This window comes from Amblyomma americanum, chromosome 4, assembly GCF_052857255.1.
Source record: "Amblyomma americanum isolate KBUSLIRL-KWMA chromosome 4, ASM5285725v1, whole genome shotgun sequence".
Classification (NCBI taxonomy): domain Eukaryota; kingdom Metazoa; phylum Arthropoda; class Arachnida; order Ixodida; family Ixodidae; genus Amblyomma; species Amblyomma americanum.
In genome coordinates, this window is record NC_135500.1 from 212,853,366 (window position 1) to 212,925,454 (window position 72,089).

The 72,089-nt window shown below is 46.2% G+C and overlaps 1 protein-coding gene and 3 pseudogenes across 2 annotated transcripts; 1 reads left to right on the top strand and 3 right to left on the bottom strand.

Annotated features, from left to right (window-relative positions):
* Positions 1-929: 929 nt before the first annotated feature.
* On the bottom strand, positions 930-4,866 carry LOC144129270 (uncharacterized). 2 transcript variants are annotated; one of them, XR_013313900.1, is made up of 3 exons: positions 4,177-4,866; positions 2,877-3,403; positions 930-1,804 (listed from the first exon to the last, which is right to left on the bottom strand). XR_013313900.1 is itself a non-coding variant. In XM_077663283.1 (3 exons), exons 1-3 carry the CDS (start codon positions 4,244-4,246, stop codon positions 1,323-1,325), a joined length of 750 nt encoding a protein of 249 aa, XP_077519409.1. In that variant the 5' UTR covers positions 4,247-4,866; the 3' UTR covers positions 930-1,322. The 2 variants fall into 2 exon arrangements, 1 of the variants encoding a protein (XP_077519409.1); XM_077663283.1 differs by having other exon boundaries at positions 3,206-3,403.
* A 3,594-nt stretch (positions 4,867-8,460) lies between these two features.
* LOC144129269 (very long chain fatty acid elongase AAEL008004 pseudogene) lies at positions 8,461-10,338 on the top strand (annotated as a pseudogene).
* A 17,292-nt stretch (positions 10,339-27,630) lies between these two features.
* Positions 27,631-30,684, bottom strand: LOC144129271 (very long chain fatty acid elongase 7 pseudogene; annotated as a pseudogene).
* Positions 30,685-47,520: 16,836 nt separating this feature from the next.
* Positions 47,521-49,183, bottom strand: LOC144127567 (very long chain fatty acid elongase AAEL008004 pseudogene; annotated as a pseudogene).
* Between the last annotated feature and the right edge of the window lie 22,906 nt (positions 49,184-72,089).

Consider the following 72,089-nt stretch of genomic DNA (forward strand, 5'->3'; position numbering starts at 1 on the left):
ATTTTTAATTTCCAAGTGTAAAGGTCATGGTCGTACATAGAACTCCTGTAACTGTTGCTAAGGCTACACAATCTGTCTGCGAGCAGTTGCACTCAATATTCATTGTTCTCGAGCCAAATGCACCTGGTGTTTGTTAGGTGCCTTGCTTTGCATGGCTGAATACAAACCCTAGATCATAAAGTGAGTCGTCATGAGCCAACACCAACAGTTAGTCGAGATCATTGTGTGCGGGCACTACTGATGTTTGGGAACGCCTCGCTGCCGCAGTCATGGTGGACCACTGAAAGATAATTTATGACCCCAGTAGTGTTTGCAACATTTTGTTTTGAGGGTTCAATGAATGGTTTGTGATATGACTAGGTAGCTACTTCCAGCTCGCAAGTGTTGTAGTGAAATCTTTTACATGCAAACACTTGGACTAGCGGTTCTTTTGATTTGTACATGCAGTTACTGGTTGGCTGTCACAGCTTAAATCTGGCTTTGCATTTGAGCCGGCCTTCTTGGAACTGTGCTGATTCCACTCATCGAGAACTGGCATGCTTTGAAATTGTTACATGGTTTGGCGGGGTTCGAAATAGCAGAACGTGGGTGCCATCAGCAAGTGTTTCTTTGATGCATGCTTCTTTATAGTCTTTTTTTTGTCATGCCTAGTGCGGCTTGTCACAGGAATGTGGTGGCCATATATTTGAAGCAATAGATTACTTCAGCAAAGCGGGAGGATGTGGCATTGTATTGACTCAAGCTATGGGCCCACCTTGTAGACGGCATAGGAGGAATCGCATTCTTTAAGGGTTTCGGTTCTTGAGTAGGAGGCACTAGCTGCGAGGGTTTAGGTTAGATGAGACAGCAAAGATAATGAAAGGAGTAGAGAGCGGTGTTGGCCTTTGAGCATTTATGTGGTGTTGACTTGCGTGAGCCAATACTGTTGACTTTTTATACATGGAAACTTTAACAATGTGGCCTGCAATTTTCCCTACTGGTTGGTTTTGCAAGCAATGCCAGGGGAGGTTTTTCCTTCCTAGAGCAGCCATATTTGTAGCATACAGCAATGCGTATTTCTATGAATAAATTGCTGTTTGCATCCAAAGATCCATATAGCCATAGCAGCAGAAGTACCACGCAACCATCCTACCTGCCTCCTGCTATGCGATAGCTTGTCAGACTTGCATGCAAGGTGGTGACGGGGCTGTATGTCTGTTCCCACCGAGTCATGTGCTTAAAACGGTACATGTGCAAATGAAGTGTAGTTATGTGGATTTGCCACATAATATTTGTGCAAGCATTCACACAGCATTCCAGTTTCATTCAGTCATAGGCACCGTTTATTCTGGTGCCTCTCGCAGCCTACGAAGCTGTTCAAGTTTGATTTGTTTTTCAATTTCTAAGATTTCCATTTTTTTTTTCTGGATATCAAGGAGTTTTTTCTCCTGCCGCTCTTGCAGAATACTGTTGTGGTCCTCTAGCATCAGCTGCAGACGCAGTCCATGCTCTTCGCGCAGTAAGGCCGCTCTATAGTCGTCCTCATCTGCCAGAGACCTTTCTAAAAGGGCCATCCGCCCTCTTGGAGCCCTGCCAGCGTCACCGGTGGCCACTGCTTCAGCAGTAGTGGGACCAGCGGCAGCTCCAGAAGCAACTGTAGCACTGCTGCAGCCTGCTGCAGCTGTGCTGGAAGCATCAGCAGGTTGCACAGTAGGAAAAAAGAGATTGCTCTCCTGCTCAATTGCTTCTGGAGTTGCCCCACTCTTACCAACAGCAGCCGCTGGTGACTGCGGCTCATCCACGAGCGGAGGTTCCCAGTCGTCTTCTGTAATAAAGAAAAGGTAAAAATTAGTTGGACAAATCTAAGCTTACAACACATTAGCTGTCTGCCTCAACAGCACAGATTGTTGGGTCAATTGGTGAAGAGACATTATAACGAAAGCTTTATAATGTTCTTATATAAGGCACCACTTGCCCTTCTCAGCGCCAAATAGCTGCCGTTGTTTCTGGGGGCCCCAGTTTAGTCATTCTGTTTTGTTCTGCCATATTCATCACCTTTCACTCTGAATTATGCCTGATGACCTCACTTTATTTTTTTCTGCTGATACAGTAGTGATAGTCACGCAGGCCCCGAGTTTTACAAATGTGGTTATCCTCTAACTCTGCACCTGCAGCTTTTTTGCTCATTCAATGGGTTTCTTTTCAATTTTAGTATATTTGCTAGTTTGTACTCATGCGTGTCCTCTGGCCCAGGGAGCCAGTTATACGCCCTTCCTTTCTTCAAAATCATCAGCGTCTAGAACTTTGTCAATGCCAATGAACGCCGACAGCTTTCACTTTGTATATCCTGGAGTAGCTGAGCTAATCCACTTTCATTTTTTTTGCAAAGGTTTCCTTGTAATGCCTGCCTGCTTGCTTCGCCGCATATATGCGACACCAATGCCAAGGTGAGGCATACAAGAAAGGTGACAAATACTGCAGCCTGAGCCTGAGGGCTACAGAAAACATGCGCTTCGAGTGAAACCTCTGCATTGCAAAACTAACAATTTCCTTGAAACTAGCAGCCAAATTCGAAAAGGCTTTGAGCATTACACATAGGCAAGCTGCACCATTATTCACAACAAGAATGTTGTTACCTTATCCCTGGAGCACCATCATGTACGAGTACACAGAAATATGAAAATTTATGTGAAGGAGTGCATGCATAATGAAACTGCATTAAAGTTGGCATTCGTTTAAAGTGAGGCAGGAATGGCAAACAAGACTCAAAAACATCATCAGGAGAGAATGTCATAATGAATGCAGTTCAGGTTGCAGCACTGAATGTTTGCTCCCTCGGTGTCCGACGGTTAACCAACTCCTCGCCTTCCGCTACAGAAACACAGCATACCACTCACATGAATATAAGCCGTCAAGACAAAATGCCTTCAGAGTGCTGTCCAACAACATGCAGCTTGGAGCAGGTCATCATTTCGCACTGTCAACCAATGCAGCCTTTATCTGCACAAACATTCAGCCAACCACATGTAGAGCAGCTTTCCACAGTGTTGTATTAAATGAGATTTTTATAATTTGTTGTACATGAACTGTACAGTCCTCATAGCAGGTTCAAGGCAATAAAAAACATTGAAACAGCGTCAATTGACAGTACACGCTGCCGTTGTCATCAAAGGAATATAAAGAGAGGAGTGCTGTTTTTCTACAACATGCAAAGTGCTTTCTTTACCTGCATAATGGAATTCTTCATTGCCTGCTCCATCCACCATTGGCTGTATTAATCTTATAACAGGCAAACTTACCACTGGTGGTAGGTCGATGCCTCCATCAGAGTCAGTCTGGTTGCCTACCCTGGTCATTATGTGGCTGGCAACAGCAATGACTTGCTCACTTTGAGCGCTCACAGTGCATTGAGCTGACCCTCCTCCTGAAAAGAAAAAAGACACCGCACACAGTGAAGCTACTCTTAATTTATAGACAATGCGCCATTAAAATATTTTGTTCATGAAGTGTCACACAAAAGCAACCAAAGGCACACCAATGCATGCAACTGTGTGTTGTTTTCGCTACGTTTTTGTGCCACCCGTCCCAGCAGTGCCAGGAATGAGTAAAGGTAGGTAGCTGTATGTACAGCCTTCCGGATATTCAATAGTACCAAGCAACAGTCAATAGCGCGGCAAGTTTCCTCATGAACATGAAGGTCGCCAGTGTAGACACCGTCTGGCCTACGGTGCACCCAATTTGGCTTCGCGGCGCGATAGTATGCGAATGGTACCAACTCCGAGCAAAATCGTCCGTTGTCAGTTCGCTGCTGGCCAGGCGCGAGCCCTCCGTCCCACTGCACTGCCCGCTCATCATAGTCTTCTATGCAGCAGAAATCGCATGCCTTCGTACTGACTTGAATGTAGCAAACATTCTCTGTAGTTTTTAAAAATTACGGAGGCTGTACAGGATACTGCTTGGGCATTATTTACACGATTAACGCAGGCTGCATTCATCTGCATTTGTAAATAAAGCAGAGTACACTGCACCGAAACGTTATTACGTGCCCATTTACGTGTTATCACACTGTTCCTAAAAAACTATGCATTCCAGTACACGTTGCTTACGCCGACCGAAGTAGAATAATCATGCCCTTATCCATGGCATACAAAGCATGCAGGAACAAACATTTGTAAACGGCCGGCAAGCCGCGCTCACCTGTCTTGTGGCGATCTCTCTTTTTCCTCGCGTCCTCTTCCTTCGACTTTTGTTTTGGTTGGCCCAGCATTTCTTGAGCTGATTGGGGTCACGTCGGGTCGCCCCGTGATTGCTGTTAAACAGCCTGGCAATTTCCTTCCAAGTGGCGTTTTTTTTTTTTTGCCAGCGACGACACATCGTTTTTTTTGCACTCTAATATATTCCGACGTGCGTTAACCAAACACAATAACAATTCCTTTTCCTCGAACGTGAACTGAGGCGCTGGTCTCCGCTGGGAGCAGGAAAAGCATGGGAAAAACTGGCTATGGCTCAACTAGGATTGGCTCAATGTGGAGCACGTTGCCAGCCAAAAACGTCAATCAAGTGGAAGCAGCGGGTAGCACTGAAATGTAGTTTTTATTGTTAGCAATTTTCAGCGGGTCACTCACACCTAGTGCCTGTTTATGACTGCTGAACGAGATGCGTTGTTTTATAGGAGCAAAATGGGCATTATTATAATAGATTGTTCAATACTCTCATCCCCAGACGAGCAATGCGCCCTCGCTTTCAAGCACGCGCTTAACTTGACGAAGCAAGTCAGGTTGAGCATCTATGAAACACGAAACCCAACTTGGCCGTTCTGAAGCCGCCTTGGTGCTTCGACTCGACTTGCCGAAGTTGAGTCCAAGCGCGAGCCAAGTTACATTTCTGCATTCGGGGGTAACTTTGCTAGGAGCCAAGAGGTGGCGACACAGACGCTCCCCACGTGGCTAAGCCGGGCGTCCCTGATTGGTCCCCCCGCTCCGCGGCACGCGGAAAGCCGCCGAAAATGGCTCCTCGACCCATCCCCTGCGCGGCAGATCAACCCGCCGCCGCGGCAGGTTTCGCGGCAAGCGGCTTTCCACCGGCGGCGTGCCGCGCGCGTTTTGCCGCCAGTGTGTCCGTGCCATGACCCCACCTACGGGGGACATCGGCGCGGATGGATGTAGGCGTCACCGATCCGCCGAAGTCCGGCCCTGCTTTTGGAATCAGGATTCACCCGGGCAGCAGGCAGCCGCCGAGAGGGACGAGCGAAGCGGACGGGCTGCGGAGGCAGATGGGCACGGTCGAAAAGGAGGGAAGGGGCAAAAACAATAGAGAGTTTTAGTATAGGGGCACCCTATCGCTTTGGGGCATAGAGGAATAGCGGGATGCTACTGCGCATGCGCAGAACGCTAACGGTCCTTGGGTGTTTGGGTGAGCGGGCGACGCTAACGCTAAATCGGCGAAATACGCAGAAGAGCGTTTACGAAACACGGCGGCGCCCGTTGAAGCGGGGCCTCTCGCTTCACCACCGATTCGTCGTTGCCGCAACGCTGTGTCTCACGTTCACGGCAAAATAAAAGCGCACAAAGCTTTCGCTTTGTCTGAACTTGCCTGAACTACAACATCTTGGCGATAAAACACGCGCGAATTTCCAGATTCCTTCCGTGTTTACAGAGCTGCCAGGCCAGCTAGGCTTAGCGAGTACGCGTCATTTGACGTCAAAAGGAGCGGGAGGTAAAAACAGGCTTGCGCTCCAATGCGACTCTATGTTCAGGCAACATTGCGGGGCCCGCCGAAGCGGGGCCTCTCGCTTCACCACCGATTCGTTGTCGCTGCTACTCTGTGTATTTGTTCACGGCAAACGAAAGGCACACGAAGCTTTCGGTTTGTCTGAAGGTGACCATACCACAAAATTTTAGCGATGAAATGCGCCAGATCTTCAGATTGCTTCCGTGTTTACAGAGCTGCTAGGCATGGCCACTACGGATCGTTTCGTCGCCATGGAGATGACTTGGCTGACCGATCTCGCATCGACTTCAAAACACAAGAAAGGCGGTTAAAAACACTTACATCTTATAATTTTTACTCTTAAATTGTATGCCTGCAATAATAACAGTTTGTGATGAAGAAATAAACGCACATTTTAAAATCTTCTTAACAGTATCCTTTTGGTTTGCCGTAGTGGCGTTGCAGTCGATATGGCCAAACCTAATCTGCAAGGGTTAGAGACCAAGCTAGAGGGGAGCGGACTAGACTTCAACCTTTCTTTTTTTAAGCAAGGGGAATAGATTAAACAGACATTGCCGGGACAAATATACGCGGATGATATAGTGATAATGGCTGACAACAAGGAAGATTTTCAGAAGTTGATAGGCATTTGTGGTTCAGAGGGAGATAGATTAGGTTTCAAGTTTAGTAAGGAAAAATCTGCAGTCATGATATTTAATGAAGAGGGCCGCGAGCATAGAATACAGGAGTTCGTGCTAAAAGTAGTGAATGAGTACAAGTATCTTGGGGTGTGGATAAATAATGGAGCTGAGTATCTATTAGAGCATGAAAAATATGTAATGAATAAAGCTAGTAGGGATGCAGCTGTCATGAAAAATAGAGCACTGGGGAATTATAACAGGTATGAAGTGGTAAAAGGGATCTGAAAAGGGGTGATGGTTCCTAGCCTGACTTTCGGCAATGCGGTCCTGTGCATGAGACCAGATGTTCAAGCAAGGTTAGAAGTCAAACAACGCTAGGGGAGAGAGGCTAGGTTTGGGGGCACATGGTATTACACCAGATCAGGGGGTACAAGGTGATATGGGATGGGCGTCGTTCGAGAGCAGAGAAGCCAGCAGTAAGATAGCATTTGAGGAGCGATTGAGAAAAATGGGGGAAAAGCAGTCGGCTAGTTAAGTTTTCAGATACCTATACATAAGGAATGTTGACACGAAATGGAGAAAGCGAACTAGAAAATTGACAAGCAAATATCTGGACAGTAGTAAGGGGGCAAATCAGCAATTATCGGTTAAGAAAAAGGTTAAAGAAACAGGGCTGTGTGGAAAACAGGGATGCTGACGAAATCGGCACTGGGAACATACAGGATGTTTAAGCAGGAAATTGCGAAAGAAAATATCTATGATAATTGTAGAGGAAGCTCTGCTTTTTTAGGCCAGGGCGGGAGTTTCGCGGACTAAGACATATAGAGTCAGGTACCACGAGATAGACACGTTGTGCGTTGCGTGTGGCGAGGAGGAGGAAATGGTTGAACACTTCATACTTATTTGTAAAGCGCTTCACTCTACAGAGGAAAGCAGCGGGACTGATTTAAGGAAAGTAGATTTTAAGCGGGTAGAAGTAACCAAGCGAAAGTTATCTTATTGGTGGCTAAAATCAAGACAAGAGCAAAATTTCACAAGTCATGGCTAGGTGGCCTGAACCACCTCCCGATTTAAAGGGTTAAGCCCCATCCATCCATCCATCCATCCATCCATCCATCCATCCACCCATCCATCCATCCATCCATCCATCCATCCATCCATCCATCCGTCCGTCCGTCCGTCCGTCCGTCCGTCCGTCCGTCCGTCCGTCCGTCCGTCCGTCCGTCCGTCCGTCCATCCATCCATCCATCCATCCATCCATTCATCCATCCATCCATCCATCCATCCATCCATCCGTCCGTCCGTCCGTCCGTCCGTCCGTCCGTCCGTCCGTCCGTCCGTCCGTCCGTCCGTCCATCCATCCCCGCTGCGTACGGGAGGCCCCTATTCTGAAGATCACGGGCGCACGCGTATAGGTAGCGCTGAGGCCCGCTATTTCCTTGGGGTCCCTTATTCTAAAACTACCTTATATAGCTTCTCGACCTCACCGATCATAGCCTTAACAGTGGACATTTATGGAGTCGTCATTGAAACACAGGATGCGGAAACGTGTAGTGGCTAAAAATAGTTACGGTGCGTTTTTCAAGACGAAGCCAAAGCCGCGACTACTAGAGTATTGATTGGTCTATTATTATATTACTGTTTCGTAAAGAAAAACCTTTTGCATAAAATATATTCTTCCACTACCTTTTCTTTTTTGCCGTCATGGCGTGGCGTGCAAACGACGCTAAGCGACCGCTTGCGACCCTATTCTATAAGCCCACCCTATGCTCGATGACCCAATAATAAAACTCCTAATATCCCGGGGGGGGAGGGGGGGGTGGAGGAGCAAGAAACCAGAGAGAAAAAAGAAACCCGAGCGGGAACAGACAAAACAGAAAGACCGCAGCGGGTTGCACGCCCCACGCATGCCATCGAAGGCCAGATCAGCACTCTCGAAGACATGACGTGTACGCAGCCCCCGTCAATAAGGGGGCGGTTACATCGCCCGTGTGAATACCAAAAAAACGAACGAACCTTTAGCAAATTCAGACCGCATCTGAGAGGAGGAGGAAGCCGCGCGCACGACGGGGACGCTGTATTTGTCCTTGGGCGAATAACATAGTTTCCTGTTCGTTAGCATACTGTTCCCACGAAGAGAAGCTCTCTGTCGAGAGCAGCAGTCTGACTGGTCGCTGATTGGCCGTGGCCTGCGCTGCACTGCGGGTGCGGAGGGTTTTTAATCGTGACCAGCGAACTTGAACGGCACAAGTTAGATTGAGCGCGGGGCACGAGGAAAAGTGAGCTTTTGTCACTTGCTCTCTTTCGGATGGTAGTTTTCGTCAACGGGGGTTGCCAGCGCCTTCGACGATGAGCAACACTACGGACGCCCTGCACGCGGATTTCTTGTCCGTCTACCTACACCTGCCTCAGGACCCGCGAACCAAGGACTGGGTGATGGTGAAGTACCCCTCCATGGTGCTGTGGACTGTCGCCGCATACCTCTACTTCGTCAAGATATGGGGCCCGCGGTACATGAAGGGCCGCGAGTCGTACAACCTGCGCGGAGCGATTCTCCTCTACAACGCATTCATGGTAATCTCAAGTGCGGTGTTTTTAGTGAACATTCTTCGGCTTACGTACGTCGGGGGCGGCTACAGTGTGTTCTGCCAGGGACTTGACTTCTCCACGTCTCCTAAAGCTATCGAGCTGCTGAACGTCTACTGGTGGCTGCGACTGCTGCGGATAGCGGATTTCCTGGACACGATATTCTTCATCCTGCGCAAGAAGTTCAACCAGGTGTCGACGCTGCATGTAGTCCATCACGCGCTGGTTGTCGTGGACTGCTGGCTCTGGCACCGAATCGGCACCGACGGACACGTCTCTTTCATCATAGCCCTCAACACGTTCGTGCACGTGGTCATGTACTCCTATTACCTCCTGGCATCCATCGGACCGAAAGCGCACAAGTACCTCTGGTGGAAGCGCTACCTGACCCAGATGCAGATCATCCAGTTCATTGTGGCCATGGTGCACGGACTTATACCCCTCTTCTACGACTGTGGATACCCAAAACTGTACGTGTACTTCGCCATGCCTCAAGGAGTGCTGTTTCTGTACTTATTCTTCGACTTTTACTTTAATGTCTACAGGCGCAACTCAAGGAAGGGCATCCAGACGGTCTGCACCGTGCAAGGAAGCCTAGATTTGTCAGAGCCCAGTGCGACTAAAGATGAGTAAGCCAAAAGCGGAGTACTGTGGTGGTTACCTGATCATGCAAAAAAAAGAAGCAAACAAAGGTGGGTGGGGGAGTAGGGCCGAAGATGGGGAAGCATTTCCTCAACCTTCGAATTTGTGATTTTCTTCTCCTTTGTGAAAATCATTGCTCGCGTGCAGTAATTTATGGCTGGGACAGTGTGCCGATGGTTGGCTTCTCTCCGTTGAATTAACTTGGAGATCGCCCTCGCTCGACTGGGGCGTCCTCCATGTAGTACGCTTCTCCTCTCCTTCGGGACAAACGCCAAGGGACGTGCCTTGAAACCAGGGAGCGATTATATTCCCTACAGTATAATTACACCAGGTAGATTGCTCTGTTAGAGCGACAATTCACTGCTTTTTCATTGCCGTTTTTTATCTCTCCATTTTTTAGCTAAATCGGAGTCTAGGAGACAGAGTTATCCACTTACTCCACTCATCGCCCACGTGTGCGTTTGTATCAGAAATGCACCCTGGCCAATCTCCCGCCGTTGGTATGTGCCATTAAACCTGAGGTTATCATCATCATCGCCATCATCATATATTAATTAGCCTTCCGCTGTAATTTGCCTGTTAAGATCCTTGATTACGCGTAGCTGTTCGTTTCTTTCCTGATTTATCTGTAGGAGGGCATTGTGATCAGCACCTCAGACTGTGACAGGGCGTGCACTCTCAACTCTTGCTTCTAATGGCTCCTGGCGTAAACCTGTGGACACCTCCTGCAAACATGCAGTTAATGGCAGCGGTAAGATTGCGTCTCCCGACCTGGCGCCCTTTTCGCGTGAAGAAGGATTGCCAGCGCAGCGCAGCCAACCAGCCAGCCAGCCAGCCAGCCAGCCGACCGACCGACCGACCGACCGACCGACCGACCGACCGACCGACCGACCGACCGACCGACCGACCGACCGACCGACCGACCGACCGACCGACCGACCGACCGACCGACCGACCGGCAAACCGACCGACCGACCGACCAACCGACCGACCAACCAACCAACCAACCAACCAACCAACCAACCAACCAACCAACCAACCAACCAACCAACCAACCAACCAACCAACCAACCAACCAACCAACCAATCACAGTCAGTCAGTCAGTCAGTCAGTCAGTCAGTCAGTCAGTCAGTCAGTCAGCCAGCCAGTCAGTCAGTCAGTCGGTAAGTCAACCAGTCAGTCGGTCAATCAATCAATCAATCAAAGTCAATCAATCAATCAGCTTATTTGGCTCTAAGAAGAAACAGTTTACAAGTTTAGGAGAAAAGCATTATTCCTCACGGATCACCAACTAAGCCTAACCCTTACCCCTTGTGCTTTTGCGGAAGGTAACGCCAGATTTGAACGCGTAAATTTTCTTAAATATTCATTATTGACCGCGTTAGGAACATTTTCAGTCGTTTATTGAAGTTGGCCCGGAAAAAAAATAACACAGAATGTTCACTGCATTCGAATCAGAGGGAAATCACTGATTTGTGCTACGCAGAAGACGGCTATGAACTGGCAGTGCCACAGAGCGGAATGCTCGAGCTTTTCAGACATTCAATTGGCAAGAGACGATTTTGATAGACTCTGAACCTCCGGACTAGTGCTTCCGCACTAGCACAGGTGATCATTCTAGCCGTATTAGGTCAGGAGTGCCAACATGCGGCCGTAATGGGTGAGCACTTGTTGTGCACTTGGTTCTTACCCAGCAATTCCGGACAAAAGCATATTTGGGCGGGAAACCGTTTACGAACGCAGTTTTCCCATGTAAGATCTAACTATAACAATCAATATATACGCAGATCACCCGACGGCAGTCTTTTATTTTTTAATATATCACGTTTTTGCTGTCGTCCGAAGTGTTCCCCTTTGGTTTTCTATGGCAGTCTTAACTGTTCGATGCCGTCGATGGAAACAGTTTAAAGGAAAGAGTTTGCTACATATCCGAAGAATGGACCATTACCTTAAATATTTCTACAAATGTGTCTTACAATTTTCCAATTTTTTAAATTTTTGCCCGAGAAAGCTGGATTTGTGATCGCGCTGTCAGTAATCGGCATAGTCGCAGCATACCACCATGCTGGAATCGTGGGAAAGCTGCACCTTGGTTTCACTGCAACAAGCAGAAAAAAATTGTCTATCGATTTGCCTGGTTAAGCTAAATGCCACTCTGGTGCACGTTTCCTCTTGATAGGGGCGACCAGTTGGACTGATGCGTAGAAAATGCGACAGCATTCGCTTCAGCGTCGACATGCCGTATGTCACTGCTTGCTTCTAAGTTCAGGAACTTGAGCTGCCCGTTTCAGACGCATTTAATTTTGCTGAGCTATTATAAATCGTTTTCATTTTTGCTGAGTCAGTATCAGTCCGGTCTCTTCGTCCTCTCAACCGCAAGTGGAGAGAGGAATTTCCCTCTCTCTACCTTGACAGGTGAGAGGAGGGAAATCCCCTCAAACAACGCCCACCACGGTTGGTGCGTTGATGCTTCATCCGGACATAATGGATTTTTCGTGAGTCACCTGTCTAGTGTTATCGCTCTGAAAAGAAGACTGTTCAAAAGTTACACGTGTAGTCCATCCCTTAATACTTTCTCACATGCGCCGCCGTGCTTAATACGACCCGAGTTCCGAGTGTCCTTGCGGAGAGCGATAGTGGCGTGCGTAGCCGATAAAGTCCCCCTATAAATCTTACCTTTTCAAAGCCAGGGAAAGCACAAAATGTGTGGGATGCGGACAGGGAAAAAAGCAAATCCCAGAATAATAAATAAATGCCCGCTGGTGTTTGCAGTTCTTCAACTGTTGCAGCCTCAGCGTAGCTTCTGTCTTAGAGAGACTGAAGGCGATTAGGCTGCATTATGCTTCGTTGCGGAGTTTCGGGCACTGCGCTTAAATGTCGGCGAAGATCCTTCTACTCCGAATGACATGGACGATTGCCCTATCGACGTAAACGTGACGGCTAGCGCCGTCCTATGGGCATCGTATTTTGTTTATCGGAAAATTCTAATCATTTTGCGACGATAGTTGCATCATTTTCTCCGGACTGCAAAATGCATCGGTGTCGGCGATGTATGGTGCTGTGAAAGTCTCACATCTCTTGGCAGCCACAGGGAATGTTATCAAGGTGGGCTTGACTCCCATGCAAGGAGCATTTGGCGAGTCTGGGACTGGGTCCAATGAGGTATGACGTGACTCGTGTAGATATCGAAGTGAGCCACTCATGAGAGGTAAGGTACAGCTCTGGTTTTCACTTTTCGCTGCTTCCCTATCGCACTGAGAGGCCTGTGGATCTCAGTCGATACTTTAAGCGCAGAAAGTCCGTTTATCATGCAGCAGTTCCGCAAATTTTTTTATAAAAACCTCCTGCTTCATACAGTAGAGCATCTCGAATCCCTTTCAGGTGACATTTGCATTTAGGGTAAGAAATTTTCTTTTCTAAATTCTTACAGTCACTCTGGTTTACGAAAGGGAAACACTTTCAGCAGCGAAAATTGCTTTACGGGAAAGTTTAAAGCTTCGCACGAAGTGTCACAACTGCTGGATATTGTAACGTATGCACATTGGGATTTGTCTATAAGTACTCCAAGGATCAGGAAATCCATATTTGTTTATTTCGAAGATGCACATTGCGTTAGCCTTGCAGGAAAACAATGATAATATTATGGATGACAAATCCTGTTTCCATGAAAATGGCGGAGGACATTCTAGCAGGCTCACGATTTGAGACATATTTACTACGTTCGCTGGTTGCCATACAAAAAGATTTCATTATGGCTATAAGGGCTGCTGAACTCAGCTGAAACAAAAAAATTCCAACAACCTGGTGCACGCTCAGAAAAATCTCTCAAATGTCAATGTTCACATCACATGAAATGTGATGGCTTTCTTGAGCGCTCTCCCTTTTCCCGCGCTTTTATCATGCTGCTATTTCACGAGATAAGGAACAGAAAAGTGCCTTCCAAAGTTTCCGTTCGGTAGCGTACGACAAGTAATGGTAAATTTTTTTTTTTTTGCCAAAGGATTTTACTGGTAGTCCGCACAGAATTTACCTTTTGTTCTTGTCATGGGCGGATTATGGGTAACTTTTGGAGAGGTGGTTGAGAGGTGAGGAGGGGGGGGGGGGGGGGCTGCTGTACTATTTGTGCAATGCATTTCTTGGGCTTTCTGTCGCAAAATTGAGGTTCCATTTATTTTCCATTGTTTTCAGGCGAGCCCACTTATAACGAACCTGACGGACGCGCAGGTATATCCGATGTTCGTAGTAAGTAGATTTTCGATGTTAAAGCCAAAAACACGAAGTCGGACGGTGGGTTTTTATTTCTTCAAAAAGTTCGTTATACGCATCTGGTTATTCAAACTACACCCCATTATGACGCTTTTCAAGCTCTCCGTGTAGTTGCATGCAGCTTACCGATGCCCTTTCTGCTAACAGCTGCTTTGGGCATGGGAATAACTAATGGTAGCGGAGCATCCACTGGAACTCGTCGTAAGTTGGCCTCTTCGTTATCGTCTCAGTCACATTCCTGGCAATACGAGAATGTTCATGCTTGGCATACGAATATTTTCTTTAGCGTATGGGTCTCCGATGTCGGCGTCATCACCGGCACCAAAAACGCCACCCCAGGCAACATCACGTCCGGTCAACTGCGCATCGACGACGCGTTGATAAAAATCCACAGATATCGATACGATAACGTTGGTGTTCGACAGCGTCCGTCGTAGTTCTGGTGTTTAGAAAAGCCTTGCCTTACGGAAGCAATTCTTGATGCACACCGCCGTCACTTCGATCCATGCGATCTTATCATTCTAACAAACGGAACCGAGATGCGAATTGTGACGTCGGCATCTGATCTCTCAACTGCTATCAGCACGATCTGGTGACGCCAGCCGATAGGACATCTTTAGCCCCTGAATTAGCCCCGTGTCAAACAGCTGTTCTTAATCGTCATGTTTGTTGGTAGCGGAAAGCGTGGTCACCGCAGTCACTGAAGAGCGGAGAACAGTGCCAGGGGTATGAAACTTCCATATACTACGCATACCACTGTCCAGCCAAAGCAGACATCAGCGCCAATACCTCCCATAGCGGCCGGAGAAAAACTCCATGGCAACGGTGCGACGCTCTGCTCAACCGAAACTGTACGACACAAATGCGTCCTGTGTTGTCGACGTGCTTTTATACTTCTTCACCCCGAATTAGGGCGGTAAGTTGAGTTCCATATCGTGCCTTACGACTATTATCTCGCTCCAGGTACAGGCTATTTCACACTTACAGGGAAAATGGGGGCACGTGGCATCCGCGCTTCGAGAGCCGCCGCCGCTGACAGCCGACGAGAACGGGCGTCGCCAGGCGCATGCGCGGATAGAGTAGCCGGACGTGCTTATTGCGCATGCGCCATGCCGCCGATTCTCCTGGGCTGTTGGCGGCAGCGCTTCGCGATGCGCGGCGCCCACGCGCTCCCAGTCGTCCTCTTAAGTGTGAGACAACCTGCACTTAAACTAAAGCACTACACGGGCCTCATTCTGATGCCGGATCCTGGCCCGAACACGACACTCAAAGGCCGATCCCGGCGCAGGCCCGTGGCTTCCAGCCCGGGCCCAGTACATTATCACTCTACCAAGATCGGCTCCGGCACGCCAAGCCCAGCGTGAGGCCTAGCCCTGTCTGGGCCCGTTCCCGCAGCAACTCAAGAGGTTACTTGCTCACACTGTTTGCAAGTTGACTATAAACAAGCACCAACCACTATTGTTTCCCGATACAGCCTGCACTCACCGAGAGTGGTGGAGGTGCACGTCTCTTATAGATGGATTAGGACCGGGGTGGCCCTTACCCCGTCGGTCACTTACCGATGGGGCTCTGAAGAGGAAACAGTCCCTGGCACATGACCTAAATGTGTCACGCCACAAGAAAACCGCAAATCAGAAAGGGCGACACAAGCGCGACACGTTCAATGCTCTCGTGCTCGTAAGCATTCCTCAGTCTTATATACTCAGCAAATCTGACTTTCAGTTACGGGCTAGTGGCTCATACCAGATGAGCTAAGATACCAGCTTTAATTATGAACTCGTGATTGTAAACAAGAGGTTACTCTGCCTAACTGCGCGACGCTGCAGGAATGTTTAATTACAAAACTATTTTATTTGCAAAACATTGTGTTCTACTATCTTCTGCGACATTATTTTCAATGCGAAAGGAACCGTTACTAACCAGGAAGTAACTAGCGACAATAGGTAGCAAGAACGTAGGAAGGGCAGACTTTTGCTTGCTTCTTTGAAGAGAGTAGTAAATATTTCGTGAAAAACTAGTAAAAAGCAGTGAAAATGAATAACTACATTTGCTACCTTTTCACAGCCATTTTTTTAAGAAATGTTTTTGAAACACTTATAATATTTTTGCATGGTCCGAAAAAAATATTTAGAGTGGCTACTCACTCCGTCTTTGTACCGTCGCTGATTAATTGCAGGGTTATGCCCTAGCTGCACGCTGACCTTCTACATAGTCTCCGCGCCCTCGACGACACAGTGGACAGCCAGCGCCATCTCATGGCACCTGCCCGCAACGGCATCACGGGCTCTTCAGTCGCGATGGGAAAGCGGCCAAATGACAGACGCTTGAATAGTAGAAGGGGTGGACCTCATTTAAAGGGGCACTGAGGACAAATTGAAGCTGACTTATTTCTCGAGAAAAGCCGTCACAAGTTAGAATCAAGGGGCGAGAAAATTTTTAAATTCGATATTCTCCGGCATGAAGGAGTTTTTCGCTGCCGGACAAACGTTAAAAGACTATAGGCACCTAATCTTAGTTGTGTTTTATTTTCTTTCAAGTCATGCGTTAGACATTAGAATAAATGGATCACCGCGTAGTTTTCATCTGCAGTCACTATATAATTTATAAATAAATTTCTTCTTTCATGCTCTTTCGGTTTCAACAACTGAACGATTGCTGTGACGTGTAGGTGGATTTCAGATCACGTGAGACACAAGAAAACGCCAGTATAAGCGCTGATACATAGTTTTATTAACTAGAGCACTTGAGCCAGCCTGCTTGAAAAGCTGAAACGATTACAAACGACGTTTCAGCAGCTATAATATTGCTGTTTTTTTCCTGTCTCACGTGACCGCAAGGGCAACTACACGTCACAGTGAGCAAAACAGCGCCAGGAAGACATTAAATTACAAATTATTTAGCGGTCGTAGGCGAATATCGCTGGTGAACCATCATTATTAATGTCTAACGCATCGTTTGAAATAAGAAAACATGTGTGCAAAAATATGGTGCCTATAGTCCTTCCACATACGTAGAAATAGCCAGAATATCGATTTTTACTGCGAACCATTATTCCATGGATTTGTACTCGGTGTCTCTTTAAGGTTTGTCGTTAGAACACCTTGGAAGAGACTAAAAGCTGGATGCATGATCACGCCAGCAATGCCGCGGCATGTGTTTCAGCCGCCAGTTCCGATTCCAGAGGGTAAGGCTGACAAACCGCATCGGAAGTGTTTCTCTACAAGAAAAAATAATGTATTTGTGTATGTGCGAAGCGGGGCGGTGCAAGCAGACGAGTGATAATTCTTATTTTTACAGGTTTTACAGGAAAAAAGCTGCGCTTCAGATTATTGCGGCAGCCATGTACGTGCATAGGCGCAGGTGTCGACGTACGAGCAATGCTACAACACACTTTATGAAATCAGCATCTGTGCGTTCCTGAACTGTTCCGGATTTGGTCATTTAGTGGCATTAGTTATCCGAGGGAGCATTGCCAATTTCCGGGCCACGAGGCACAGTTCTTTTTAATAGGTAGGTTTATGCCAAGTGAACTTTGTTGCCCTATAGTAAGAATAGTGCGGTACACGGAATCCGCGTGCAGCGTATTGAAGCGACAGAGTTCTCGAATGTGGAACTGGCAGAGCTCATTTACATTCTCAACACGATCGCGTTTAACTCCCCGTTACCCAGAAAGGAAGGCTTCGGCGTTGGTGTTGTGAGCGAAAAATCACGAGCATGGCTCTGGCATGTGGTCCTCAAGGAGCAACCTAGGAGGCAGGTGGGCGACAATGATTGGTCGCTCGGGAAAAGCAATCTATTCCGTACAAGGCCCACCTCTGGCAGCACCTACTATCGCAGGGCAGTGGTGCATCGCTTAACCGCTGCGCCTAGAGGTGTATGAGGACCGCAGAGATCATGAGATACACAGCTTGCCGTATTCGCCCACGACAGAGCATCCTATTCTCGACGCTTACACCCGAACGGATGCCACGTTTTTAGACTTCTAAAAAAACATTTAATATGGTTCCCCAACATCATTTATTGACCATATGAGCTGTGCTTAATATGGAGTAATTTTGTTGTTATAGATTAGTCACTTCTTCGGAGACAAAAAAAAAAGTTTTGCCTCTATGAACTCTGCGTCACCTTTCCTTAGTCCCGGAGACAATGGAGGTGGTTGCCCCGTCCCCCGTGCAAGAAATTGTGCACTACAAAAGCACGCTGAACACCATTACATGACAAAAAAGTCGACGAAATGCATTGTTGAAAGAAGAATAACACGATAGAAATCCATTACCTTTTGTACTTCCCCAGTTTCTTTTTTAGAGGCTTTGATTGATCACTGAAATCAGTTTCATTTCAGATGAGGTAATTGTACTTGCAATCGGTGATTTATTTTGTAAAACAGGTATAAGACTGCTCAAGCCACAGCGCTCTTCTACCAGCAAAAAACTGCTTTCGCACAGAATTTCGTGCTTAGCAATGCTAAACCGCCAGCCATTTTTTTTTTTGTCTGTAGTCGAACGAATATGCTGAAAAGAATGACCGTATGGTTCTTAAGATACTAAATAAACAAAAGATCAGAACTTGGTAGACATTCATAACGTCTTCAGGCGAAGTGAAAGAAAATACTGGGTAATACAAATATTTCCACAGGAAGCTAGCACTTCAAATGTTGCAAAACAATAATTCAATATTGCAAACAAATATTTCAAACCGGCCGCGCCGGCCTTGGTGGCGCTGAGCGCTGAGCTCCAGTGCCGACACCTGTTCATTGCGGTTGCCTACAGAGTCAATTTGGGATTCTATGTCAGATCAGGAATGAAGGCCATGGTGTGTCAACAACAAGGTGATTGAGGCTAAAGATGATTGATTAGTCACTTCGGTAAAAATTAGCAGTGAAATGCGGCCCGAGACATGTATTCTATTCAAGAAATTTAAGACCTGTGCGTATGAGGCAAGAGGCCCCTCGAAGCGCCACGTGGAATGGTGTATGATCGTTATAACATACGGTGAAGCAAGTGAGACGGTGTTCATGAAAGCATGGACAAACTAATAAAAATTGTAGGACGCTTAAGCTTCGCTTTTAAGAGTGAAACGCGACAGAGTGTTGCAGTGCTCCCAGGGAGTCCGCGGAACGCCATCGCCCGTTCGGCGCGACGCCTTGCCCGTTGAAAACACCTTTGAAAGCATTTTTCATTTTTTTCAATTGTTGCAATTAATTAATTGATCAATTACACTCTAAAGTTTCGTAATTACTATAATCAAGCATTGGCTTTTTCATCCTGAGCATGTTGACACCTTTTAACCCCCTTTTTCTTTTTATTTTCATTTTTTCATATATACATTAATTAATTACTATCATTTCATAAACGTCATCACGTGCCACACACCAATCAACCATGAATCACTAGAAAACAGAAATTACCGTGATGCGATTTTTTTTCTGCAGCCCGACACGCGGTGCCGACTACTACAACGCCGACAGCTTTTCGACCGAACAAGCTCTATACGCTGTCGCGTAAAATATGTATCAGTGTAAACTCTCCGAGCCCTCCTTACAGACTGGTGTATCCTGCTCTCCTAAGTGGTGGCGGTGGGTTAAGTGCGCGTGGCCAATTCGCAGACGGCACAAGACCACCTCATAGAACCATTCCCTGAGTCTGGCACTGTGTTTAATGTTTAATGCCGTGGAGTTTATTATGGAGCTCAGAGTCTGATTCTTTTTGCCGCAAACATTTTATATGCTTTCTCAGGCAAGATGTGTAGTCTCCGGATGGAATGTTGTTGATGTCGAATGTTGTAATTAAACAGGCAATAGCGGCTAGATCGCCTTTATCGCTACCGGCTATTCCAATTTGGCTCGGAACCCACCAAAATACAAAGACGACGTTACTTTTCTAGGCATGATTAACCTTTCTACGTAACAAGGTCGGGTGCTCTCAAGAATTGACGAAGTTCTGAGCCAATACACAGCTGGGCTATTTAGAAAGATAACTTTGCTTTGGGCTATGATATGGTTTACAGCTGTTAGCAAACCAAAAAGTGCGGCAGATAAAACAGATGTATTTGGGTTTATTCGTCTGATTTATCGCAAGATCTCTTTTGTATGGCAGCGCAGCCAACATGATCAGAGCTTTTTGATCCATCTGTAAAGAAGCTGTTGTAATCCTTATATGATGCTGTGAGTTACATGAATTCCTGTCGGATGACATTCGCAGCGACAACCTTCTTATACTGTATCAGGACCACGCTGCACTGTATGTCTGCCTCCCCCCCTAGAACAAGCCTTTGTAGAGCTTCAAGAACCGGGGAGAGATGCCAAAACTAGTGTTTTGAGGCGCTCTTCATGCGAAAAGCAGAAGGCGGAGTTGCAGACGGCTAATTTGGAAAGGTACGTCCAGAGTTGATGTCTCGGCTCGGTACATGATCTGGGTGTTTAGGGACGGTTCGAAGTATTACATAAGAGTGTGCACCGAAACACAGCCTGCGTTGATCAAATGGCCTCTATTTGATTCTCTATAGAGACTTGGAACACAAGACGTTCGGAAATCTCCAGTTGTCAGTCGTATCGCTTGGCGGCTAACTTATTCTAAAACTCTTATTGGTGTCACCCTATCGCATTCACCCAACATTATGCGCAGATACATGTTCTTGGTGTAGCGAAATTCCCGCATACACGCACATTACATGGACATGCTAAACCGAACCACTTAAAGCCACACAACGCGGCGCTGGAGCAGTGGGAGGTGACGCTGGCCAGCGGCACCCTGGAAGACCAGGAGGCGCTAGTCGCCATCGTCAAAGCGCCGGCGGTTGCCACTGGAGTCTTGGACTGAGGACCCCACCCAGAATCCGCTCCGGTCTACGTTTTACAATAAATGTTTATTCTCTCTCTCTCTCTCTCTCTCTCTCTCTCTCTCTCTCTCTCTCTCTCTCTGTTTTTCTTTCTTTTTTTGGTGGGGGACAAATCTATTTAGCCACGGCAGTTTGAGGCTTTGCTTAAGGCTGCGCTGTCCAACTTTTAGACAGATGTAGTTCTTTACTCAATTTGTCCAAAACCACACGAAAGAGGAATTGGTGCCCCTTGACCTCTTGGCGCCTATGCATCTCACCGTAATCCGAAGTAGCCATGACGCTCTTGCGCTGAAGAATAGCATGTCTAAATCTTCACTTATGCCATTCAGGGTTCACACCGTCGAACCTTTGTGAGTCATGAAATCAGAATGAGTCCCAAGATCACTATATTCTTACCTGCCCTGCGGTTTCTACCTCAGCGAAAAACTTATCAGGAAATTTCCGTCGCTTGATTAGGGCTCTCGCTTTCTGTTCCAATTCTTATATCCTTCGGTTTCAACATCAGGCAGCATGCCCTGAAATTAGAGTGCGAGTTTGTACACAGTTATATCTTTGCAACCGGAAGATTCCTTTGTTAATCTCCGAATTTTCTCCAAAACGGTCTTTTACTTTTTCCAATTCTCGTTCATAGGACCTTAATACGGCTGACACTTTTATTGCAATCCTTCTGAACTTCATCAGCCATTTATCCAGCGCAGTTAGACCTAACGGAGCAGAGTACTCGTCTCTCCTTTGAGCCTGCACCAAATCCTGGTCAATCCTTCGCTGTGGATACGCGCCATTCCAGCAGAGGCAAACAAGAAAAACAACTGCTAGTGGAACGCGAAAGTACAGGAGTTCTAGAGGCGAAAAAGCTTCAGGGTTCAGTTGATTAAATGAAGAAAAAAAAATTAACAAAGTTGTGGTGGAGTTGGACTACACAGAGTGTCGCACGGCCGCTAAAAAGCCGCGTTAAAAGGAAATGCAGGCTCTGCTAAGCAAAGCTCACAAACGAAAACATCGCGCGGGTTTTCGTCTTGCGTCGCTCGCGCAGCAAGCAGTGCGCACGCGCCGTCGCCGAACTACAACAAAGGCTCCCTCTGATAAGGAGCACGGCATCACGTTCTGCGCAGGGTGCGCGCATACGAGGGCGGTCACTCCTGCGCCCCAAGGACGCGGCCTTGCCCAACAAGGGCGGTAGCCCCGGAGGAATGGGTAAATGCTCTGCGGTAAATGCAAATGCGGGCTAGCGACGTAGTCCTTCCGCGAAGCATAACGCGGGCAATGCAAAAAGCCGACTCTCAGCTGTCTCCGACATCGTCGGAGCAGTTAAGATGAGAGGGATCGCCCTGCGCGAAAAAAAAAAAAACACAATAGAGGACAGTGCTGTCCGAGCCATCCTTAGAAGGAGCTTTGAAGTAGTCACTGAGCTAGGAAAAATATGGCTACTGAACAAAATTGTAAAGCAAACCAGCGCGTGCAGCGCCGCCTGTGTTTGTGACAGGATTACAACCGTCGAGTTATTATAGTGTACGCTAAGCCTTAAAAATTAAGTAGAACAGCACCCGTCCTGTCCGCATTTCTGTGTGGTTTGTGTCAAATTTAGCGCTGTTTTTACCTTTGTTAGACAAGTATAACACGCACCTACTGGTTAAGTACTGTTAAGTGTGTTAGTGCGCATGACGTAGAGCAAGTGGCTGCCATGCTTTTTGCCCGACCTTAGCGGCATTTCCACTGCCAGCATCCATGTCAGCCCTCGCGTGCTTCCTACTGCATTCACAGTTGGCTACAAAACCTGGGGCACCGGCATAAACAGGGAAGCAGGGGGGGGGGGGGGGGGGTAGAAAGGGAGTCTGAGCTTGAATTAGTTTCTTCCAGCGCACTTTATTATCAAGCCACAGTGATTTGCGCCAGATTATTGACATTATTGACTGTCATTGACTCCCGTCTACAGTGGCGAAAAGCTGTAGACGCGATTGTTTCATCTATATCTTCTCGTCTCAATGTGATCCGTAGAATTGCACGTGAGCAATGGGGAAACCATCCTTCTTCAATGGTCAAACTTCATGAAGCGCTGGTGGTCAGCCGAATAATGTATCAATTACCTTTAATTTCCCCCTCGGCATCACAACTTGAGCGTCTCGAAGTTGTCCACAGAAAGGTCCTAAGAAGAGCCATTGGAGTTCCCCAGGCGGCTGCGAATAAGGCAGTACATCATGAGTCCCTATCGAAACCTCTTAGCCTTATCGCTTCTCAGAGACTATTAATGCATCTTGACTGCTTAGGAGAGAAGGTAGCTGGGCGATCCCTTCTCCAGCGGATCTGCAAGAGATATTAGTCGAAGGCTTACTTGGCACTCAATACTCTTAGTTCTTTAGGCCTTAATGTCCGAAGGCAAAGGAAACGGTTGAAACCCCCCTGGTCTTTTCCGACCCCCGACTGTAAGGTCACAATTCCCCATGTGAGCGCAAAGCGCAGCTCTCCTTTGGCAGCAACGCGTTCGCTTGTACTGGAATACTTGGAAACAGAGTATGCCTGCCATCTTCAAATTTTCACGGATGGTTCTGTGGACAAGGTCTAACAAGCTAGCGCAGCGGCTTTTTACATTCCTTCTTTGGACTGTAAGTGGTCCGTACGCTGTACTGCTGTCGTATCCTCCACAACGGCTGAAAGTGTTGCTATTGGGGCGGCTTTACGGAAGTTAGGGTCTTGTCCGGCTCAACCTGTTGTCATCCTAACTGATTCAAAATCTGCCCTTCAGAGGTTAGAGCGCGGGTTCCCTACTGACGCCTTGTCTCTAAGCTCTCTGCGCTTGGTGCAGAATCTGCACAGCAGAGGCTTTACTCTACATTTCCAGTGGGTGCCCTCTCACATAGGAGTCAACGGTAATGAGGTGGCAGACAGTCTCGCCCATAAAGCTCTCTCAAGGATTCCATCAAAAAAAGTACCTCAAGATGGGAAAAGTCTCTGCAGGAAAAAGGTGCTCGATCACTTCAGTACCCTGTGGAGTGCGTCCCAGAAGCCATGTGTGACCAAGGGACTGAGAAGATCTCAGGCGACCCTTCTACATCGAATTCGCACGGCCTCTGCTCGCACTCCTGCATGGATGCATAAGACCGGCATAGCATCGTCTCCGCTCTGCTCTTTAGGTGGTGTGTGCGGGGATATCAAACATTATATTATGTACTGCCCAGATTACAACGCGGAAAGGCATGTGATGTTCGCTTCCTTCAAGAAGACAGGAACCCGTCACAGCACAGTGCAGGACATTGTCTACCCGAGTGGAAACCAGACATGCAGAAGGGAGGCTGCACGCCTTCTTTTAACATTTCTGCAGAACACGGATCTTGTTTTTAAATGGTGACAGCAGGAACGGACTATGGCCTACTGTGATTGAATGTGTGCGTAGATGGTGTCTTCCGGAGTGGTCTACTTTATACTGTGAGTGAATGTGTGTATGGAGTGTGGCACTACAATGGCCTATGTTCTACTGTGACTGAATATGTGCATAGATGGTGACTTCTGGAGTGGACTGTGAGGTGAACTGTGTGGATTGATTGTGTGCATAGATGGTGACTGCGGGAGAGAATGTGTGCTATTATAAGAGACTGTGCGCTTAGCGGGGTAGATGCGGCATTGTTAATATCGAAGGGACGCTGCGGTGGAGCAATTGCCGGCAGATAAAGCAAGGCTAGCCCCACCTGTAGCATTCAACACCTCAACCTCAACCTCAACCTTGCGCCAGATCCGGAGGATCAGACGCACAAGAGACTGAGACCTTTTTTGTGTGTGTGTGATATGTCCTCACAAGTACTATCGACGAAAAAAGTCTCCAGGATGCATGAACTGCGACTGAAGCCAATCCCTCTATTGGTAGCACATTGCTCCAGACCGCATTTTCGGTGAAAGTCGGCATCACATGATCTCATGCGTCGTAGTTAAATGAGTTGGTCGTTCCCACATGTGGCTCATATAGTAACAGTAGTAAGTGGTTTTGTTAAAATGATAATAAAAAGGAAGGAAAAGATTTTTTGCTAGTCCCAGCATCTGCCATCGATCCTGAAGCACCTGAGCTGGGGCAGCGGAAATAAAGGATAGCAGGCAGAATAGAGAAATGAAATGAAAAAGGTGAGGGCTCATATACACATAAGTCGTTTTTAGCGCGTCCTAGAGATATCTTAGCCTACATTCGTACAGCTTAGACGCATTGCTGAGTTCACTCCGACAACAATGCGACCTTAGCGAAAGCTGAAGCGCGTCGTTTGGAAGCTTGTATTTCCCGGTTCTAGGAGCCCTTTACGTACTTCACTGCTGACTGAGTGCAACTCATTTTGAACTTGTTGAAAATGAGCAGAGGTTGTCACCACAAATGAATAAATGACGGTCGATTTGCGCAGTTTGACCAAATGTGATTTAGGTGCGCTTGTAGTGTGTGGCCTTTGTTTTGCATTGTTTATCTTGGTTTCACATTGTTTATCGTGGTTATGCTTTGTTAGACAGGATATTGCAATGTCATCAGAGTGCTATATTAGGTGCATAATGTGTGTTGTGTGTGTTTGCATCGCATGGATGAGGCATAGTAGATACACGACACAATGTTTAGTTACAGTCGTTCTATGCATCTACATCAGTCACGGTTACACATATATATTACGAAGACTGCCTTGTGATCCCTCCAGTAGTTAAACACGCATTTAACATTTGAAATAAGATATTCTGTCTTAAACGCTAAATGTATAAAATTCTTAGTAACCACATTCTCAGATGTAACCAGATGCTATATATATATATATATATATATGGCCGCCGCGGTGGCTGAGTGGTTATGGCGCTCGGCTGCTGGCCCGAAAGACACGGGTTCGATCCCGGCCGCGGTGGTCGAATTTCGATGGAGGCGAAATTCTAGAGGCCCGTGTACTGTGCGATGTCAGTGCACGTAAAAGAACCCCAGGTGGTCTAAATTTCCGAAGCCCTTCACTACGGCGTCTCTCATAGCCTGAGTCGCTTTGGGACGTTAAACCCCCCCCCCCCCCCCATAAACCATATATATATATACATATATATATAGCCTTTGGGGCTAAAAAAATAGTATTACCAGTGCTGGCACACTCCAGAAAACTGGTTACCCGTCTTAAGTAGTAGGCTGGTTAACTAATTTGTAATAATTAATTTTTTCACTAGTAGAGTTATGCACCTAGTTCCAATTAGAGATTTGTAGCCGGTCCTCAGTAATAACCATATAAGTTTTATAATTTCGAAAACGCGATTATCTTTGGTGCTGTGGCTCGACAAAATTTGGTTTTTTCGACTAGTTGCGTGCACTGGAGGGGTTGCTTTGCGTGCATAGTTTCGGAAGCGCGTGTATTCTCGCACGACACAGCCAAATTTTGTCGAGTCACAGCGTCGAGGGTAATCGCGTTTTCGAAATTCTAGTAACTGATACGGCTATTAGTAACGAACGGCTACAAATCTCTAATTGCAACTATAGGCGCCTAACCCTACTAGTTAAAAAGTTCGTTATTAAAAGTGGGCCATAGCAGGTGGGCCACCTGCCTAGAAGACCGGAATGACAACGGCAAAACCCGTGAATGCGGTGTTGCGTGCTAGCGCACTACGACGGCCGACACGCAGTCGACCATAATTCGAAAGGAGGAAGGGAATAAGAAAAGCCACGCACCCCGACATCTTCCCGCAATTTTCGCGCATGTCCCAGGACGCAGCCTGTCGGCTATGATGGCGTCTCTACTGTGTGCCTTCTCCGCCAGTGAGGCGGGACGACAAGCCGCCCTTGGATAGCGCCACCAAGAATACAATGAACATTTCCTCGAAAAGCTCGCTGTCTCCTCTTAACCGTTTATTTTCGCCCATTGTGCTCTGGGAATCTGGAGTTAAGCCTTCCAGCCAGAGCTGTGGGGGTTCGCAGAAACTTCCCTTCTCATTAGAAAAAAAAAATCACCTTGTGACTTGGAGACTGTTCTTGGGGACAGTCCAGGGATTGCTTCGCGCGCACCAGAGGCGAACAATCGCAGAAGACAAATGAAAGCTTTAGTGCCCTGGATTCATTATCATTTCAATGCCATCTTCAAAATATGTGTCTGTGATTAAAACCGTAATTAAATTACGTTCTTTTTTTTTTCCTTTTCCGCACTCTGACGCTTGACTTTCTGTGGACTTCGCTAGCCTACTGGTAGATCTCGAGGTCAAGGAGTCTTGATGCACGGAAGGCAGCAGTAAGCTCAGAACCTCCGTCACGAAAATTAGTTCTTTTAATGAAGTCAGCGTGACTGCTCATTTGCGAAACTGATTATATTAGGGGTAAGCACTGCTAAAACCTGCGAAAAAAATCGAATGTGTGTGTTCAACCAGAGCGCGAGCTATTCGGTTTCAGCAGGAGACAGAAGTGCTCTCAATCGTTACTCTCAAGATTCCTGAAGCACACGGGGGTCAGCCACTTTTCGTACCTCGTGTTAGAAGACCGGAACGTCTGGCAGTATCACACTATTTTGAACGCTTGAAAATATTTTTTTAAAAACTTAAGTGCCCCGCAGGAACGTCTGTATTGAAGCAGCGAGAACGACAGCGTTGCACGTTACACGCGTGGTCTACGCTACACGCGTGGTCAACCGCCTTATTGTCATCCTCATCAGACAACCGGAAAAATCACAATGACGTGAAAAACGTGCGCACCAGGAATGCTTTCAGTCCCCGAGAAGCTAATACAGCTAAGGCTTAGCCTCACAACTATTTCTTTTGTGATTCCATCCGTTTACACATATCACGTGGCAGGATGCGAAGTCGGAACTACCGCCTTCGCTTTCAGATAAAGCCGTAGTCGCTGCTTCAAAGACGGGGAAAGAAGGCAGACCCCGGGTCTTTTACTGTCATCTCACGCCTTACTGCTCATAATGAGTTGAAAACACTGGAAAACACACCGCAGACACAGTGGCAAGGCGTTGATGACAACTAAAACAAAAGCACAGTCCACGTGGAGAAAGTCATTTATTGGAAAATTTTTATTTTTTTAGAAACAACGACACAGCGATTCAGACGACACACACAGAAATGAGCGGTGAGGCATTTATGAAATAGGAACACATGTTCACATTCTTAGTGGACAGAAACAAAATTACCTAATAATTATTGTACACAAGCACCCCTCCCGCACACGTGATGTGACGTAGGCAGAAGTTCAATACGGGCAAGTAAATGCAGACTTCACGGCGTTGCCATCGAAATATTATAAGAGTGAGTGCCAAAAAGTGGCTCCTTCTCTGCAATGTCGTGCAGGCAGACGCTGCACAGTACACATGAATATCTGTTGCCATCAGCTGAGCAGATTTTTTAGGCATGACATTAACAGTAGAAACAGCAGGAAAATATTATACCATGTGATAACTCTCAAAGAATTGAGAACGACAAAAAGAAAAACGCGATATTGCGCTAAACTGCACAGGCGAAAAATTGTGCATCGCAAAGAAGTTGCCGCAGGTGCAATTGAAACAAAAGATGGCTTCGTCTGCTTCGACCCTACTTCTCCTTCCAATCCGCATCGTTCATTATCATCATTCATTCCTCCAGACTTGTCATTTCTCGTGGTGGGTTACTGTGGTCCCGGCTCCACCACAATAACCTGCTTAATAAAATTATTTCCGCAGACTTTATACAGCTTGAAGTAGCATAACCCGTAGTCTCACATTTTTATACAATGGTTATACGACACACTGACGCATGAAGCAGAAACTATGTGAGAGAAACATGGGTACGGCCAGCATTTCAATCGAACCTATTGGGTGTTTGGCAAGTACTTTTTGCTACAGCGCAGCATCCAGCTACATAAGAACACATACCGAAAACACAGATAGTATTTATGAACCATACAGGCTGGAAAGAATAACTAAACCACATTTGTACTTTACGGAACGCCTTCCTTCATATAAAAAAAATTATATTCACGACGTTTCCATGACCACCAAAGTTGCAACACAGAGCCTAAGACAATAAATAGTTACTGGTGACAGGAAACTAACAGGGCCAGGTCACCGATAAGTATTTTCCTTGCAGCGCTGGCACAAGTTTGATGGCATGAAAACAAGGGCCGAAGGATTACATAACTAGGTATTAGTGGAAGTAAGACATTACCATATTGCACAGGAGCTATTCCAGCCGAGTCAAGACCGCACTTCAAAGCGCGGAAAATATTTTATGCCTTGCCGCGAACCCGGCAACTCCGGATCAGTAGCCGAGCGCTCAGTGGTTAGAGCGCTCGGCTACTGATCCAGAGTTCCCTGGCTCGAACCAGACCGCGGCGGCTGCGTTTCGATGGAGGCGAAACGCTAAGGCGCCCGTGTGCTGTGCGATGTCAATAGTGGTCGAAATTATTCCGGAGCCCTCCACTACGGCACCTCTTTCTTCCTTTCATCTTTCACTCCCTCCTTTATCCCTTCCCTTAAGGCGCGGTTCAAGTGTCCGCCGATATGTGATACAGATACTGCGCCATTTCCTTCCCTCCAAAAACCAATTTTCATTTTTCATTGTCGTGTGCACTACAGCAGATATACTTTTCGATCTAAATCTCATACTTTGTACGCTGTTCTCTCTCTCAGGAACCGAGAACAGAAAATACTCACGTTACGGTCATTGTACACGCATAATGAACGAAAGAGTCCCTGCCAGTCACAAAATTCGAATGTAATCTGTAGAACAAGCTCTGAACTTCCACTGACACCCGTAAAGTGTGACGGGGCTCAGTAAGTTTCCTCTGTGCTTCGTTCTTAGAGTGTGTTACACTGAGAGAGATGAGGATTCATTATGTGTTGTGTCTCTACTCTCTGTGAGAGTTCATTTCTCTTCAACCCCATTAACAGCTATACATGATAATACTGCTCAAGCACCGTTTCAGAACTGAACAACCAACGCACAAAGGCACTCACTTCAAGCGGCGTCTCGGTTGCAGTCCTCACCTAAAGCGTCCTAGTCCTCATATGTACAAACACTGGCATGTAGCACTGTCAGACGACCTTCTTCGCAGTGCCATTCGCCGTGCCGTTCGCTTTTAGCGGCAAATGCGAATTGGCGTCATGCTGTTCAGCCGACCCATTTACTGACTTTTCAGCAGCAGCAGCAGCAGCCTTGCGGGTGTTGTACGCCTGGATGTAGAAATTGACGAACAGCCCAAGCACCAGGACGACCTGGGGAATTGCAATGTAGAGCAGGATGGGCGGATAGCCGCAGTCCACGAAGATAGGAATCAAGGCGTGAGCGATGAGCAACACAAATTGTCCGATCTGCATCCGGGTCAGGTAGCGCTTCCACCAGAGGTACTTCTGCACCGAGGGTCCCAAGCAGGCAAGGAAGTAGTACGTGTACATGATGATGTGCACGAACGAGTTGATGCAAACGCCGAAGATTACTTGTCCGTCGGCGCCGAATTGCATGAACATCCAGCCACTGAACACCACGATGGTGTGGTGTACCACGTGCAACACGCTGATGTGCGAGAACTTCTTTTTCATGACGAAGAATATGGTGTCCATGAAGTCGGCGACGCGCACCCACAGGTACCAGTAAAGAGCGTTGAGTAGGCTCAATGCGTGCGGGTCGTCGCTGTAGGTGAGTCCCTGGCAGTAGGCACTGTAGCCAGCCGCCCAAAAAGAATGGTAGAATATCTTCCACAGGAAGTACACGTTGGCCATCACCTGAAATAAGTTGTACGCCATCACAGCCCGCTTGACGGAGTACGGCTGTTTGTTCTTCATGAAACGCGGACCAAAAGACTTGGCCATGTACAGGTACGATCCGAGCAGGATGGCGATGTACATAGGGTTCTGGAGGGTGATCCAGTTCTTGGTCCGCGGGTCCCTCAGTGACATTATGGTGTCGATGGCACTGGCCGGCTTGAGACTTAGAGAATCCATGGCCTCTTTGTGGCACGCGAAGCTTCAACTTGGCTCTTCAAAAAAGAAGGGATACACCCGGTCCCAAACACGCCGTCAGGTCGCCGGGCGTCCCGAGACGTCTACTGGAATTGGAGCTGACAGACGTGGATTGGAACTAGAGGAGACGATTCAGGAAACTTAAAGGCGAGGGAAGCTCGCCTACGTAAGCAAGGAGACGTTGATGCAAGCAGAAAATTGCAGCTTCAGAGGCGGAAGGGAAAGAAGAAAGCTTGGTCTGAGACAAAAGGCAATATAGAGAGAGCGAAAGTGGCTCTCGCCCTCCGCCGCCTCGTCGTGCTTCCCAGAGTTGTGTGCGTGTGCCAGCGTAACCTTGGTCCTTTTAGGTTCCTCGTAGACTGGCATTGTTTTCTTTTTCTTGGACAAAAATGACGCACGATGGGCCGCGGCCTGACAGTGGTATACCGCTCCAAGAAAAGAAAAAAAAAGCACCAGATTCCTATCTCCAGAGGAGGGAGACGCGAAGTGAGGTGCTACACATCCGAAAGAGGAAGAAAATACATATATAGTTTCGAGAGTTCTGCACCAGTTGTTCGGCGACATTGCCCCAACCTCCTCACTTCCTATTGGATGTCGGGGAATCAAAAACAAAAGAGAGAGGGCGGCCCGAAGTATATATACCTTCTTTCACGATGCCTCTCCTAGGCTGCCTCCTTTCTTAACCACAACCCGCGCTGCTGCCGTTTGAGTACGCCTCAATATTCTGTACGTATACTTCGTCAGGATACTACTATCGGCGTAATTACAGTTACTGCTGCATCTCGTTAATCAAAGTGACGCAGTCTCAGGGTCAAGGCTGCCCGGCGGGACCGGTTTCGTAAAAATGTACAGATGGGACGTCATCGACTCTGTATAGGAAAGCCGCGGAGCCGAGCTAGCAGCAAGTCATCTGATAAGAGGCCAGAAGCCTTTCACCTTGCTATGGATCGGCTACTCGGGCATCGCTACACACGTGGAACGCGTCAGCGGAGGGTCTTTCGAGGAGGTTCGCCTACATCGTGTGAAAGCGAAACACAGGTGGGAAGTACTATAAAGAAAAATTCCAGTGTCGATTACAACAAATCACAAAGATGTTCACGTCAACTTTAATGCGCCACATAGAATAAACTAGCACCAAAGCAGCATGTGCGCCACAGTCAAAAAAGGTGTGCATCATCCCGAAGCGCTGGTGACGGAGCTAACCAAAAGGATGGTAATGAAATATTTCCGGTCAATTACTCTCAAGCACCGTTTGGAATACAATACCAAGTGTTGGCTTCTAAACACTCCTGCATCTTGTAGCCCACAAGCTGTTGCAAAAAAAAAAAAGTGGGGTTTTCACTACCGCATCATCAGGCACCGAGAAAGGCGCATGCACCACAGGCCACCGCGAGGCAGCGAGTCGACATTTGTTTATGCTGCAGCCGCCTCAGTATTCTGCAAGAGCTGGTCATTCTATTACACCCTGGCATAATCCAGTGCGAAGCAGAAAACACAATGCTAAATTGCAAGGAAAAAAACAAACGTGGTTGGAAGCACACTGTCCTGCCTTCGCGATGAATGCCCTGCACTGTAATGTGGAAACACCCGTGCTTACCGAAACCTGATTCTGGTAAACGACATGAGCAGCTCTGTCGCCAGTGTGAAAGGCTCAGCACTTCGGTATGTCTCATAAGCAGACTGCCTTGGCTCACGAATCATGTCAACGCCATGAGCTCCGGTTTGTAACAGCAGTAAAAAGCCCCTGCAAAAGTATGTTTCCACTTGTTCATCGGTGATATGGCTATCAATGTTGTACTATACGAGGTTGCCATCTACGTAGGGCGGCCATCGACAAATATTCACGCAACGTTTTCGATCATCACAAAATTCTTTTGAAAAGACAGGGTTGAAAAATGCTTGAACGGCAGCTGTGGACAAACGCTACACTTCAAAAAAGAGGGGGAGTAAGCATGATCATAAAATTGTTTTCATGTTCGGCATACAGCTTTCTTATTTAAACGCAAGCCTATTTCCAGAGTGTCCGCCTTTGAGAAGATAGGCGTATTTATGTAGCAGGGTGCCGGAATTAAAAGCAGACGTTTGTGTAATGAGGATAAAAAGGAAGAAAAACCTTCCTCTGACTATGATTATCTTTGTTTGGTACATGTAAAAGTTCACTTTTTGGTTAAGTTGTGTCTTTGTTCTTTAAGTTCTAACGTACTTAGCTTAAGCACGCCGTGTACAACTCGACAATACCTGTTGAAATATATTTTTTCTGCCCCTTTTATGCTTCAATGCATTGCTGTCCTAGAGTGAGGAGAGAGAGATATTTATTACAATAAGCACCCCTTCCCTTCAAAATAAAGTGCTCGCTTACCATGAACACCGTACAGCGAGGAGTAATTACATAAAACACTCATTGGTTGGGGAGATACCAACTGCAACTGCAGCCAGAACTTGCTGACTTGCCAGTGTTTGTCTACTGAATCCATCGCGGCAACAAACTGCAGAGAACCTGCCACAGTCACTATATCCTTGCAAAACCAAGCCCCATAGTATTCGTGGAAACCAACAGCAGGCTGTTGGCAAACAACATGCGCTAGTACGGGGGCATATTTGTGACACATTAGTGAGCCAGCAATTCATGAACGCAGTCATCAAGCCTCTCAGCCACGTGTAAAGACTATTTTGCGTAATACTTCACCCAGTCATCTACAAAACCTGCAATAAAAAGGCATTTAGCTGGGAGGGCTGGCGAATGACAGGGCTGCTCAGAGGTCAGAAGAGAGCACTCCTGTTATGATGGTCGCTCTCCGGCCGCTTCCTTGGCGTCCGGGCGCGTTCTGTCTTCCTTACGTTCGTCCTGGCCTCTTCATGGTCACTGGTGTTGACGCGCTAAGCGGCACGTGGAAAACGTTAACCCATCTGCACTGCACGGAGACCACATCAGCACTATGTAATCACATTCGTAGCATTCGACGCCGGCGAAAAGCAAGCCTGGCAGGGGAATTTCGTCTCAGCGAGACGCACGCTGTCGTGACGATGGCGGTAAAAGCCGATGTGCACGGGGCGGTCCGGAACAGAAGCACGTGTGTGCGTGCCTCACGCTCGAATAGATGCGGTGTAATAGCAACGTACGCTACCGATCCGCAGTGAATTGTGGCCTACGGGCATGATGGCACGTGCCAGCTTCCGCGATGAAAACCCGACTTCCGCTATCTTTCAGAAACAACCAGCGTTAGAGGCTCTCATATCGAGCCTCCTCTACACAATTACAGCTCTCGTGTGCTTCCGGTAGTACCAGCGTAAACATGTTTTGAATTCTGGAGGTATTTCATTACAGTATCTATGAAAGTAACGGCAGATTAAATTGTCGTTTCCTTTTATGCGGCCAAGATTAGATTTGGTTTCTCGCGCAGGAGCACGAAGCGCATCGAGAGCGCTCTTTCTTCACTATTCTCTCCTACTGGGCACTAGGAGCTACTGCCCGGTCACCTTCGCAGCCCTAAAATCCTTGCAAGCACCGAAAAAATTACGATTGTGCAAGTGCATGGGTTCTTTTTCTGATCAAAACACTGATAGAGAGCTGGGTGTTTGTGCGTGCGTGCGCGCGCGCGCGCGCGCGTGTGTGTGTGTGTGTGTGTGTGTGTGTGTGTGTGTGTGTGTGTGTGTGTGTGTGTGTGTGTGTGTGTGTGTGTGTGTGCGTGTGCGTGTGCGTGTGTGTGTGTGTGTGTGTGTGTGTGTGTGTGTGTGTGTGTGTGTGTGTGTGTGTGTGTGTGTGTGTGTGTGTGTGTGTGTGTGTGTGTGTGTGTGTGTGTGTGTGTGTGTGTGTGTGTTTGTCGAAGAACACCGTCATTGTTATGATATTCTGCTGGGGAGCACAATGTCGCGTGTTCGATTATCGGGGTGGCAGCCTCCCTGCTTTGGAAGTGAAATGAACAAGTACCCAACTTTTTAGATTTATGAGCACGTTAACCAGCCCACTGCGCTTTAAATTATTCCGCCCTCCTTCGCTGCAGCGTGTTTCTGATGTCACGTTGCACTTTTGAAACGCAAAAGATATCTCTCTGCTCTAACGCATCCCAGAAACTTTCTCCGCTGCCCCCGTCCTCGGCGCTCAGTGCTTATCTGCTGCTGGAATTCGCCTGTCGTAGTCCTTCCACTCTCTAAACAAGCCTCGATCTCCTTCCGCTCTGCGTTCCACACAGCGATCCCATCCGGTTCGCCCGCTTTCCCGATGGAGATCGCTATTAAGTTTCACCGGCCGCACACTTCCAGTCTCACGAGGACATCCGTGCCGTAGCTCACGTCGCCCAAGGAGGCCATCGCACGCGTAAGCGCCACGTGTGAAGCCAGGGGTGCATAGGTCCGGTATGTGCCGCTTCAGTTGCTTCTTGTTACTTCAGCAACGTGGGTACTCGACCGCATGTGCTCTGTGTAACGGGGATAAGAAACTTGTCTCAGCACAGCAAAACATAGGGACTGGCGCGGTCTCGTGCTCAGGTTAGTGCTCCATCTCGCAGCATTTTAGTGGCCACGTGCCAGTGCAAGGGTTATTGACCTGTTGAAGTGTGTTGGCTGCGCGACATTACCAGTTATTCCTTCCAGGGCCTGAACGTATCGTCTGTCGGTCTACGTCAGGATACGGTCAGCGCACTAGCATGGGACTCAAATACTGTGCAACAACGACCGGTATGTTCATGCATCGCATGTAACTGTAAGATGGAACGGCTGTCAAAGAAGTTTCATGCGTCATTTTATCTTTGGAAAAACGTATGCTCCATAACAAGTACAAATCACGAGTAATAGGGATGCAGCTTAAGTATGGCAGTCACATATCGGTTACTAATCTCAGGGAAAGAAACGGCATTCCAGCACTTGAAACGCGACGAAAGGTACGTCAACTGCCAATTCTCGATAATATAATCAACAAAAGAATACTAATGTATTTTACCAATTACATGCAGTTCAACAGAACCACACAGAACTGACCTCAGACTAGAACTAATGCATATTTCTTTTCCTTATTTCTCCGCACCATAGCAGAATGGAACATACTACCACCATAGATTGTGAACTTGTCGTTGATCGATTCTTTTTTAACTCCTGCGAATGATAATGCGGCATAACACTTGTAAACACTGCTCACATTTTGAGTAGTATTCATCACTCAGAGTCCTTGTCAGAATGCTGTGCATTGCAAAGCGCGGCATTTCTTTTGTATTTTTCATATTCTTTTCAATGGCTGTTTTCATATGCACATGTGCGTTTCTGAACAATTTTGAGTCCTTTCTGCTGTCCTCGGTAGTCAACGAGCATGTGTATACCTTGGCTCGATTTGAGGTTCCTATTTTTTTCTTCGCTTCTATGGTTTTATGAACGATGTTCATTTCATACTTGTATGAGAACATCCCTAGCGCTCGTTTGTTGTTGTTGATGTCGATGTGATGTCAATGTCGATGTCGATGTCGATGTCGATGTCGATGTCGATGTCGATGTCGTTGTCGTTGTCGTTGTCGTTGTTGTTGTTGTTGTTGTTGTTGTTGTTGTTGTTGTTGTTGTTGTTGTTGTTGTTGTTGTTGTTGTTGTTGTTGCTGTTGTTGTTGTTGCACCTACTCCTATTTTGGCCGCCAAAGGACAGCCGGCAGCATTTGATAAATAAAGTAAAAAGTCTCCAGTCAAGCTCCGCCCTTGTTCAGGAGCGCCGCACAGAATTCCTCCACGACAAAAAAAGTACTCCATTGTTAAAATTTCTCTTAACACTTCAACAAGAACCTAATCACACGAAAAGATCACAAGCTCTAGAATTTCGATACCTGGCTTGTTTAATAAAGTGAGACATTAAAAAAATGATCTCGGTTATTGTTGTGATCGGCTAGCGAAGTAATACAAGACGCCGCGGACCGTGTCCCAGTGTTATCAACTGTTGATTTTGTAAGTCGTTTCCTACTGCAGTGCGAGAAGGAATCCTTCTTTTGAAGAGGCACAATGTTCATTTGTGTTTTTCGCGTATTCCTAAAGTGTGGATTGAAGCGATATGTAGGTTTGAACCTCCAAATGGTAGGTAAGTTGTCCGTTTAAAACGTTTCTTTTTCACTAGGATTTGTAGCGCACGTATTCTACCGCACTGCTCTCAACAAACAGAATTACATTGCAGCGACTCGTTTGTGGTGAGCTAACGTTCAAGAATGCTCCACAGGCATCAAAGCAAGCGCAAGAATAATCAGCCCTCCAGAAAGCGCAGGGCGAATGCATGTGGCATCGTTGGTTATCCTTAACGCAAGAGCCGAAGTCAAGGTGTGACAAGACACCCAAGAGTCTGAAGAAAAAGCATTCTATCTGATCGCGATATCTTGGATTCCGACGTCCGCGTTTTTCAACAAGAGCAAGAAGCGTCTGCCACGAAAGGAAAGTAAACCGCGGCTCCATATGGCCTTGCCTGCAGGCCACGTGTCACCTCGATTTGCCGAAACGACGTAATCAGATATCAGTGATCTCAGTCACCTCTTTTACTCTTATAGATTCCCGATACGAAGCGTTTGACACTTGGTGTGGAAAGTGAAACATGACCAGACTCCGAAAATGCCGGCTCCATAGAAGAACGGAAGAAATTCGAGGACATTGCACCGGATGTTGAACCGCCCTGTTTATTTTTATTGCTTCTTTAGTGTTATTTACTTTAACCATAATAATAAAATCATTTTTCTTAATGTCCCCGCGTAGCGAAGAGAACATTTTATCCTGTACTGGTGTGTTCTTTATACAACCGTATTTCCGGCGAGCACGAAAGAATTGCCAGAGTAATATAAATTACTGAAGCGTCATATAGGGTCTCTAACCCTGAACGTTCTGCAAAGACCTCATTCTCAGCCAAAGGCAGCTGCAATTCTATCGGTTGATTGCAACACTCTGCTGTATATACTCTCGAGCGCGGCCAGTGCAGATATGAGACAAGCATCGAGCTTCGCCCTTGGACGTTCAAAACTTGGCTCTGTCGACTGCTTTAAGTATACTACCCCAGACGGCCGCCCACTCTCCGAGGCAAAAGCCTGACCAAGAGACACTTCGTGAGCACCCTTCTGTACACGTGATTTGCCTGTGCTGTGCCCTCTCTCCATTCTATCCTTTGATATCGTAATCCCTGCAATCTTATGCATGCAGCCAACTAGACTTTAGTCTCGTTAACTCGTTAACCCCGGTTCCATCGCTTTGTTGCTGTTTAATGTCTATGCCTAAAGGGACACTGAGTGTTAACTCCATACAATTATTGTTCCCTGAGAAGCTTGATTACCTGGCTTCTACTGGCTATGGGAACGTTGGCCTGGCAGCAAACGACATATTTATTGCTGAGAATAGCGCATTTAAAAATTTTCCTCCCACCGGTTCAAACTCATGATGTCACGCCGAAAAGGACTGGTTGCCACCGTTTTGAAGTGACTGGCGGAGTAGCGTTGGCTCTGAGATCCGCGAAAAAAGTCGGTGTCAACGTAAATCATTTACTTGCGAAACCCGCCGATGGTGGTGACAGCTGCATTTCGTTTTGTGATCTAGTTTTAAAAGCTCCGCTTTCGCTGAGAGTAGTCTCTGGGACCAGAAAGCGGTAAACTATCGTCTGAGGCCAACTTAAGTTTGTCCTTGGTGTTCCCTTAAACCAACATTCTTAGAACAATCAGTGTCGCACCTTCCTACACCCGCCCTCTAGCTGGCGCAGCTACCGTAGACGTCGCTAGGGCGCTTCGATACAGCGTTCCTTAGAAAGTTCTATCGAAGCACCCTAGACGTCGCTGGAACTAATAGCGCTGCAGTCATGCTTTTCTACACGTCTAGCGCGTCGTCTGGAACGCCTCTAAAAATATAGGCGGACCTGTACCCATCATCATCATCATCATCATCAGCCTGACTACACCCACTGCAGGGCAAAGGCCTCTCTCATGTCTCTCCAATTAACCCTGTCATTTGCCAGCTGCGCCCACCCTACACCTGCAGGTGAATCCTCTTTTCCAGGTAAGAAAAACAAGATTGTGACCTAGATGGAGTTGGTACGTGGTGAAAAAACCACGATGCTTGGAGGACACAAGCGTACACACACTGAGGCTGGGACGAACGACATAATACTAGACCAGGCGCGCTTCGCCTTCTTACGTGTCGTAACTTCTGTGTGTCTCATGCCTACCAAGCACTTTAGTTCTTTACTGTTCTGTTTGGCGGTTATAGCACTTAACACCAATCTGAATTCATGAAAAACTTTCCCTGTACAAGCATCGAGCGGTGCACTGTAATGCCACATGCCGGTGACATGGACACCAGCGTGTGGCATAATAGTGCACAGCTCGATGCTTGTACACTGAAAGTTTTTCATGAATGACATGGACACCAGGCGCTTATATGTTTTATACATGTAACCCACCCCTTATGTAACCCCCCCAATCCCGGGGCCTTTAAGGTAATAAAGTGAAGTAAAGACAGGAGGTCAACCTGTACTATTTGAATTCCTCTGCAACTTCTATGAGTGCTACATTCAGTGCCAGGGCCTTGCTCTTATTTTTTCCACGCGGCAGTTGCCTGTCATAAACAGCTTCCGACTTCGCCGCCTGTGCATCATGATTTGTCTTTTATATCTGCACAGATATTTAAGCCACTTGCTTCCATCAGGATTATCTCAAGGTCGGCGACAGTGACAGAGGCTGCAGTTCTGAACAGCTACTTGTGCATCTTCCTGTTGTAGCCATTAACAATGCAGTTACCATATTCTTGATAACAGTCTTCAGAATTATTAGACGGCTTGCAGCTATCTTTCTGGAGTAGTATACTGGAGACACCTCTGTTATTTCATCATGTATAGCTTCATGTCGCCAGTCTGTAGAAGGTAGCGTCACTGTCGCCAGATCACCAAGCGTCAGTGCAGTCGTAACACTGCTCTCAGTTTAGCAGTAAAGTAACACCAACTTTCGAAATGAATGCATACGAACGGTTCGCTTTAAGACGATGTGCGTACTGTAGATGCAAGGATCTCCGGGCTTGTAATCCTGCGTGAAAGCACTGTTTTTTTGGGTGTCTTTCGCCTGCAATGAACGTATTTTGTTTTCAGATTGGCTCCAAAAGACAGTGAAAGAGACCAGGGAAGGCATCCAGCAGAGCACAGTTCCCGCGAGGAATTCGCACCTCTTGCCGTTTACAAAGTGCTTGTAGTCCTTGACAAAATCGTGATCCTCAAAATGACTCTCACATACCTTAGACGTGCAATACAGCTGTCCTTGCGACGCAATATCTGCTCGCACCTTTTAAACTGGCTGTCATATCTCGACGCGGTGTGAAAAAATCAACGGTGGCGTCGTTTGCGGTGGCATTTGTGCGGCCGGGTGCAGAGCAGGACGGCATGTGTAACACTCGCTTGAAGTCATCAAGTGCACAAATTTCATCAGAATGAAGTTCTCACAATCACTACAAGTCCCATTCACGCAAAAACCAGCTTGAAATTTCTGCGCCGGCAGACGATATAGAAAACCTCGGCTACAACGCCACTAGTTCCCGCGACCACCCCTGCAGCCGCCTCCCGAGCGGAGCTGAGAAAATGACCTTGTCTAAGAACGTTGCTTAAACAGCATTCCCTTCCCTAGAGTGAAGCCTTCTTAAGACTTGGTAAACATTCTCACCAATATCTAAACATCTATGAGTGTAGGCGTGTTTTTGCAGTCGAAAACCTCATCATTCTTTCCATGCAACGTTCAATGTGAAATTCTTGCCTTATGAAACACTAAAATTTGTTATACAATTTTTTTTTCATGGAACCTAAAAATCAAATAGCTAAAATAACTCGTATTGCCCATTTATTTTGTGATAATATATATTAAGACTGTTCTAGCTTGGGCATACGACTCGTAGTGGATGCTTAGTGCCTAAAAATAAAGCTGGGCTTAAAATTTCTCAATTCCAAAAGGCGTTACCCTTGACGCGCATTTCCAAGAGAGCACGAACAACTCCATAAATCTAAGCTGGACATAATGTTTACACTCTGCGGTTATTCGCCTCTCAGAATTGCGCAAAAATATGGGTTTATGCGGAATGCTTTGACGTCACGCCGCACCGCATTAGCTGGCGGAAATGAATTTATCGTCTCTTGAGAAGGAAACAGATCGGTGGGGTAGTTAATGAGCTGAATTGCAATGGCGAACCCGATGAAGAACGATGCTGATGACCTACACCACCTCCCCGGAGAGGAGAGGGAAACGCCGATAAAAATAAACGCGCCCTTCGCTATTTGGCGCCTCTCCAAGGCTCCGTGTGATCGAGAAATTGTTTCGCAACTCTACTGGCGGCTGCTTCCTTCCCTCGACTCGCTTTAAAGCACACACCGTAGCAATCATGCGAGCATTCTCCAGAATGGAGCAGGCTTTAATGAAGATGAAATATTACAGTGTTGGATGTTGATGAGTAATTATTCTCTTGATTAATGGGAACATTGGAGGAAGAACTAAAATCGATCAAAAGAAATTTTTACCCGAAACTGGCTCTTTAACGCTGGAAGAGTTGCATCGGTGGTCAAGAGCTAACACACTTTAGTTGTAGCTCTCGTGTTAGCCCTAACAACAAAACATCGCTACGTTGCGCAAACTCGGATACACGTCAGTTAATGAGTGCGTTAATATGCAAATCTGATCGAGCAGTTCGCGACTGCAAATCTACTTGGTATCACATCCTTGGCTCTTGTAATTTGCCAGCGCACATGCAACGGTAGACAAGCAACCTTCCCTACTAGCCTTTACACAATGGCCTACTGCTCGCTGAGGCTTTAGTCCTAACAGGCGTAAGCAGCCCAGTTTTTATCAACTATAGATATACTGAGAAAAGCGATGGAGTACACTGTAGGTTTTAATCATAATAAGGCAGGCACGCTTCTTTGAAGTCGCATTGAAAGTTTCTTCTCTAATAGGAGATGGAGGAAGAAAGCACTTCAATAAGAGACAAAAATATTCACCATAATGCGGAAACCACCGTCGCCCTGCTCTGCTACGTGACTGCGCTCAACAACATAACGACCCAGTGATTGGCAAGGAATCAAGTCACCGAAAACAATATTAAAAAATATTGAGGGCTTATCCGTGGTAAGCCTGGATTACGCCCCTCTATGCAATGTCACACCGTATTTAATCATGTAGTAGGTGGGTTCCTTGTTGTTGCGTTTAATGGAGCTGTCATAGAGCTCAGACAGCAAGAGCTTAAAGCGGAGAGCAGACACGGCTAACTCAAAATGCGACCGCGCGGTGCATGTCACGCATTAAATTGAAAATGATTGTACCATTTAGGAGCGAAACGTTTTGCATAGATGTATAGACGAAGTCTAAATTATCTAAAGAGGTGCAATGTGCTAAAAAAAAAGGCGAAAATTAAACGTTAAAACGTTGACGTTGCTACGGAGTGCATCGCCAGGAGCCTAGCGCGTTCATCAAGGACCCTAATATTAGGAGATGAAAATTTTTTAATACACGTGCCACTAACAGTGCTCTTGGTGCTCTCAGTGGCACCTGAGTGGGTGCTCAGATTTCAACATCTTAATTGGCCGTGTTTTAATAACAGACGGCCAACCACCCGAGCAAAAAATTGATGACTTGTCCAAACTTGCGCAGACAACTCTCAAGATATAGGCGCTGGGAGGCAGTCGATTTCAGTGTTACAAAGATTAGCAAGTACAGGATTCTTGTACATAAGTTTTAATTGTGAGGAAGGTGGAATATTTTAAGGTACCGTTGTGGAAATATTGAAGGGAATGGTTCATTATTTCGATGAATAGCAATATCTTTTTTTTAAGTATGCCCATTACTCGCATCGAGTAGTTAAGATTGCCATAAAAAACTAGTGGGGAATATTTTTGACGACAGAAAAAGAATGCAATCGTTCCTACGGGAGATCTGCGGACATATTGATTGTTATAGTAGAATCTTACGATTTGTGATGAAATTTCGTTCGTGAACAACATCCCGCTGAAAAATGTGCTTGTCCAGAATATCTGGTTATGAGGTGCAGAAGTCTCGATTTAAGATGCTGGTCCATTCCAATCCAGGAACGCGTGATGAGGAGGTAATAAACAATGACGATTAAGCAACTCTCTACCGCAGTTCTCGACCGCAGTGCTGGGGTTTGGGTTGAGCATACGCTGTCACATATTTATTGAACGGCTCTTTGCTAGAAAACACTGAGAAACAGCAGTTATGTTCAGCCACCGAACAAGACCAAGAGCACTCGCACAAAACTCTGATAGTTGAAATGATTGCACCATTGGCCGTTTGTTACCTATAACTTTGCATTTTTTCTTGTCCTTTCTAAAATCTCCTTTCTACGTGCAGCTCTGTCAGAAACGCAGCCGGCCCACTGTAGGGACAGAGCAAGGAAGTCCGTTCTACTTTATCCGTTATCCCAGTTGGCATAGAAGGCAGGTATATAAGGACATAGCCTATCTAAAATTCAGACATGTGATGAAATTTAGTGTCGGCAAGTTTTTTCTTTCGTGTTTCGTGATAAGTCATGCACGAGACAAAGGCTATCGTCGCACACGAGTTACTCTTGGAATCGCGCGAACGACGTCAAGCTCATAGTAGCAATTGTTCGCATGCAAATGATTTTGACATTGGGCCCCCCTTACGTCCCAGGCCCCTCGTCGGAGTTGTCCCGTGACGGCATGCAGTTGACGAAACATCACTGAGGGCGCATTCTAAGTGAGATCGGCGGAAATTACAGAACCTGGCATCGACGTCTTCCTTTTATAGTTTGTAGGCACCGTCTACGCTGGAAGCACATCTTCGCGTCATTCTTCCCCGCCCACGTCCCGCCTCCTGCGGCCGGTGTATGTGGGTCAGAGAATTGCTTGTGAGACAACGTTGATTTCACGCGAATTTTGCATACTACCTTCACGCAGTTCCGGTTGTTGAAGTCTCCGTGTCATGGCCCTCGCTTTCCTTTGCGCAAGGTTTCCTCATTTACGTCAGAGGGCCAGAAGGTCCAAAATTTACCTTATTCTAACGTTCCTTGTAGCTTTAAAGCACTTCTCGACAATTAACACGAGCCTGTATTTTTCCAGGCCTATGCAAATAAATGCGCGACCACGTCATTCTGTTGTCCTCGCGGTTTGGCATCAAGTTTCTAACGGTGCACTCCACTGTGAGCATAAAACATTACTAGCTGCAGTACTGAGTGCCGAAATATCACCCATTCATGATGTGCCTATATCGCGTAACACCAACAGCCTGACTGTATTATGCATGCTTTACTAGCAATTTTATTTCAACGTACGCATACACGGACGCCAGAAAAATAGAAATCACAGTGGCTCCATCTGGGTCTTGCAGCTTAATTCCAGTTTTTAAACAAACCGGATTGCCTTGTTATATCTAGGGGCGGTTGCATTTGGTTTATTGGTGTCTAACGTCCCAAAACAACTCTCAGGATATGAGGGACGCCGTAGTGGAGGGCTCCAGAAATTTCGACCACCTGGGGTTCTTTAACGTGCACTGACACACAGTACACGGGCCTCTAGAATTTCGCCTCCATCGAAATTCGACCGCCGCGGCCGGGATCAAACCCGCGTCTTTCAGGTCAGCAGCCGAGCGCCATAACCACTCAGCCACCGCGGTGGCTAAATTGCATTGCCAGACTAATTGAAAAATAAAGGCATATATCTCACCTATTTTGTAACAGGCGAAGTAAGGCGAAGTGAGAGCTTTATGTGCTATATTTAGGTAGTAAGCTTAGCGGTCACGACACATTACTCTGAAACGAGGGGTCCTCATATCAATGAGCGTCGCCATACTGGTGAGAGCCACAGTCACCAAATTCAAAAAACGCTTCCACATAATTAGCGTGCTCAACGACTGTGTTTCTAATAACGTCTGGCGCATGCACACTTCAAAGCGCGCTCTTTTTAGCGTTCGATATCCCTTTGTGTCTATCTGTGTACGCAGAGGGAGGGAAATAAGATCCGAGCAGGTTAGCTAGAAGAGTGTTCCAGTTGACTATACTGTCCGTGGGGAAAATTAAATTTGTTTCATTGACATGAATAATAATAACCAATTATTTAATAACCAATTATTATTATTATTATTCATTGACATGGCGCTTGACGAACTGGCCGCTCAAAATATGCACAGCAGCATTCGCTATCTACACAAGGAAGCGATCTAAATCTTGTGCTCTCCAGTGGCTTCACGCGCTAAGATCATAGCGCGTGAAGCCTCTAGAGAATGCAGCAATAAAGTGCAGTCAAGTAATTTTACCGTTATGAAAGAATGTCGCGACATTTCTGGGATCTCTTAAATTTCAATAAATTCACTGAAAGTTAATGTCCTTAAGCAGTAAAGTTGGATACTGTTTATTTTAATTGACTGCCAACCATCCTATTCTATGTTCGTTCTCTCCAAATGTGTAGAGTGCTGTTTTTTCTTACACTTTGCCTCATGTGACATGGCGCATTATGCAGACATTAAACTATAACCAAAGTACCAAATACTCTCCTCTGGTGCTTTTGTGCTTACCTGAGCGCAGCAAATGTTTTTATTGTAGAATCAAGATACTCTGCTAATTCTCAGATGTTTCCTTGTTACTTTTTATCCAATGCTAATACAATTTTCATCACGTAATAAAAACTCTTGGAAGCTTCAGTTTATCTGTGCTGTTACTGCGCTCAAGCACAGTGAACACCTTAATATCCGTGCTTAATCTTAACGAGGTTGCGAATTGCATGCGTGTCACTTCTATTCCCATTCATACACCTACGCCCTGAACGCACCCGTTTCATAGATTTTTTTGCATTGTTTTACTCTTCAGCTGGTTCTTCTGAGTAAACAGTTATTTTAACAGCAATTTCTCTACGATACTATCTTAGTATTTTAGGTTGATTTCGATAAATGAGAAGAAAAAAAAACACGGGCATGGGTAGGAGAGGTAGCGTGGAGCAGTGAATATGGTGGTATATTGGAGTATCGGAGGGGATACCAGCAGAAACAAAACATAATCGGTGCTTGCCGCGAATCAGATAATGTGACGAGATTAGGAGACCTACTGAGATAATGTTGCTACGACTGGCCCAAGAACAGGAGTTATCGGAATTCTTGGGAGAGGCCATTGCCCTGCTCTATGCCCTACTCAGCTGGTGACCATTTAGGTGACTATGATGTTTTATTATGGCGATGATCATACTCTGTCATCTAGGCTTTGCGGAGTTCGGCGGCGGTTTCCTCATCATCGCAGCAGTTGTGGTCGCAATGGAATAATTAAGTAAAGAGTGTCAAAAGCTAGAAATCAATGACGTCACCACTGTATCACGTGGTTTCCTACTGACTGATGCGAGTGCTGGCAAGGTCTAACCGTGGCGGGATTGAGGTCTGTGGTGTTTGGTCCAGAAAGTTGAGGAGTAATGGAAAGGAGCAAGGGGGGGGGGGGGGGGGGGCGGATGGAGAGGTGATAAATATATCGCTCGCTTTCTCGTGCGGGCGGGTCTGCAATTGTGCGAGTTTTGTTGACAGCACTTCGAAAAACCCTCCCGATTTTGGACTAAGTGGTTTTTGGAAGCAATGTCCCCTTCAGCGTGCGAATTAAGTGAAAAAGTTTGGTTGTTATTTTGGATGCAGCCAGTAATAATTCGTACTGTCGTGGATGTTCCCACCTTTCCTAGTAGAGGAGATAAGCGGGCTATCTACTGGTCTAGCTTACCACATATAACGTCACCTGACAGCGATCTGTGGCTGCAATCAGCTGTGGTTTCCTATTTCGACGATATAATTCCGTTTAAGTTCAATTGTAAGTCAAGGTATAGTAATGTAGGGAATGATGAAATCAAAAATTTGTTGCAATCACTTTTCCACAAGGAATGGTCAAAAAATTATGAACTTCAATGTGTTCAAATGTATTTTTGACGGCTCGATCACACAAGCACGCAATTACACCCAAAAATTCTGAAAACAGCAGCTCTTAAGACATTTACAGCCCTCAGTATTACACCTAAGTCATTTTCCAGCGTCTCCTTTAGAAAGCTTATGCGCAGTGTCAGAGCCTCTGGACCAAATTCCAGATTATGCTATCTACAGCTCGTCTTATATAAGCTGCTTTGGTTATCTCTCTGAATTGTGAAACATGAATGATTAGCAAAGCGCTTACAAAATTATAATTTGTCTGATTATGAATTCCCTACACATTGGCGATGCTGAAAGAAAAGATGGCAATTTTTTAGGTTACGAACAACTGGTACTTTTTTTATTTACACATCAGACGTATATCAGAATGCAAAAAGGATCACTCTGTTTTCTTAGTTCACAGAAAACATGCTCATGCTTAGCCAACGGCTCTTGCCGGAAGGCGTTTTTTTTTTCTCCTGAGAAGTGATGCAACCGTGCTCAAAAATCAGAGAGAAAATATCACTAGTATGGTTGGTGAGAAAAGAGTAACAACCTATGTACAATCAAGTTTTACTGTCGAGTTTTACATGAAAATATATACATCGTGTAGACTATAGCTTTCGAGTACACTTTTCTGTTAATTGTCTCTTCTACATACCTTGCAGGTAATATTTACAAAATCTGAAAAAAGAAATGTACCAGCTGCTGCGCGCTCACACTACCGACTGTTCTTTTTTTTTTCAATGAATTAACGATCCAAACTAGAAAGGAAACACGTTCTATTTTAGCTCTTCTCTAGAAAGGAATGTTCGCCACATAAGCTATTTTCTTGCACACTTGCCATAAAGTTCTGCGAAGAAATTCTCCTGCCTCGTCTAACCTTTTCCTTTTAAACGGAAAACAGCGCAGCGCAGCAAAACACACACAAAGGAATAGACAGGAGAATACAAGAGGACCTACTTTACTTTACATTTTTTATATTTCTTGTGCTTTATAATTCTTTAGTGTTTTAGGACCAAAGAAGAAAAGCATTAACACGTTGTGGAGAAGTACATATGTGCCCTCCCCCCCCCCCCACCCCCCACCCCAATTTTTGTATCACAGTTACTGCCAAAACCACAGCACACAGGGCAAGTTTACACGCAATGGATGACGGCGCTTAACACGATAACAGTGCTTATATAAAAACAGGCATTTACAGGCAGGAAAAAATAAGTAGTCAAACACCGAAAGTTGACAGTTCCCACATGCTTAAGCCATTCAGGTCACGTGGTCGAATTTCTAGCCCTCACGACGTATGTGAGAAACCTTTCTGCTGTAGAGAGTTTATATAATAGCGTAAAGCAACACCTGCACCGACAAGGCAAAGGTAGCACATTTTACCCGTTAGTGAGCTGGTCTTACTCAAGAGCTTTTTTTTTTTTGGTGACATCGTAGAGTCGTCCACACCGCGCCGCGCCGGGTAGTACACTTGTTTCATTTACGAGTAGCTGAAGACTTTAAATTTGACCTTATCATGCATGCACATTCCCATTCATTCAGTTTAACCATTAAAAGCTGCATCTGGCCTGCAAGACAGCTGTGATCGTCATAAATTCACAACAGAGAGCACCATTCGAGTGCACTAGTTTTCGGATGACTGTACAAGTAAATGTATCACGGCAGCGAAACGTACCACGGCATCGCGCACGTGTCCTACAGCTCTTTTTTCGCATCCAGGTTGCCCCCATTAGTGTGATGAGCGCCTTGGCTACCGTTGCGCGCTGTTGCAGCCGGAGCTTTTGGAGGACCGCCGGACGATCGGCTAAGGTATGCTTGGACGTAGAAGTTCAAGAAGAGCCCGAGAATGAGGATGACCTGCGGGATTCCGATGCAGAGCAGCACGACGGGGTAGCCGCAGTCCACAAAGATGGGGATAGAGGCGTGAACGATCATGATGAGGAACTGAACAATCTGGACCCTCGTCAGGTACCTCTTCCACCACAGGTACTTCTGAATGGACGGACCCAAGGAAGCGAGGAAGTAGTAGACGTACATGATGATGTGCACAAAAGCGTTCAGGCACACACCGAACACCGCCTGGCCATCGGGGCCGAACTGGAGGAACATCCAGCCGTTGAAGACGACGATCGTGTGATGGGTCACGTGGAGGACGGATATGTGGGAAAACTTTTTGGTGAGAACAAAGAATAGCGTGTCGAAAAAATCGGCCACGCGAACAAGAAAGTACCAGTAGTAGGCGTTCAACAAATGCACGGAGTTCTCGTCAGCCTTGTACGTCAGGCCTTGGCAGAACAAGCTGTATCCGGCCGCCCAGAACGAGTAGTAGATAATCTGGTACAAGAAGTAGATGTTGGAGACCACCTGCAGCAAGTTGTAAATCCTGATGATCCCCTTCAGCTCGTACGGCTTTCGATGTTTCATAAACTGAGGCCCCCACACCTTGGCCATGTACAGGTAGCCTCCGATCAAGACGACGATGAAGCTGGGATTGTGCAGGAGCTTCCAGTCCTTGGTGCGGGGGTCCCTGATGGTCATCAGCTGGTGTATAGTGTGCATGATGAGGCCCTGCTCCATGGCTGGCCGTTAGCACCGCCGCAAACAGTGGAAGATGGTCTAGAAACCGCGATACGAAGAGCCCACTTTGCGAAGGAGAGTCTGTCACAGAGTGACGCACATGCACTACTCCCACTCTTATATGACCACTTGCAATTCCAGAAGGGCGCAGCAGTTGCACGCTGGCTCGTGCGCGGCACCCTCCGCTAACGCCAGAGCGCAGAAGCTGTTCAACCGGCACAGGAGAGAGAGAGCGGGGGGGGGGGGGGGGTCTTTTGCGTAGCACTCTCCCCTGTTTGCAGCGGTATGTCGCGCGGGTCTTTTTATTTTCTAGACCGCTTGCACATACGAGGACGGAGGTTAACTCGTTTTGTGTCGAAGACAATGAGGCACGCTTTCCTTTCCCCGACGCCAGGATTTAAAATTGTCCGGCGTATAACAGAAAGAAGACTAAGAAGGAAAATTATCATCTAATTTTCTTTATTCCGAGCGTGAAAAAATGCCTAGATGAAAGACGTGAGCGCAAGTTCCATTTCTTATGACGCTGTGGTTTTTTTCGTGCGTTTATGTTCCTTGGCGTAAGTCCTATCGCTGTGCTTTTGTTGTAAAGGCGGATTATGAGTCGGGCCATTGCTTACAAAGCATGATGCGCTGTGTCCATATCAGTCGTTGACCCTTAATTTGAATCTGTGACGTAGACATTACCTAAAGGTTACGTACGCACTCTGGTTGCGCTAAGCGGTGGGCTGTCCCAAGCAGGTTTTTTTTCACTTCCTGTCATGGTTGAAATACTTAAAAGAAAGGGTTCAAAAGTCTCGCTCTTTTCCTCAGTCCCGCGCATAGTGTACTCACTGGTGTAGTTTTCTTTTTCGTTTTTTTCGAATTAAGCCACGAAATATATCGCCACGAGTTATATTAAATAAACGCTGCCCTATTTAGCAAACTTCTTTCTTAATATGCTTAATAACAGCTGGCATAGAACGATGTTACATTCAAATAAAAGTTTCGAAGTATGTTCGTTGCAGTGGGCTTGTGACATTTCTTATGTTGTCCGAAACCATGAGAGTGTATTTTCTCCAACAGCACACCAAAGGTACACCAACAGTACACCGACAGTACACCAACGGTATGTGAACGATGCTCACCGTAGGACGCGCGAAGGTCCCCAGTTTTTATGTTCCTTCATCTTAGGAAACGGCTAGAAGTACGATGACCCGACGGCCCACGATGTAAAGGAGGTGCAGCCGAACAACCACCCTAAATCGTCTTGTGTGGCATGCACAGACCATTGAGCCGATTGCGGAGTAGGTGGCGGCTGGTCTGGTCTATATCGAAACGTGATGTTTTGGTTTGGTTTATTTAGGTTTGATGTCCCAAAGCTACTCAGGCTATGAAGGACGCCGTAGTGAAAGGCTCCAAAAGGAGGCAAAATCTACAGGGAACCCGTCTCATATGACACGGACGAAAAAAGTTTGTTTACTGCAGCGCTTGGGATCATCATCATCGTCTCCTCATCCCCGCCACAATCCCCATCGGCAGCTTATGTGCAGGACAAAGGCACTTTGCACAGGTGAGCTCAAGGAGAGTAATGTGCAAGGTATGTTTACTGGGTTGCTGATTCTTCACTTGCAGCTGTTAATTTTCTTGAGTTACAACGTCAGTACTCAAAAAGAAGTATTTCTTTTCAAAGAAGGTATAATTGCTTTCTGAGTATACGAGATGCTTGGCTGGCGCAACGCACATCGAAAGGGCCTCGCTTGAGGATCTTTAGGGCTGCAAATGTACACAACCGTAAAGCAACTCATAATCGCGTGCAAAAAGTAAAACGAAAACAGTAATGGCTGATGCACGTGTTTTGCTACTTTCTCCCACTTCTTTTCTTAAAGAAGCCTTGATATGGTGATACGGCACGCTCCAGTTTTGTATTCATGCATATAACACTGGAGCAATTGTTACATTGCTTCCAAACTTTGAGCGCCCTGAAAAATTCCTTTTGGCGAGATAAGCGACTGAAACTGAGTCCGCGAAGCTCCTCCCACCAACAACGACCGCCATGTTAGAATGATTCTTGGGATGTCATGAAATGACACCGGCCACCACGCCGTCTTCAATTCCGGCGTTGATAAGTTGACAGTGCTCGCACTTTCACCCGTATAGGTGACCTTGAGTGCAAGCCATCATGAATCCTATTGGCTACTGTGCAGATTCGTCACACTGTCGTGCAGCAGAGGTCTAGTTCATGCTACACACCCACCTTCAGAGCGACTGCCGCAATCTAGAACGCCGCAACGACACCGAAACATTGGAAACATTCTGAAGGACCTTCTTGCGGCAGAGAGGACTGCATGTGCAGCTTGCTAGTCGAGGAACTCGTGTAAATTTCACGAGACGCTACCTACATATGTAAACACCGCTAGCTTTGAACGCAGTACGAAGTTTGCTACACTGTACAGCTCGCTTTGGTGACGTGTGCTGGGTTGTAGCGCAACTTCGCTAAGCGAAATCTCATGATTTAGGCGAACCATACCATGTTGCTTTTTTGTATGCGAGCAAGCTTGCGAAGGGTTCTGTGCTTAGGTGTTGAAGTGGGTATGTGTGAGCACAGCTTGCAAGATGAACTGCTCATGCTAAACAAAGCTCACAGCATTAAGAGGTGTTGGATTTTTTTTTTCTGTAATCTGCTGGCGAGAAGCATCGCACCACTGAGAACAATTCAAGTTGTTCCCTTTCCTGATCACTATATTTTTCGGGGTCAGCAGTAGCAGCTATTTCGTCGAAGTGTGTAAAAGGTTTTTTTTTTTTTAAGTGACACTTGATGGATCCCGTTCACCTGAGTACTCGGCGTCGTTCCTTCTTTGTCTGGCGTTGTTGTGTCGCCAAACCCCGGATTGGTCGAATAGGCTTTACGTCACACGTGCAGCGGCGGGAATTCAACAGTGATTAAAACTTTACGTAAATTGTGATTACAAGGTCGGAACATGACTGAGACGTACGACATGTAAGTATATAAAGTAGATGAATTGTGTTGAAAATAATATTCGACTAATTAGTGGGGAATCTATCCCCTGACACTTATATTGCGAGTCAGACACACAGGCCACGCAGGCACGTTCGTATGTCTTTGTTAAGAACGGGTTTAATATGTATGCCGTGTAGTCTTTCACATAATGTTACAACTGTATGCTGATGCATATGAGTGTGATCAGAGAGGCGATGCATATGCGTGTGATCAGAGAGGCACTGACTAAGGAAGTAGTAATTAAGCGAGTAGCGAAGTGCATGTCAGTGAGCGGTGAGTGTAGGAAAACGACTGAGTGCTTATGTCATGTGACATTGGTGTGTCATGTGGTCTGCTAACATTAGTAGAGCACGTGATCGGGTGATATGTTAATAAGATAAAGTGGAGTTGCTGACGGACCCATTAACGCTATCGTGGCACACGCTTAAGGCAGAGCTTAGGTGCCCCCCCCCCCCAATTTTTTCTTTCTTGTAGACCCTGCGGTAGCGAGTCCGACTGAGGCCGTGCCAGAATATTTTTTTTAGAACTTTCTTTGGTTTAGAAAAGCAGTTCTTAGCAGATGAGTCCTAGCAAGAACCAACGAGAGGTTACGAATTAACCATACTGCGCACTGCTTTTAGGAAAAATATAATCGTAATAAATTATTCTGTCAGAAGCGCTTACGTTTTCTGTGACTGAACAAAAACAGTGTGCTGCCATACCAAGTAAGCGCAACGTTGTTGTAATACGAAAGGGAAAATTATATTAGTACGGATCAACGATTATATTCTCCGTGTATTGTATTATTTAGAGGAAGGTGTAAATATAGTTGCTCTGCGCAGTTTTTTCAGTTCGTACATGATAGCTTTCATTTTGTGGCATTTTTGATGAAGAATTGAAGAATTATTGATTAAATCGGTTCGCACTCATTTTTTCTCGTACCTGCCCGCGCGGTTACTCGCAGGTAGTACATTTGCTACCTGACTACATCCGCGTCTATAGGTCTCTGCGACGGCACGTAGTTCCCGTACGGCCTTGATTTCATTATGGCAATGCGCCAGGCTTGCAGATGTCAGTACGATACCAGTCGAAATGGGCTTGTGTTGTTTTCACTCTTAGGTAGCAGCGTTTGACGGCTCGGAGAGGAAGTGCATGTGTATATAGCGACAAGACCGTCTCACTAGAGAGTCTTCGCTGCCTCTTTCGTGCCGTGATAGTTACTCTAGCGCTGGTGCGATGCTAATTTGACGTTTTAATCCCTAATTCGACGTTGTAGCGACCTTTGTCGGTCGAGTACGGAGCCCTCCGTCACGGTCTTCGCGGCGCGTTTTAGTGGAGACAAGCACAGAATATGCACGCTAAGGTGGGAGCCCCATCACTTGGTCTTTGAAGACCGATATTTCTTTTATAACGCATGGATGACGAAAATAAAGTAATTAATGATTAGTAACACGCACTTACGACATGAGATAAGGATTTGTTCGTCTATGCTGGTGTCAAGGCAAACCGCGCGAATATTCCCACTTCTAAAGGGTGATTAAGCTCGCAGACTATGCTGGAGGCAACCAGAAAGAAAACAGGGAGATGTCTGTTACTTCGCGGAACAAAGTAAGTTTGAAGCGCCCATCAACCACGGCGTGCCAGTCCTAAACACTGCGCCAACCACGCAGAAGACACCGCGGCGTGCAGTGGAGTTTGTTCATGACAGTCTATGTCGTCAGCGATAGCGACAGTGGCCAGACCAGCAAGCTGTTCGCGAATAAACTACAAAAAAATATTTTTTTAAGTATCTGCTGTACAGATGGAGCTTATGGAACACCAGAAATAAGGTGCAAAAAAAAACAGTTTTTATGTCAAAATTGGATGCCATGACCCCTTTATTCTTCTCGAAAAAAAAAACTAACATGCTAAGCTGTCTCTGAATACTACAAAACTTACTCTGTAAAGGGCGACATACTTCAGCATACCTACTGTTTTTCTTGCCCCTTGCGTATATATCCACACTGCGTCTTTGGGGTCGACTTTGAAGAAAAAATAATCTGCCACGCATTGCCACTTGTAAGCACAAGCTAAAGAAAAGCAGCTTGCTATCAGTCAAATACGCTAGTCTACAGCCAAGCTCAGGCATTTAACATTTAACGTCATTTTGAGACTTCGTTATTTGCATAGGGAAAAAAAAACGAGGTGTGGTGAACCTTTGCGTGATGAAGCTGGAGATGCACCGCTTGCTTCCATGCATAACGAAGTGTCTGGCACCGTTGGTCATGAAAAAAAAAATTGTTCATTCCAGTTAACACACCCGCGTGGGCAACCGGAACGGTATACGGTCATTTGCTGGCGTCAGCATTGAGAGAACACGTTCCTGCGCCAAGGACACGATGAAGTGGTTCACACATTTTGTAGCTGGCAAAAAAATGAGAAAGGCACAGGTTTTGTTTGCGGCGCGCCTTGTCTGATGCTTAGCCCTTACCTTACCATAGCCTCTACTGGTATAGGCTGGGATAAGGTAAGGTTAAACAAGCTTAAGATGTAATTCAACACCTTTGCATTTTGGGCGAGTCGGCTGTTCGTAATAGATGGAAATTATGCCCACACAACAAACATGGACAAGAAAGGTGACACACATACGCGCCTGTGTGTGTCCCCTTTCTTGTCCATGTTTGTTATGCGCGCAGTATCTGCAAGCTTAAGATAGTTTAAGTTAAATTAGGTCAGTTTCGATTATAAAGAACCCAAAGGAGCGGTAACTGGCTGGCTTTAGATATACACCTTAACAACGTCGCAAAACGTTAACGCCGATCGCCAGTTGTAAAACGCGCACGGTGTGAAGTACCCCCCAATATTAGCTGAAGGCTGACCTATGGCAAGAAGGCCTTCTTCAATAAAATGTTCTAGAAATCATAAGTTGCCAACGTAGCCGCACTTCCCGACGTTGTCGAGGGCCGGTGTGGGCCATTGAGACTGCAGTGTATATTTTATTGTTTATGGTTTGTCAGCACGCTCTCACAATCGTTTTTTTTTAATTAATACTTTTGTTTGGGCGATTTCGTTAATTTCTAATAAGGTACGAACTTGCGCGAAGAAGACAAGACACAAGGATTAAACAGCGACATCTGTTAAAGGCGCGTTTTCCGGCTTTTCTACCTCGGCGTCTTCAGCCTAACCCCGCGCTACACTAACCGGTCAGCATGCAGTGGTATCACGCATGGCATCACCGAAATGCGTCGCGCTGATTGGCACTCATGCAGTCACGTGAGCCATGAAATCATGAAAGACAGGCGTTATCGACTCTTCGATGTCACCACAAGTAGGCTATTTATAGCAGAAGGCTCTCATACTAGGCACCTGGCTACAAGGTAATTGGGAAACTCGCGAGAGAGTTCCACAGTTCCTTTAATTGTTTCAGACGCAGAGCTTCTCTCAGCTCGCGACTGTTGATCAGGCCTGTGGCCATGCGTTTGTGTACTTTCGGCCCTTTTTTTCTGCACATTATCTCCCTTCAAAACCCGACTTATCTTATTTCCCCCTCTCTCCTGCTGCAATGTACAATAGAAGGCTAGAAAATCATAGGTCAGGTTGGCCTCTTTCCTTGCTTTTTTGTGTACCTGACTCTCTCTCTCTCCCTCTTGATCCGATAGAAGCACTGCGGCCTCTTTTTATTTTAACGCGACAGTGTTCAGGGCCCCGTGTCGCAGAAAAGCCGGTGTCGTCGGCGTCGGCGGCGTTGGCCGTGAGCGAAAAATCCCTCCTCCTCCTCCTCCTCACAATGTACGCCACTGCCCCGACAGATGGCGCGCGAAGGCAGCGCCTCCTAGTGTTCCTCTATATATGCTCCCTCTATATGTTCCTGCATATGCTCCCGCAGGGAGCATATACAGGAACACTAGCGCCTCCCGCTCGTCTCGTTCGGGCGCAGTGGGGCCGTGCGGGCACGCAGGAATCACGCGCAGAGCGACGAACGCTGCGCACATCCAAAGCGCGTTCACCACGAAGCTTGCGGATTGCTGCCCGTTCCTTCGGCGCTGAAGATATGCTGGCGTTCGTGGCATCGCGTTTGTCGAGAACGATGTGCCGACGAACTACGACTGCAACTTGAGTCCCGCGCGTTTCGGCAAGGCGCCTGGGAGCGCTTCTACGTGGTTAGTCGCTCCGCGCGTCCGTTTCACCGTACATTGCAGAGCGATTTGTCTACTACTCCATTAATAATTCTATCCTGCAGTAATTTGTATGCGTTTGAACGGACCACCATAAGAGTGATTACTCGGAGGTAATAATTGTTTGAAGGCTGCGTGACGTATTAACGTGTTAGCATTAAGGGTCCCAACCCGGGATCCTTGTTGGCGCGTCTAGAAAATACAGACTGGCAGAGACGGAATGGAAAAGTGATTAAAACATTCGAAAAATTGTGATTATATGGTCGCATCATGACTCAAACGTCATTAAGACATGCAAGAATGTGAAGTAAATTAATTGCAACGAAAAGAAAATTGAGGTAGACAGGTATCGAACCTGCGACACTTGGGTCGCGAATCAGACACGCAATAGGCCGATAAGGCGTGTTCTTTCGGCTTACTTGAAGGAGGAAGGCCTTGTGTTTTCTGTCATAGCGTCAGCGTCTGCGAATTGGTATGCAAAGAGGACGCCGGGCCGCTGAAGGAATCAACTAATGATATCGCGTCAAACCTTTAAAGCGGAACTTAAGTGCCTCGACATTTTTATTGCCAAGCCCTTTCTAGTAACCAACGACATGAAAAGATCACCCTTCCACTGTTTTTTCTGTTTTCTTTTTTTTCATTTCTTCATAAAAATGAATTCTACGGCAGCAGTGGCCAAGTGGTTGAGCATCCGCCTCGCATGCGGGAGTTGGGGTGCGGGGTTCGAACGCCAGTGCCGCCGGGTACCCACCGGTGATACGATGGGTACAAGCTTTCCCCTGGCCTGGTGCTCGGCTTAAGAGGGATGAAATGCTTGAGAAATGTGTGTTTGACCCCACATTGAACAGCCGAAAATGTCTTGTGCCATGGCGCTCTTTGGCCATAGGTGCCCTTGCGCCATGAAAATCCATAATCATCATCGTAATCATCCCAAAACTGAATCCTCTGATGGGAATGAGATATGTATCCGTTGTTTCATACTTAAAGCATGCCCGACACGGAGAGAGAGGCATGCTGGTGTGAGGCATACCGTGCAGCATTGTGCGCTAAGTCCATGAAGCCGTCACCCATCGTACAGAAATACCTCTTGTGGGCTCCCTACTTCACGCTAATAAAGGAAAACACGAAATGCACCCTCTACGAAAAAGCTACCCGACTATTGTTGTCAATTGCATAAACATGTGGGCGTGGGTGAGTTCACGTGCTGTGAGAAGGTGACCATTCTTCTGCGGCAAGTGTGGATGAACCGGCCATTGTTACATTCGCCAAGGTCCCTCGTTTCCTTCGTCCTCGTTTTCGTTGCCATCGGTCTTGACAGGGCCGCTGCTACGATGCATGGTGCACACCTCAACTCAGTAGGTCACCTCTTAGCGCTCACAATGTAAACAGAGGGAGAGGGAGGGGGGGGGGGGCTCTCGCTGCTTCCTGGACTCTGTTTTTCCTCCTGGAACCAAGCCTGGCTTGACAGCTGCCGTAGATGCGTGACATCTTAACACCGGTGGCCATGGGCACCGAAAATATCATCCGGCGAGACGGACACACGCAAATGGGAGACATGCGGTGGTTGGCGGGCCTCGCTAACTCGAACAATTCCAGGAGTCAACAGAAAAGAAGAGTCACGTCCAGTCGACTTTCCCGGCCTGCACGGTGCCCGTCAGGCTTCAATCCCCCCCCCCAGCATAGGCGAAATAATATTTTAAGCAGCGCGAGCACATTCAAGGAAGGAAGAGGCGAATAGGAAAGAGCGCTGAACTAACAACTTCATTTAAGAAGGCTGCGGCCAGTACACATGCAGCCTCATATACATGATTCAACAGCAATTAGCCCGACAGCTTGTGTCATTCAAGTATAGGTGAAATGGCGGACTCTGAGACGACTGCGTTAAATCTTTGCCAGATACAGTCCTCTTCGCCACGGCTTGCACGCACATCCTTAGAGATAGAGTCGTCTGAACATTCGGGATACACTCCATGACACAGTGGGGCACAAGTGCAAGCTTCTGAGAGCCACTGATGCTTACAGAGTATAGTCATAGTAATATACGTGTCGTAACCTAAAACGCAATGACGTCGCCACTATGGATGAGTCCAGAGGGGGTGCCATGAGACAGCTGTGTCTGATGTAGAGAAACAGTACACAGGCAACGTGGTAGCGGTAGTGCTGACGCTTTTATACATGGAAAGGTGATTACATTTGGAGGGCAGCTTTTCTTTTTGGCAGGTATGTCCGGTATGGTGACCATGCCCGTTCAGCCTCATCGAAGAGAGACTTTCCGCGCGTCACGCCCGCTGAGGCGAAAAAACAAATGGAAGAAGAGTTATGCTTCTAGACAGAAGAGCAGACGGTGACCTGCGAAGCGCCACTGTGGGTCCTTATCTGAATACTCAGTGAGGGGTCACTGCAGCTTAAGGAAGGGCGTCCGAAAGAGTCAGTTGTCTTGCCGTGACGCTAGTCTATATCAAAGAGCCGCGGTCGTCCCACCAAAACCCTGCCGATGTCCGAGACAAAATTTGGTGATTGAATGAGAGAGGTCAAGTGACCTTGTGTTGTCATCACAACCTGCCACGATGGGCCACCCTGACTGGTCGAGAGAGGTCGTGTGACCTTGTGACGTCATCACAAACTACCCTCCGGGTTGTGAGAGACCTTATTTCTAGACAACAGCCTAGACAAAGAATGGGAATCAAAAATCAGAAATAAATGTTATAGTATATCTGCGAATGTCGGCATAATCGCAGCATAGTGGATATAGAACCCGACCGCGGCGGCTGCGTTTTTATGGAGGCAAAACGCTAAGGCGCCCGTGTGCTGTGCGATGTCAGTGCACGTTAAAGATACCCAGGTGGTCGAAATTATTCCGGAGCCCTCCACTACGGCACCTCTTTCTTCCTTTCTTCTTTCACTCCCTCCTTTATCCCTTCCCTTACGGCGCCGTTCAGGTGTCCAACTATATATGAGACAGATACTGCGCCATTTCCCTTCCCCAAAAAACCAATTATTATTATTATTATTATTATTATTATTATTATTATTATTATTATTATTATTATTATTATTATTATTATTATTATTATTATTATTATCTACTTCAACTAGCAGTCCTAATATGACGGTTGATGGAGCGAAAAAACGAAAACTGACCCATAACAGACACAGATGTAGCAACAGAAACTGTGACAAATGTGAAATTTAATTATATCGCATTCCTTTCTTAAGGAGAGTTAAGCGTCCCTATTGTTTGTCAGCGATATGATTAACCAGAGCTTCAAAAAAAGTGCTGTAGAAACCGCGCTAATTATGGGAGGATCACCTGACAGGTAAAAGGTGTCCAGAGGGGCAAAAGGGCGTTTCGGATGGCAAAGAAACCCGAAGTAAACGTTTGCGTACCTAGAGCAATTTTTTTCTGAGGAAAGTGTATTTTTTCCAGCGTGCAAGATAATCGGCGAACTGCCCGTGTAGATACAGGAAGAGCGGAAAATTAAGGGAAAAGGAAGTTCAAGAAATTTAACAAGGATGAATGTCCGGTTGGCTAGCCCATGGTATGGGAGGGGGTTGGAAGAAGAGAAAGAAAGGGAAGAAAAACCATGAACTTCAGTTTTACCATCGACCATTAATATTGATGTAGTGCATTGGTTTACTACTGACCCAATCAAAATCGGTGCCAAAGTATATTGACCTCCATCAAAGGTCGAGAGCGCTGTAGTATCACCTCGTCGGACTCTCAAAGGCCTAGAAGTACAGAGGCATGCTCAGTCGGGCTTGTTAGTTGATTAACCTGAAAAATAAAGTTAAGCATCGTATAAACGTGGTGCACAAAAAACAAGGAAGGGGGGGGGGGGGGAGCTGTTCTCTGTCATCTCGTTTTCCGCTTTTTCTGTATGTGCCTGGTTCTCGCCCTGTTCCACATTCTATCAAAACTGGAGAGTAGAGGCATTCACTTAATGGCTCAGGGGCCAGGTACTTTAGTTGCATTCAGTTAGTGTGTGCAGAGCTGCGCACTAGGGCAACTGCGAGGGTTTTAGAAACATCCTTAGTGGATGATCACATCAAATTCTTCTGAGTCCCCTTCAGCGCTCGAGCACAGTGATTCCTTCTCAAAATACCGAGTGGAACTATTTTAAAACTGCAAAAACTGCAAGCACAAATCGAAATTTCGTTCGTGGCCCAGGACGATGCTCCGTTTGGCGAAATGATGAGGTCACAAAGATTATTGGTAAAACATTCGCGTGCGCGTAGAATGAGTAAAATAACTACTGTAAACGGCTGTCTCGTTTATAAAATGCCTCAGAAGACTCAATACAAGCGCAAAATTTTATTCCGGATGCGCGGAGCGTGCATCCCATACAAAAATTTTTTTACGCAGTCTAGACTGTCCAAAGATTTTTGTCTATAAAGTCTATGACTCTTTATAGACAAATCATAGAGAACAGTCTATAGGAAATACAAATCCCATTGACAGTCTATAGACAATCTACAGATTTATGGTCATACACTTTTAACAGACTTATGTCTATAGGCAGTATAGACTACGAATAGACAAAAAGAAGTACTTAGAGGAAGGAAATAGAGCCTATAAGAACTCTATACACTGTCTATAGACCAGTTTTGTAAGGAATCGCTTTGTAGGTAATGTTTGTACCGTCACAAACGCAGTGCTGTTCATACAAATATTCTGAAGTGAAACCGCGCAAACGGCTGAGTTCAGAATTAACGTGCGCAGGAATTAAATTTAACACAGCTGCCAATATTGGTGGCAATGATATGGACAGAGGCGAAGCCTGCAGTAAAGGTTTCGTTAGAAAACGTGAACCTCCAAAAATCTCCGGAGCTGAAATTTAGAGAGTCCAGTATTCTAATAGGAACAGGAAAAGCATTGCTGAATGCTACAGCTCATCCATACATCACACGATATTGTTGTATCGAAGTGCGAAAGGCAGAGCAGTAGCCTGAGCCGCCATCAAGCTACAATGTCGTGCATATTTTGTTTAGTTTATTGGGGTTTAACGTCCCAAAGCGACTCACGCTATGAGGGACGCCGTAGTAAAGGGCTGCAAAAATGTCGGCCACCTGGGGTTATTTAACGTGTACTGTCATCGCACAGTACACGGGCCTCTAGAATTTCGCCTCCATCAAAATACGACCACCGCGGCCGGGATCGAACCCGCGTCTTTCGGGTAAGCAGCCGAGCGCCATAACCACTCAGCCACCGCGGCGGCTTAATTTTATGCATAGGTGACGGCCATTGCTTAACGGTGCTTTCCAAGAAGCAAGTGTTGCGCTTCGGACATGCACACGTGTGCATATGTGAGAACAGAAAGGAGTTTTCCCCTTGGAAACACAATGGGAAGGGTGGCTATAATGTTAGTAGGGTTGCACAAACGAGCTCTCCAACAACTGAAACACGTGGAAACAATTAGTGACCTTATCTCATGAACAACTTCCGCCACTGTTTTCCCGGAAGACCATAATGTTATGTGCAAGCGACAAACATAGGCTTTTCTTAGCACCGTGTGGTGCTAAGAGTTTATCAAATAATTGTCGGTTATGAAAGAAGTTGAAAAAATTGCATCGAAAGTTATACCCTTTCATCGTAGTTTCGGTGTGCTTGCGGCTGAGTTATTTTGGCCTGGTAGGTTATATTTGATTTAATGCCCAGAGGCTGCAAATGGGCTACGAGTAACGTCGTAGTGGAGGGCTGCGGATGAATTACTGGCACTGGGGTTTTATTAGGGCGAAAGCCTTGAATGGCTCATACTCGGGGCCACGACCCTGTCCGTCCGTCCGTCCATCCGTCCATTACGCTCTTCAGCAACATACAGCAACTGGATAAGAAAAAACCTTTGTACGCTACTTCCTGCCAACGCATATGTAGTTCTTCTTGTCTAGGACGGTGGAGAGTATTTGCTGAAAGGCGTCGAATCAGACGGATGCCTCGCAGACGCCATCCAGTGTATCCAGCATTTAAGATTCGCAAACAAATGTGTACTTAATCACCATCTTAGCCACACATCAGTGACACAAGCAGCAACACCGTGCCAAAGGCTTTCGCCTCACCGCACTTTAGGTCAACAAAGTGCCCCCTCCCCCCCGAATTTTTTTTAATCGCCACCGACATCACAATGAACACAAGCGTGCTGGATTTCTCCTCCATGCAAATGCAGGGCCGCCGCGGCCGGGAATAGATCCCGCGACCCTGGGCTCATCAGCCGAACACTTTATATCCACTGAGCCGCCACGGCGGGTCGCTTGAGTTATTAGGGAGTTTTAAGATAAGGGACCCCAAATCCCAAGGTTCAAGTGGTCGGGTACTTACTATATAAAGGCATGAAATATCCAGAGTGGCAGAATACAAATATCTCGGGTTGTGGGTAAACGAAAAGGAGATATACAAAGAGAGAGAGAGACTCTTTAATGAAGAAACAGAGAATTTAGCCGGCGTTTCAATATCGCTGGCATGCTACTCTGCGTAGGGAGGGGAATTTGGGAGATAAAGACTGAAGGAGAGCAGCGTGGAAGAGGTGGAAAAAAAACGAAGATAAAATGCAGCCATGAAATGGGTACTAAGGATGCAGTGTCGAGTATTGATGTAACCTATGGAATGATGGAGTGTATAGTCTGACAAATGCGCTGACGAAGATCACTGCAAGAAGAATGCATGAAGGTAACCTGCAGGGGAATTTAGAGCTTATCGAGATGTCCAATGTCTTTTAAATATGTAAAAAGAAAGTTCATTGCAAGTCTCTGTTGCCTGAAGCAGGCTAAGGAGCCTAAAACTTTGTCCATTGTTAGGGGCACTGGGCAGAGCTTCTGCATGCAATGTTCATAGTACGCACGCTCGTTAGCATACGCAGGGCACTCAAGCAGGATATGTTCCACAGTTTCTATCGAAGCACAGTTGTCACAATGCGGACTGTTCATTTGTCCAAAACGGTATCGCAGGCCATTTGTATATGCAGCATTCAGACGAAGTCGGTGATAAAGTGTTTCGAGTTGTCGAGGAATTCTGGGTGAGAGTCTTGATCTAAGATGTGGGATACAAAGAAAAGTACGAACAGACTGTTAGGAAGAAAGGGCACGGTGATGCCGTGATAATGAAACATAGATTAATGGGCATAGAACAAGTATGAAGTGCTGAGACGCATTTGGAAAGGAATAATGGTGCTAGGGCTTACTTTCTGGAATTCGGTTCTGTACCTGAAGGCAGAAGTTTAGTAGGGACTAGAAATAAATGAGAGAGCTGCTGGAAGATTAGCACAACGTGCCCACGGCAAATTCGCAAACGAGGCGGTACAGGTGGATATGGGCGGGCATCGTTCAAAGCACGGAAAGCACTAAGTGAAATATTATATGAAGAACACCTGAGGATTGGACGGTAGCAGGTGGGCGGTTAATGTACTTAAACACTTATAGAGAAAAAGCGCTGACACACAGCGGCGCAAAATAATTAGGAAACTAACCAGTAAGTATGCAGGACACGAGGACGGCGACATAAATAGCTTTAAACAACTGGTAAAAAAGACAGAAGGCAAAAACAGGAATAATTCAATGGAAAAGAAACAGAGTGCAGAACTATATCGAAAGTGTAAAATGCAGGTACGGAAGGAATCGTTCTATGATAACTCAAGGGGCAGCGCCCAACTCTTTGAAGCTAGATCAGCATGCCTTGGAAGGCGAAAATACGCAACGAAATTTAATCAAGAAGATGACACATGTGCAATGTGTGGTAACTCTGTAGAAACAATTAAACATCTTATTCTCGAATATGGTGGCATCCATCTGGATGTCGATGCAGCCACAGTCACTCTCCCTGAGGCCCTAGGGTTTAGAGATAAGAAAGTCGTGTCAATTAATCTGCAATACAGGTTAGCAAAAAGCCATTGGAAGATTCGCGGCTCGAAAGCAGAAAGGTTGCATAAGGTTAGAAGTACCGGATTAAAAATATGTTTTAAGGAAACGGCGAATTTACAGACCGCTCTACTACACCGTTAAAGAAATATAAAGAAAGCCGAGCATGCTGGCAACTGCCACCACGTCCTTTAGTATTTTTCGTTTAGCATTATAGAGGGCCTTTTTATTTGAGATGTGGCGCAAGAGAACGTTGTTGCATAAAATCGCCTGACTTTCCTCGAGTTCCTTTAGTACGTTACGTTATTTGATAAATTATCTTTTTGAATAATCTTGTGCCTAACGGGAGTAAGGTTCAGGCTTATGCACCTGTAATACGGGCGCATTTAGTGTCACTTTCAACGAGTCAAATTCGCCTTAAGTGTCACTCACGCAGTGTCACAGAATAAGCTTTATTGACACTCGTTTAAGGACGCCCTTTCCCCGTAGTAAGTTTGTTTGGCGAACTTACTGCACTTGGTCCGGCAATGCTAGTGCGATGTCTCAGCAACAGCGCTCCGACATAAAAAAGAAAATTTGAGAATTAAATAGGCTTCAAATCTCCATTCTATTTTCTTGATTGTATCTTATTATGGGAACTTGTGTCAAGTCATCGGCAACTGAACTAAGGCGCACACTTGAGCACCTACTCTCGCTCTCAGAGTTAGCATGGTCCAATGTAGCTTGGACATCACTAACTTCACGCAAGAACTCCGCAGGAAGTGGAGCTTCATCCTGCCAAGTGACGAAGACCGCTTCCGGGACGAGTAGGCCTAACGAGTCCACAGGGCTCGTGTATGCAATTTCGGTGATTGCGGAGAGCGAATTCGAAAGTTTTAGAGAATGAAAATGGCCAAACGGTGTAGTTTTGACAACATGGGCCTCAAATCGATTATTGCTTACATCACAGGACGCACGTACAATGAACGGGGAGTGCCGGGGACTGCCGCGCAATGATTTAATCGGTTAGCAGCAGTCGTCGCTGTCGCTTGTGGATAACAAATAAGGCCGTTTCAATTAATGCAAACGGTTACCGAACATTCCTCTGAGTAAAGCGATTTAAAACCAAGTGTTCGTCCCATTGGAGAAATCTGGAGCAATTAGCGAACAAGTGCCACTTCCTACGCTATGTCAGCAACCCGGCTACCAAGTGTTTTCCAGGCATGTCATCACATCGGCGCTTCCTAAAAGACTTGTCGCACCTTCCAAACAAGCTAGGGTGAAACCGTCGCAAAAGTGAAGATTATTTAATATATCTAAAGCGCAGCTTGCGTCTTATGTCATGCAAAACAGCAAAAGATGTTTGTGCACAGAGATGTAAAACAAGAATAGTGAAGTACAGTTGCCCTCATGGTGCATTCTCTGGAAAATTTAGTGCTTAAGTAGCAAATGCTTAGTAGTGTGCTATGATCTACAAGCACTCATTTAGCAAGTACGCGAAATATTTCGCTAAAAGATCAGTAGAGAAAAAGTAAGCAACCGGTACGAAAAATCAACACCCACAGACAAAAAGCAGTCGTCCATTGTTGCTGTGGGCGGGGCGAAGCGATAGCGACGGCTATTGGTCAGTGAGGCTTTGTAAGTGTTTACAGCGCATTCCAAAATCTCGAATGTCTTCGCGCAGCTACGTCGACTCGAATGTATATCAGCCGACCACCGTTCAAAAACTTCGTGCAGCAGCACAGGGCGGCAGTCGAGTTGTATGACATTCGATTAGAAGGCATTTTAAATGCCCGTACAGCAGGGGTATTACTTGTGTCGGATCTAATGCTGTTTGTAGTTAACAGCATGTATTCAGGTGTGGAAATAAAACTTAAAATTAGCTTGGAGTAATTATATTTGCTCTAAATTATGTTCTCAAAGTATTTACGCGAAATAAATTAATTCCCAGAGAGTGCTCCAACAACATCCATCGCCACTGCCATCATTTCCAAATGACACTTCCTTTTACCGAGTGACCGCGGAAATCGAAAGTGTCATTCGTCCAAACGAAAGCACTTCGTGACAGTCTCATTAATCTTGCACATGTGACATGAGTATCAGCCTAAGTTTCCCCTGCTTACTGTCACTGCAGTGTGAATCACAGCTGGCCTCGACGCCGATCCTTGGTGAAAAAATTATTCCTCACACTGTAGTGTACTCTAGGCGCGAGGATGGGGAGAAAAAGGCATGTTGTTCTCAGTTACCAAACATTCACTCGTTTCCCTGTCTCTCATCCAGCTTCCCATAAATCATGCGACACGCATTTAGAATCAAAAGTTCAATATCCAAATTGGAATTTTCAAGGAATTGTTCACTAACATGCTACGACACTCGAAGGGCTCGGCATTATTTACTTCAAGAAACTAACAAGCTAAGCGTTTTCCCTGTCCACTGCTGCCAGGCACTTGGAAAAGCCCGTTGCCCCTGCTTACGTAATTGTTTTCTGGGAATTAGGAATTCGCAACACCACCATCGTTAGCGCACTGGCTTCGTAAGCGGAGCTTTTTCTCTCGCATCTTCAGCGTGGTCGGGAAACACCTTAGTGCTCAGAATGCAAAGTACTTTTGACCCCTTCCCCTATGATGGAGTAACTTTAAAGCGCATTAATGTTTATGCAGTCAGTATCGGGCTCTGAAATAATCTTGGTTAAATAATGGTTGTTCTTTTTGTGCGTAGGGGCTCTTGCGCATATTAGGCGCAAAGTTCTTGTGTAGTTTAAGTTAAAAAGTACTTAAACTGTTTGTGCAACAAGTAGAGCGCTGTCTGCTCGGTTTGGTTTACGGTTTATGGGTATTTAACGTACCAAAGCGACTCGGGCTATGAGGGACGCCGTAGTGAAGGGCTCCAGAAATTTCGACCACTTCCATCGAAATTCGACCGCCACGGCCAGGATCGAACCCGCGTCTTACGGGTCAGCAGCCGAACGCCATAACCAATGAGCCACCGCGGTGGCGTTGTCTGCTCGAGAAATATTGAGAAAGCCTTCCTTGTTTCTTCCGAATTATTATTCCAGCACAATTATAATTATTCATCTAGTAGCATTGGAAGCACGAAATATACTCAGCAGATCCTCATGTCTTTGTTCTCAAGAGCTCATAGAGGTTTCATAGTTTCGAGTAATTAAGACCTTTATGTTCAGGACTGCACTTTCTAGATCAGATCAAAAAGTTTTCTTAAACAGTGTACAGTGTTGAGATTTCCGCTAGCCTTCATCGAAAAACACGCGTACATGAATCATCGCTATTCAAACGTCTTGATTTCGTTAGGTGAAGCTTTGCATAGGAGTAATACGTTACGTGCTTGGTTAATGGCATGCACGTTGCCGCCTTAATGTACCTTCAAGTTTTTTCAAGAAGAATGTACAATATAAGTACGCGTCGTGGAGCGTATAAACGTACAGGTATCCAGATGCAGTTATACAGATGGCAATTTATTATCCGACTTATTTGTTTATTTTTACATCAATTTTTTGAAACAAGCGAACAAACGGAACTCTCCATGTATCGGAGAATATATTCTACCATAAAGAAATCTCTTTCTACTTATCTGCACGCACCTCACGAAAAAATCCACGCATGTAAAACAACACAATCACGGGGAATTTTTTTAGATTCATGTTTTTAATTAATGCACTCTTGACGGCTCCCTCTATACGTTTGAAAGGGATAGAAAAAACATATATAACAATATAATAACCAAAATTAATCAGCCTGACAGTTCCGGCATGTCTTCATTCTCAGTCTAACGCACATATTCATAGCAAGCATTTTTCCATTTTCGGAAATGATCCTTGTTTCACTTTGAGTCCCCTTTTCTTTTTCATTTGAGCCATTTTAAGTACACAGTTAACGTTGCGTCGCTCAAGGAAGTACTCTGAAACAGATGTCACAGGTCGTAATATAACGCATATATAGCGATCAGTATTTGTAGACTTTAGCCTCTCATTCTATTTTCTTTATATCTTTGGTGAGGTCCTGTGTGTTCCCTCTGCCCATCTCTTTTTTCTTTTTTGAAAAATGAACATTCACTATAAATACCACACTGCTGCTGATTTGTCACAGATCAATAAACCAAGTGGAACAAGATTCACGGCTTACCCACGACCAAATTAGCTACCATGCCCACAGAGTTAGAACCTAGAAGCGTGGCCAGAACGAAACCTAACAATGCCACGTTTGGTAATGTTCGAATGGTTGCTGCAGTTCTAAGTGAGCCGAAACGCAGTGCCCTAGTTCTTCGCTTTTAAAGGTGGGTTAGCCGTGGGCCACATGGTCCTTTATGTATGCACTTAGAGTGATTTGACAGCCCTCTCTTTGATACCTGGTACATCCACAAAGTCCAGCCATTGTCCTCTGAAGATCACACTACGATTGAGCTGTTTGAGGTGGCGTCTATTCCATTTTCCGGCTACAAATGCTATCTTAACTGCTACGATTCTTTCCAGGTTTGGCTCGCTCCGCGCGATTCTTGTGAACGGAAGATGGCCTGAAGTTTTTCTGTGATATGCTCCAATATCCTCCACATAATAAAAAAAAGGTTCTATAGTAAGTTATACACAACAATGAATAAAACGCAATAAAGCCATCGTTGTAGACCTGAGCGCATCTCATGAATTACGAAATGCCTGCGGTTGCGTTTCTTTCAAAGCTGACATATTTTGCTTCCTTGTACTCAGAAACAGTGATAGTGCTTGGCAAGCCTTCATAAGTTTTCACATCCTTTCTACCCTCTCCCAGGGTGGTATGACCAACCGGCACACACTTCTGGTTACCCTCCCTACCTTGCACCTTCCTCTCTCTATCTTGATCACACAGGACAACCATCAAAATATCGTCACAGCGGCGAACTTTTCATTCGAAAATTTAATCCTTCAACGCAAGTGCTTTCAAACTGCCAACGTCAGCAACAAATATCTCCTCTTTGTTCAGGCTCTTAAGAACGCGGGCAAACTCATACGTCCAAAATTCTAATGCACAGAGTATTTCGTGCTCTAACCCCCCCCCCCCCCCCCCCCCCCTTGCAGCCCTCCTTCGTGCGCAACCAAAGTTTTGCAATAATACTCAGAGCGTCAGCACATTGTTCTGGTACGTAATAAAAAGCATACGATTTCGACATCTGATAAAAAACTCTTTCCAAAGCATAACTTTCTTTCTGGATTGGCAACATCGCCTCTGGCGAAATACAGGGAGAAAAAAAACAAAAATTTAATTCAGCTGTTGCCAGAGATCACTTTCATATTTCAACAGGCGCAAATGTCAGCTCCGTAATAATGTACGCTCATAAAGATAAATGTGGAAGAGGCGAGTACGTTGGTACGCGAAGTACATCTGACCTGGAATGATACTTAGCAGGAGAGGATACTATAAATATGTTGCTGTGTTAGGCGACATTTATGCACTAACTACAGATTTTCACTGGATTTATATTATCACCATGCAAAATATCTTACACATTAGATATTACGCCGTTATATCTGTTTTCTTGCGACAATAGCATATAGGCTTCAACGAATACTTGATGATTACAGGAACGTTTCGACATTTTTTTCTTCAGAGTAAACAGGCACGTCGAGCGTCACGCGACAGCATTTACGCGCCATGTTAAGCTTACGGCGAGCGTGCATTGTGACAATGACGTTTCCGAATAGTGACGTCAAGGATAACTGGAAAACCTCTTGGGGCGCCACATAAAGACGCTTTCGCATAGTGACGAGGAAAACCACACCAACGCCGCTGGTTCTCCTTCTATTTGCGCTTTCGCGCCCACAACGGAGACAATGAACAATGAAATTTGGATTCCAGCGGCACTCAAAAGCAAAAACCATGCATGTCTGTACGGAAGGGCATGCGAGGAAAAACCTTTCTCATGTGGCAGGCCTAGTTGGTCAGGAGGCCCATCCCAAGGGCGAAGAGATTAAGACTCTCGTAGGTGAGAATTTAGCTTTCCACAGGCAACAATTAGAGGCGGCAAATGGGCTTCAACTTGCACAGAAAGGGGCAATTTTGCTCGTGCGCCCATACGGCTCAAGTCTAATGAAGCGCTGTGCATAAAACTGTTATGGCCCGAGGCTTTTTAGGTTTCAGAACGGAAGTAAAGTATGCAGTTTGGTGCATAAGAGGAGTCTAACTGGCATACACCTCGCAAAAAATGGACACGCATGGCTCCAAGGAAGCTGCGAAGAAAATTGCTTTTAGGTGCGAAGCAACTCTGGACTAACGACGAGCAAGGACATGTAAAGACTCCAAGTACAGCCACTGTATTCCAAGCACAGCAGACTATAGACTGTTTACTGCGCGCGGTTCTTCCTTTTGAGATTAGATCGCGCCGCAGGCGCTAGGAACACAGCGCAATTACGGGACTCGTAAGTCACCATCGTGTATGCCTCGACGCAGCAGTGGAAATATCGCGGGCGGCTGTCGAATGTGTTCTTTCTATGAATATGTGGAAAGGCAGAGAAAATACGTGCTGTGTTGTGGATAGCAAGAATTGCGACAGAGAGTTAAAGGTGCGGGATGCGATCGTTTGCGATCATCCCGGAACCGAACTGTACAAGGACGTACTGCCCCTGTCGCGCTCGTTCGGCATACACCCTTCCGAACGGGCGAACGCAACAAACACGTTCGCCAGCGCTAGATACCAAATATAGAAAGAAAGGTTACGATCTTGGAAAATCTGCGAGGTCAAGTGCCCAACATAGCCGCATGAACAAGTTGTTCTGCCACCGAAACCGTCACTTCTGCTTTCAGGTGCTGTGCAGTTGCGTCCGCGTGTGTAGCCAGACCCCATTGCTCGTAAGTTAAGGTGTGCGGCCGTTAGTAACAGGAGCACCCGAGGACGAATTAGAAACGGCAGATAAAGATGACTTACGCTCCTACATACCGCTACTGCAGTGCGTGTATTACATGACGTCGTGCTACTGTTGAACTTCGCTCCAATTAGCGCGGTTTTTGTGCACAGTATTCGTAATAAAGCATTAGCGTTACGGCTCTTGTGCTGGGTGGTAGTCACTTCCTCGCGGTTCATGCGAGACAGTCGCTAAAAGTGACTCTGCATGCCAGCGCTCAGAGTGAAGCTGATTATTTACCACCAACGAGACCTCAAGCATTTTCATATCCACATACCGAGCGTGGAGCGTACCACTGTTTTATATATGAGGCTGACATAATTGTGAACTTCGTGTAGTATTAACGCGTTTCCATACGCGTTTTAACAATAATATCGCGGAATCCTTTGAAACAATTGCACGCAAGCTCGTGAAGACTCCTTTATGCATGGTACTGCTACCATGATAGTTGGCATTTCTGTGTATATTTATTTTTGTCGCCTTTCTGTACTTACCAAACCAGTATAAAATATTTTAGGTTTCCTGAGCACCACTATTAGGTTGTAAACAAATTCGTACGTTGTGCATGTGAGCGTTTTAAAGCGGTGTCTGCACGCATGTACACAACACGACAACGAACTTCGAGCATTCAGCCTTGCCGTTATAGATAATAACAATAAAAACATTCAGCAAAGCCTTTAGCGGATGCAAAGACAAGCATTCAGACGATCCATCCCTCGGCTCGAAGAGGAAGAGATGAGCGGCTCACCGCAACATGAAGTCCGATCACGTTTTCACGCCTCAAGGGATCAAATTAGAGCTCGCACATGTCTTACGAGCCATAGTGTCGTCTGCCCACTCTTTTACAGCCGAAACACTGCCCATCAGAACCGAACCATCGGGCGCAGCAGCCGTCGCGAAGAGGCGCGTAATGGCGGCGTGATCACGTGATCAAAGATGGCAGCCCCCTTGATACGGCGCTGTAAAGCCTGTATACTGCACATTCTCTTGTGTTAACCGGCTAACTTGTTTACAAGGATACGAAGAACTGCTTATTCTTTGACACGCTGGACAAGTTTACAACACACAGGCCAAAGCAAATTAATGCGCCCCTTCAGCATACTTGCTTGTTCAAGCGCAGTTTATAAAGGAAGGCAATCGCGATCAATCGACTTATCTTCAAAAACATAATAAATTTTAAGGTCATTCTTATGGACGATAACGTTATTTGTTAGCTAACGTCCCGCATACGCCTTC

Excerpts from the sequence above, each read along its gene's own strand:
- LOC144129270 (XM_077663283.1), bottom strand. The coding sequence starts at position 4,246 with ATGCTGGGCCAACCAAAACAAAAGTCGAAGGAAGAGGACGCGAGGAAA. Across the intron at positions 3,404-4,176 it reads GAGAGATCGCCACAAGACAG|GAGGAGGGTCAGCTCAATGC; the intron begins GTGAGCGCGGCT and ends TTTTCTTTTCAG. Across the intron at positions 1,805-3,205 it reads TGAAGAATTCCATTATGCAG|AAGACGACTGGGAACCTCCG; the intron begins GTAAAGAAAGCA and ends TCTTTATTACAG.